Source organism: Ochlerotatus camptorhynchus, unplaced genomic scaffold (assembly GCF_037179485.1).
Source record: "Ochlerotatus camptorhynchus isolate MF236.1 unplaced genomic scaffold, CSIRO-AGI_Acam_v1.1 ptg001060l, whole genome shotgun sequence".
NCBI classification, from domain to species: domain Eukaryota; kingdom Metazoa; phylum Arthropoda; class Insecta; order Diptera; family Culicidae; genus Ochlerotatus; species Ochlerotatus camptorhynchus.
The window spans coordinates 1-62,153 of NW_027041472.1; the positions used below are offsets into that span (position 1 = coordinate 1).

At 42.4% G+C, this 62,153-nt stretch overlaps 1 protein-coding gene across 1 annotated transcript; it reads left to right on the plus strand.

Moving 5' to 3' along the window:
* Positions 1-9,682: 9,682 nt before the first annotated feature.
* Positions 9,683-51,276, plus strand: LOC135715968 (protein lifeguard 1-like). The gene is made up of 4 exons (XM_065238885.1): positions 9,683-9,763; positions 9,847-10,037; positions 50,593-50,841; positions 50,907-51,276. The coding sequence occupies exons 2-4, from the start codon at positions 9,864-9,866 to the stop codon at positions 51,264-51,266; spliced, it is 783 nt and encodes a 260-aa protein (XP_065094957.1). The 5' UTR covers positions 9,683-9,763; positions 9,847-9,863; the 3' UTR covers positions 51,267-51,276.
* Positions 51,277-62,153: the final 10,877 nt, after the last annotated feature.

Consider the following 62,153-nt stretch of genomic DNA (forward strand, 5'->3'; position numbering starts at 1 on the left):
TCTCCAAAGCTTGTCCATATAAGATGTTGCTGTGCAATGTGAGAACAGGAACCGGAAAAGGGATGACGTGTAGAGGCCGGAAATCGATGTCAGATGCCATTTTGGAATCCAAGATGGCGGCCATCGGTTCAAGAAAAACTGTCAAATACCCTACAATATGGATATTTTTGGAAAGGGGACGACGTGTAGAGGCCGGAAATCGATGCCAGACGCCATTTTGTAATCTAAGATGGCGACCATAGTTTCAAGAAAAACTGTCAAATACCCTACAATATGGATATTTTTGGAAGGAGACGACGTGTAGAGGCCGGAAATAGATGCCAGACGACATTTTGGGATCCAAGATGGTGGCCATCGGGTCAAGAAAAACTGTCAAATACTCTGCAATATGAGTATTTCCGGAGAGGGAACGACGTGTAGAGGCCAGAAATCGATGCCAGACGCCATTTTGGAATCCAAGATGGCGACCATCGGGTCAAGAAAAACTGTCAAATACCCTACCATATGGGTATTTCCGGATAAGGAAAGACGTGTAGAGACCGAAAATCGATGTCAGACGCCATTTTGGAATCCAAGATGGTTGCCATCGTTTCAAGAAAACTGTCAAATACCCAACAACATGGGCATTTTCGGATAGGAGATGACGTGTAGAGACCGGAAATCGATGTCAGATGCCATTTTGTAATCCAAGATGGCGACCATAGGTTCAAGAAAAACTGTCAAATACCCTACAATATGGATATTTTTGGAAGGAGACGACGTGTAGAGGCCGGAAATAGATGCCAGACGACATTTTGGGATCCAAGATGGTGGCCATCGGGTCAAGAAAAACTGTCAAATACTCTACAATATGAGTATTTTCGGAAAGGAAACGACGTGTAGAGGCCGGAAATCGATGCAAGATGCCATTTTGGAATCCAAGATGGCGGCCATCAGTTTAAGAAAAACTGTCAAATACACTACAATGTGGGAATTTCCGAAAATGGACGATGTGTAGAGGCCAGATATAGATTCCAGACGCTATTTTGGAATCCAATATGGCGGCAACATGTTTTCCATGGTCACCATAGCCGATCAAACTCCAGACGAAACTAGAACCGCACTACCGTTCATACTGGTGACAACGCTCTGATGAGACAACGAAACCTTACCCCCAAGCTCCTCCCCTGATCCTACCCTTCGACAATGTACCTCTCTTACCTCGAGTAAGCCGCGAGTATTCGGCCCAACTCCTACTAGGCATAGAATTAAGTGAATGTTGTTACAAACAAAGAACAATGAACTATCGGCTCCGTAAAGCTAACGTGATTGAGCCTTCCAAATAAACGAACTAGTTAAAAAACATGTTTTCCATGTATAAGGCTTACCAAGAATATTGCGTATAATTTATTGTGTATAGCGTATCACTGAGCAAGATCGCAAAATAACGTGGAAAATTCCTCAAAACAATAAAACGCTTTAAATTGTTTTGTTGTATTTTTTTCTATCGTAAACTACAGATTTATTCCTGGACCCCTCGACAGTGAATATGGTTGATATTTTCATCCACCACCTGGTGCGGCAGAAATCGAGTTAAAACTAAATCATTTCTCAGAGGTCGAAAGTTTCTGCTCATTGGTCAGCAATGTTGAACGGAGTGCAAAAATGCAAGATTTGATAAGGGAAGTCGAGACCCATCTCACGGTGTCGAAGAACGAGAGTGACTAGAATGCATAAAACATGACAGCGCTGGTTGGTTCTTTGTTATCGAAAGAGAAAATAAAATGTGGAATAAATCTGTAGCTTACGATAGAAAAAAACAAAACAAATCAAAGCATTTTATTGTTTTGAGGAATTTTTTTATGGAAAACATGTTGCCGCCACATTGGATTCCAAAATAGCGACTGGAATGTATATCTGACCTTTACACGTCGTCCCTTTTCGGAAATTCCTACATTGTAGGATATTTGACAGTTTTTCTTAAAACCGATGGCCGCCATCTTGGTTTTTAAAATGGCCTCTGGCATCGGTTTCCGGCCTCTACACGTCCGGAAATACCCATATTTTAAGGTATTTGACAGTTTTTATTGAACCAATGGCCGTCATCTTGAAATTCAAAATGGCATCTGGCATCGATTTTCACGTCGTTTTCTTTCCGGAAATACTCATATTGTAGAGTATTTGACAATTTTTCTTGACCCGATGGCCGCCATCTTGGATTACAAAATGGCATCTGAAATCGGTTTCCGGTCCCTACATGTCATCTCCTATCCGAAAATACCCATTTTATAGGGTATATGATAGTTTTTCTTGAACCGATGGCAACCATCTTGGATTCCAAAATGGCGTCTGACATCGATTTCCGGCCTCTACACATCATTCCCTATCCGGAAATACCCATATTGTAGGGTATTTGACAGTTTCTCTTGACCCGATGGTCACCATCTTGGATTCCAAAATGGCGTCTGGCATCGATTTCTGGCCTCTACATGTCGTTCCCTTTCTGGAAATACCCGTATTATAGGGTATTTGACAGTTTTTCTTGACCCGATGGCCGCCATCTTGGATTCCAAAATGACGTCTGGCAACGATTTCCGGCCTCTACACGTCATCCCCTTTCCAAAAATATCCATATTGTACGGTATTTGACAGTTTTTCTTGAACCGATGGCCGCCATCTTGGATTCCAAAATGGTATCTGACATCGATTTCCGGCCTCTACACGTCATCCTTTTTCCGGTTCCTGATCTCACATTGCACAGCAACATCTTATATGGACAAGCTTTGGAGTCATAACATATTAAGGAAGTTCATGTGCACACTAGCGCCGCGTAGTGTGAGGGTTTTGAAATAATATGACCATCATCCGAAAGGACTTAGTGACCTGTACAACTTTTCTCAAGACAGTAACCTTCTATATGGCCAGGTTCTCGAGATACAGCTTATACAGAAAATTCACTTGCACACTAGCACCGCGTAGTGAGCGTGTTCTGAACTAATATGACCATCATCCGAAAGGACTTGCTCACCTGCACAACTTTACTGAAAACAGCAACTTTCTATATGGCCAGGCTCTCGAGATACAGTTTATATAGGAATTGCACATGCACACTAGCGCTGCGTAGTGAGAGAGTTCTGAACTAATATGGCCACCATCCAAAAGGACTTGATCACCTGCCCAACTTTGCTAAAAACAGCAACTTTCTATATGGCCAGGCTCTCGAGATACAGTTTATATAGGAATTGCACATGCACACTAGCGCTGCGTAGTGAGAGAGTTCTGAACTAATATGGCCACCATCCGAAAGGACTTGGTCACCTGAACAACTTTGCTCAAGACAGTAACTTTCTATATGGTCAGGATCACGAAATATTCTATGTTGGTAATATGATCCATATATTATAGCGCCCGTCATAAGTAACATAAAAGTGAAGCGCCTCTAGCGGCGTAGTTCCCAATCCAATGGCACAGGCTTGTTGGTCTAACCCACTACAGCAACTTTGTCGAAGACAGTATAGCTTTATGTATTGAAACAAATGAGATAATCCACTACAGCCCCCATTAGTGAAAATCCCATAAGCTGTGGGTATCCTTATTCGCGGTTCCTTATTCACGCCCCCGTTACCCCGGCAATAAGGATTCCTGACTGTACTTCTCTCCCTTCCGCTCTCAGATTTCGTAGATTCGGTGTCTCTCGTTGTGTTTTCAGCTGAGACTGAGCAATATTCGATACCGCGAAACCCGAAAAAAATGATAGTATATTTTTGAATCTGGCTTAGAAATACCCCATGAATAAAGTTCTTGGGTCGTTGTTATATGGTGGCCTTGCAAACTCGCTTTCGCAGCGTTTCGTTTCAATACTCCTCCCAAAGCATCACAAGGACCCTTTCCATGACAAGTTGCGAAAAAATTCCACTCGGTAGCAATGCCAAAATCTTTTTGCATGTTGCATAAATTAAAAGCGGTCATCTTATTTTAATATTGGCTTCCTGATCCATCTGAGAAAAAGTAAATCTGTTGTAAGCCTGGCAATTTACATTTTATGATAGCGAATGTTAACTATCGATCAGAGGTTCCTAATCATTTCAGTTCCTTTCCCACAAACATTTTCTTGACACTCCCCAGAAATATGTATTAACAAGACTCACCAATATGTATCAGAGTATAATTTGCTCTAAATTGAGTGCTGGAAGATTTATTTACCTCCTGACTAAAATAGGTAAACAATATGCTGCCCATAAATAATAACAAATAAATTGCTGGTACTTTTGTTTTATGTTTTAGACGTTGGTGTATTTTTTTTTTTTTTTTGCTTAAAATGGTCATATAAACTTCAAATGGTTTGTGCCAAGTCAGTTTCTAACTAAATGAGTTCAAATTTTGGGAGGCTAATCAGGGCCCAATTTGGAACCATTTGAGCACTGTGGAGCGAAAATTTCAAATTTTGCATCAGTCTAGCGCACATCTTGGACACTGTTGCAGTATCGCGCATAAAACTGAAACTGCAGCAAACGTAGAGTTCCATTTTCATTGTGTTTAATAGGAGCAACCATTTTTGGTCTTGAAATTTCGAGGTGATATTATCGGTACAGTTGAAAACCGGAAAAGCTCACACGTGACAATAAATTGTACTCTTGTTCTGTGCGTTAAAGATAGTGTCGGACATAGTGCGCTGTATTCGCGCAATGATGCGCTATAATGTGCACTATGTCTGACGTTATGTTTAACGTACAGAACGAGAGTAAAATCGAAAGTCGCGTGTGGGATTTTCCTGTGTCCAACTTGACCAACAATAGTAAGATATTGTAGTGTATTGTAATATTGTCTAAATTTATATTTTTGCCATACACTATTCAATAACGCAAGTAACCACCAAGCCCGTTATTAGCCCGATGAGGGCCCTTCTTGCAATATCAGGCTGATATTTAGTACGACTAGAGTCGGTGTATAATGAGAAACGCCAAGAGTGAAGCCAGGTCTACCTATTGAACCTCCAAACCGGCTACCTATCGTGCAAAATAAACAAACATTGCGATGCTATGAAAGGTCCACGAAAGGTATTGCAATAAATTATGAAATAGGGGAAAAGTTGGCTTCGGCAATTGGCGTTGACGGCACCGTCGAAAAATCGTCTCTTCTAGAACATATTGACAGTTTCTTATGGGATTTCTCGGTGGAGTGAAAGGATAGTACGAAGTCCGCCATGTTTCACGCACAGCCTGGCGTTTGCTTATGGATTTTACCATAGGTGTAAAGAGCTACAGAGTCGCCGTCAACGCCGATACCTTAATCTATTATCGTCAGGGGGTAAACAAAGTCCTAGAGCACTCAAATTTGGCCAATAGTTGCTCTGAAACACAATGTATCCACATGCCAAAATTGAGCTCTCAAGGACGTTGTTTACCCCCTGACGATAATAGGTAAAGGTATTGCCGAAGCCAACTTTTCCCCTATAATCGAAGAAATGATCATGAACACGCAGTGAGTATTAAAATGTCATGGGATACATTTGGTAATGATCAGTAATGAGAATTTCTATTACTTTTTTATTAGGAAAATTTGAAAAAAAAAATCACTGATATAATGATTTACTACAGCCGCTATGTTTTTTTTTCTCGCTAGAAGACATTTGAAGTTGATGCAGAAGTCCTGTGTTGCCAAGTGAACAGAAAGGGAATCTTTCAAAAACCGTGATGCGAGTTCAACTGTTTTTCTCTTAGCGTGACTCATTATACACCGACTCTAAGTACGACTTTAAATTTTTATATTAACCTTGTATCAGCATAATATTGCACTTTTTGCATTACCGGACTTGGCAAGATCGTCACCATTATTTTGAATAGAATGATGCTACACATCAATGCAAACCCAATGTTTGCTTTTTTTTTTTCTTTGATTTTTTTTTCCGTCGATCTTGTTTTCCGTGCTGAGCACCAATGCTACCGACGCCAGGAAGGCAGCTCCCACACCTGGAACTTACCTATCGACTCATCAACTCATGAACCGGGGACCAACGGGAAGTATTCCGAAGGAAGGCGTGATCAAAGATGTTATGCCTCAGAACATCCCGACGGCGGGATCATGATCAGTCATGATTGAACCCAGGCCTGCTGGGGTGAGAGGTAATCACGCTTACCACTACACCACCGCCGCCGCTAATGTTTGCAGATGAGCAGTTTGTATTTCTCCATGGGCATTCAACTACTCATCAACTCTTAAGAGTTACTAATTTAATTCGAACAAACAATGCTAGACATAGCATTCGACAGTGTTTAGTATGAAGGTTGCTACCGTTTTGTTTCATATCCAGCTTTCCATGCTTGGTAATGGCGGCCTGTTTGTATGAATATATGTATCCTATACTGTACTTTTTGACACTAACTGGAGGGCGTATGTTGCACGCTAACTCGAAAGTACCCATTAAATGAGTTTCTTGTATTCATTATTTTAAGTTATTCTAAACTGTCAAAAAATGGGTATTATCCAAAAACGAAAAGCGGGTACTTTTTCCCCATTTTTGAAAATATATTCTACTGTTAAAATGGGTAAATATGTGTCTTCAATTAACTTCAAGACATCTCTAAAGAACTGGAAGCGCAGGACAGAATGTGTAATCATTTTATATTGCGTGCAAATCGGTAAAAAATCACATTTAAAATATTTAGACGAGTACTGCGATTATGTGACGGAGGTCCAATGGATATCGAGATGGATATAGTAGTTTGATCCGGCCAATGTTTATTGTGGTGGAAATGTTTATTGGTAATAGTGCTACGGCCAAGTGATTAATTTTTTCTTCACTTCAGACAAAGATGATGAGAGTCAAACCGAAAGACCCGGAATAGCGAAGACACGATCTGGTACCAATTGTTACGAGGTAAATATTAAAAGTGCAATTATGATGTAAATTGTATATGTTCTACAAATGTGTTCCGTTTTAGGTCAGTGAAAATCATCTATAATTAAAATGTGATTTACATGCAGAAGGGTCTGTTCGATCAATAGCATCCCTCGCGGACAGCTCCCAGCAGTGATCTGGACCGAATGTTGAAACCGCTCTGGCGGAAAATACTAAGCTTGAATGTCTGCAACCGTGCCTATTGGTATATTCTACTTATTTGTGTAATATGTATTGTGATTATGATTAAGTGTTTATGTGCAATAAAGAATATGAAGTATTTTTATGATTTGAAATTTTTTTAAAACGTTTGCTGAAAAGCAGTCTGAAGCAAAAATACGAATCAATAAAATGGGTACTTTTTACTCATGTGCAGAAAAAACATGATGGATAAAAAGTATCCATTTTTTGACGTTTTCGCTGAATACTCATTAATGAGTAAAATAGGTTTTACTCATTTCATGAGTTAAGCCACTTTTCTTCAAAATGGTTCTTTTTTTACTCATTAATGGGTACTTTCAAGTTAGCGTGTGTTCCATTTTCTTCTGTTCCTGGGAGAGAGAAAGGGAGGGATCAAAATCCGAACCTCCAGATAGTACAGTGAAGGATACATTTTTTCATACAAACAGGCCGCCATTACCGATCATGGTACCATGGTACCAATTGGTAAACAAAAAAGTCAGCTGATCGCAACTGTCTCGTGGACAGCTTTATTGGGGCGTGAGCCCGTTTAATTTTGCCAGCTTTGTTTGTAACTCACACAGCCGTGCCTGCCGAGTAGAACTTGGAATAGAGTTTGCTGACGTTTATCGTATACACGTTACGTCACGTATACGTATACGCAAAATGTTTTCATCGGGAAAAAAAACTGCATAGCGAAAAGTTTTCCTGATGAAAACAAATCACTGACACAATCACACTTTAGCAATCTCTATGCGTACGCATAGACTTCTCTGACGTTTGTGAAATGCGCAAATATTAGTGCAGAACTTGGGGAAAATTATAAGTTTTAGTGCAAGACATCCGTAGAATTCACCCAATTCATAAACGTCAGAGAAGTCTATTGTTTTCATTTTCTTCTGTCGTTTCGCTTTTTCTCATCAGAAGTCTTCAATATTTTCGTTGTGCTTTTCATCATCAGCAGTGAGGGTTACGTTTTGCCTGTGAGCAGTGACCATTACTGGTGATAGTCGTTTGCCATTAGCGTTGACGGCACCGCCGAAAAATCTCGCGTCACTTTTCAAATAGACCAATGCAACATATCCACCATTTTGAGAAAATCGAAGTTGAAGTTCGACAGATTATTATTTTAACTGTTTAAAAACAATACATTTTGCAATACTTTTTTTAATGTAGTCAGTGTATAATAACGTTGAAAATTCAAAAGAAACGGTAAAATCAATTTTACTTTGAATTTCATGCTACAACATAGAAAAAACCACATAGGACGTTTTGACAAGTCGAGTTGTACATTGAACATGTTACATTGGACGATTTTTCTCAATGACATAATCAATGAGTGTTACATAGGACGTTTTGTCTACATGATACTAGATTCCCTTTCACAGATTTCAGAGTATAGTACCTAACTTTAGATTGGCCCCGCCTTTGGAAAATGAGCACCAATCATGTTACCCGAGCAAAGTTAGAGATCAAATTGAAATCAGAATTTGCTGTTATGATGTAACTTACTTTGAATACTCCATTTGATCTCATTTTGGTTGACTTAACGGTTAACACATCAAAAATGAGAGCAAAATTTTACACTGTTGAAGCAAACGGAAAACTAATCCTGCTTTCAATGAAATCAATTTGATTACTGATTTTGCATTCATAATGTTTGACTGAATACGGGCCTGGTGTAAATGGTTAGCATCCAAGCTTCTCACGCTGAAAGACTTGAGCTCAAATGTCACCTCGGGTTGGTTGCGAATGACCTAAAATTAACACAAAACAATTAAACAATAATCGTTAGTTCAACGACAGATAAGCTTAACTTAAATCTTAAACAAGACGTTAACAGCAGAACTTCAAGTTAAGTTGCTTTCATTTAAAATGTCTTGACTGCATAATGAAAGCACAATATGATATCAGACTAATGTCGTGACAATTGAAATCAAAATGAGTATTCATTATGATAGGAACTGCAATCTTTAATATCGATTTGCTTTCATTTTGTTAACCGACTTTGCCGAAGTAACAATCATGTACCCATCATTTTAAACTGTACATTGGACAATGTTTGATGAATGATTATCTTAAATAAATGAAAGTAAATTTGGATGAATGTTTTTGTATCACATACAATGATAGAAGCGCAATACTTTGTATCGCTTAACTCGATTTGTTTACATTTGTTACATTGGTCTATTTGAAAAGTGACGCGAGAAATCTTCTCTTCTAGCAAAGATTGACAGTTTCTTATGAGAATTTTCAGTGGAGTGAAAGGATAGTACGAAGTCCGCCATGTTTCACGCACAGTCTGACGTTTGATTATGGATTTTACTATTGGAGTAAAGAGCTACAGAGTCGCCGTCAACGTCAATGGCTCTACCTCTCACTGCGTGACAAAACCTTCTGTCAGCGATAGTCGGTTAATAGAGATTGCTGACGTTTATCGTACGGGCACTATTATTTTGAACGGTTCCTCAGTGAAGTTTTCATTTATACTTTATTTCACCGCCATGTCCTAATCTAAAGATCAATAACTATTTTCAGATCCTAATCATCAATACTACGGCGGTTATCCCCAGCAACCAGGATACAATCAAGGCGGTTTTCCACAACAGCCAGGCTATAATCAAGGTGGTTATCCATCTCAGCCGTACCCACCACAACAGGGTTATCCCGGTTATCCACCTCAGCCGGGCTACCCCCCTCAACCGGGTTATCCCCCTCAGCCAGGTATGGTGTTTGTATATTCAGAACTGTGTATGGAAAGTTGAACAATCTGATTTTTATGTGTGTAGGTATCGCGCCACAACCTATGTTTCAACCCTCATACCCTCCGCAAGATCAAGGATATATAGGACAACCAGCAATGGCCCCGGGTGGAAATTATGAACACTATGATCCCGAAGATCAAAGTGCTAAAGGCTTTGACTTTACTGATCAATCAATTAGAAGGGGATTTATTCGTAAAGTGTATTCCATTCTGACGGTAAGTATTACGAAATTCCCATCAAACTGTACTCTCAATCATTCAGGCAGAATGATGAGGCAGATGGCAGTTCATATTCATATGAAAATGATTCATTGAAGCTGAATGTTTTGCGCACTGACTTAAAGTGTGAAAAAGTGCGAGCTTCAGTCTAATGTCATAATGTGTTCGATGCACTTATTCCTTATCAGGAAATGATTAATTGATCGATATTTTGACTGTTAGTTCACAGCAAAAAAAAGCAATTTTACGTGACAGGTAAACCAAAGCCATTTTAAAATTACATCGCTTCAATTTAATTTTCCATTAAAAGAGCATGATAAAACTCATAAAATTACATAAATTATTCTCCACGCGATGTAAAAACTTATCGAAGAACATCGAATTTTAAATGTATTTTTTTAAATTTACATACTCGTGTAAATTTAAATCAACAATTAGAAAGCTAATATGGCGGACGGACCGATTATTCGATCAGTTTTTTTTTCTCCACCGCGTACAGCTCGAGTCGGAAAAAGTGTAAAGATGATGATGATGATGATGGTCCCCCAGACAACCAGAAGTCGTATAGCAATGTACGTAAAGTATCGTAAATAACTACAGTTTCAGTCAACATCGCATATAAGTATGACATACATCGCATTATGTTTAAGTTAAATCGTATAGAATGCAAATTTCCGACTTATTTACGACGAATCTTTTTTTCATCGTACTATATCACAAATTAAATCGGATTACATCGTAAGGTTTTTCAAATTGAATTTGTTATTACAGATTGAATCGTATATAATGTCAAATCAACTCGTTTAAAAAGAAATTAAAATTTGCACGTATATGGCCTCCACTTTTGTAGGTATAGGGCCTATTTTTGCATTCTATACGATTTGTTTGTTTGTATATATGTTTGTATATCACGAAAACAACTTTAAATATACGTACATTCTGGTTGTCTGGGCCCACCTCTTACCCCTACAAAGGTTTGAGCTGGACGATTTATCTTTAAGATAATTAAATATGACAATTTAACCAGACTTGCAAACAAAATAGAACTGGTTACAGCTACAGATATAAATTCCCTGTAGAGTTTACAGTTGCTTCACAGCGATATAAATGTTGAAAAGCTCAGGCGTCCACCTCTTAGTTCGCCTTTTTGTCTACCTAAAATATTCATAAGTATTACAAGCAATCAAGAGTTAATGAACAATCAACAAAGCATCCTATTACACTAGCAACCCGGCAATCTGATGCTATCATAATTTTCAGCAATGTCAGAAATGCTCACGAACCCCCAATATTTGCCAGAAAACTTACTACTAATTCAAGGTATCTTCCAAATGAGCTTCAAAATTGCATTTATTTATCAAATTTTAAATTCAGTCCTCTATATCCGTAATACGCGCGCGAGGCTCAAACCTTTGTAGACTACCGTGCGGGACCGAAATCCGTACACCTAAGCACGAAAGAATCATTAATGGTCAATACTAAATAATACTATCACATTATGCTCTGTATCACATCTTTTCCCCATACATTTATCTTTATTTTACCATTATTTGCAAACACCAGGTCTTAAAATTACCTTTAATTATAAGAAAAAGTATTTAAATTGCACATCTCTTGAATCAAAATCCGTACAGCGTTCTACGATTGAATCAAAATCCGTACAATTTTGAATCGAAATCCGTACACTGTGTTGAGGATGAATCAAAATCCGTACATGCATGTAAATCGATCTAAATCAATGAAAAAAAACATGTTACTGTCTTGAATAAAGTATTTATTTAGAAGTTGCTTGACTAGGAGTCCAAAACAGATATACTCGTTTAAATACACTAGTTTACAGCATATTTGAACGTTGTACGCTGATGGTTTTTTTCTCATGTAAAATCGTGCGCTGAATCCAAAAATGTAGTCCAAAAAATCTCAGTAGGATAGATTTCGAGATATAGCTAAAAAATTAAATATCACTTTAAAAAAAAAACCTGTTTACTAAAACCACAAATACCTCCGGCTGTAATGAAGTAATAATTAATATTTTAACGCCGAATTAAACGTGATAAAATTTGATTTCGATCATTACAACTTTTTTTCCGTGAGAGTAATGGTAGAACCACAATAAACATTTTTATTTACATTGCTTAAAAAATTAGCAGAAATTCATTTTTTCTAAGGAAAACTTAAAAAAAAACTATTAAATAATAACAATACCACTAATCTCACTGACAATTGATGTTTAATTGATCGAACGAAAAATCTCTTACCTCTAATTTAGCGTTAAAATAATTGATATTTATATTGTTGGATTCAGCGTACGATTTTACATAAGAATCATTCGTCAAAGGTTCAAGTTAATTTTTTTAACTAGTAATATCAGCGTTAGATTAATTGATGCTCCAATCGATTCAAAGGAAAGGTTACTGATTTCTTTTTATTTAAGAAGGTGACTGCTATGGATTTTTATGCTAACTAATATCATGCTTAAGGATTCATTTCCTCCAAATTTTATTCTATACCAGTGCTTTGGGTTAAATATTATTACTAGAGTTTACCTCCGATCACAACTTCGAGGTCTTTGAAATTTGACATGTGATAACGTGCAAGATGCGCCATACTTTGGAACTTGGGGGGCACTCCAGATCAACGCTACAAAACATTATTAACCGGGACTAAACTGGGCGGTGTAGCTTGGACAATGTTGTCGAATCAATAATAGCAAACTGAATAGAAGACTGCCGAAACATCTTTAATACACCGATAATGGAAACGCTCCACCAACCCACTGGCATCAAGCGATAGAATAAGCGGTTCCTAAGATGGTAGCCCTATAATGGCGGATAAGTGAAAAAAATTCATCTAATGTAATTCGGTGAAAACCTTCAAATCTACAACTACTATTAGCTGGCTGTTTTATTTCGTCAGGTTCATCGACCAATTCAATGGATTGATTAATTAATGAATCACTTTCGACAAAATAATCATTAAACTTTGATGCAATTACTTGTTCTGACTGTTCTAATGTGCCATTAAATGTTATGGACCGCGGTTTGCAATTACTAGGTTTTAATAAAGATTTCAAAATTTTCCATTTTCTTTGCTATTCATGCTGATCAATCTTCCTTTGAACATATTCACAACGAGTTTTCTTTATCGATTGTGAATACTTATTACGCGCGATTGTGTACCTATTCCAATGATTGTCATTATTTGATCTACAAAACTGTTTGTACCATTTGCCCCTTTTCAGTTTAGGACGCAAAAGATCCAAATTGTACCAGCTGTTCGAGTTTTTCAAAGAAACAAGCTTTTGCTCAACTAGTTGATTGGTACACGTTTTCAAAGCGTTATTAAGAACAGCTGTAGATTCATCTAAGTTACCGGCCGCAAATGGAAAATCCACGCTCCTCTCAACAAGATTCGAAACAGCTTGCTTCGAATATTTCCTCCAGCACTTCAATTTTACAAAATTATCGTTATCATTAACATGGTCTAAGACATTAATCACTAAGGTCTCATGATCGGTTATTCATGAATTCGAATTATGGCTATTCAAATGATTCGAATTATGGCTATCACGCCAGTTAATATTAAAATCACCAGCCAATATATTTAATTTACTAGAATAGAATCAAGGAATGTCTTAAAATGTCGAGCCAGTTCTCTAAAACTTAAACACCATAATTACCCATCTTCATGCCACGTACAACTGTAATGCCCAAGAACCAGTTGCCATCAATAACATTTTGGTACGAAGGTTGAATTGAACTGATTCTTTGACATAAATAGCAACACCGCCAGTGTGTCTAAAACGTGACAAACAAGCAGCAACAATATATCCCGGAATACTATACTGATCAAAATCTTCAGTTTTTACAATATGATTTTCAGATAATAAAACTAAAAGAGGACGTTTTTCCTCAACAATCTCACGTAATGCTACGTAGTTTGTTGACTACCCCGCAATATTCAAATACAAAAAAATCGAATTGATCCACATTCCTGGACTTTGTCAGCTGCTTTTCTTCTGATCAAAACATCTTTTAAAGAGCAAACATTCCGAGCTAAATGAGGCATGGTTGACGTCCAAGTTCATTTTACGTTCTTTATTTATTTTCAAACAATTAATACATTTCAATACAGTTGACGTACACTCCGACGTTTTGTGTTGTTGGCTGCTAAAGCCTCCTTAATAAAGCTAAATAATAATAATTGTTGGCTGCACCTAGAGCATCTCTCACATTTTTTGCAATCCATGCTTTTGTGCCCAAATTCTCCACATTTGAAGCATCTTACAAGGTGTCCATCCAACCGGGAAATCCGGGAAAAACCGGGAATTCGGATAAGCCGGGGAAAAACTGGGAAAAATGCGGGAAAACCCAAATCGCACCGGGAAAGATAATGTATACTCATCCTAAGTAACATTTTTGGTTTTATCGTAGTCGTTTAGGCCATAATTTTATTGGTCAGAGTTTTTCATCAGAATTGAAAGGCCGACTTTAGTTCACGAACGATAAAAAGAAACTTAAGAAACGATGTTAACACTTCGAATGTTCGACCACGAATGAAAATGGCACCTACAGCACCTTTTTGCTTCCCCTTCTCACAGTGTTGCCACCAACCAAGATGAATGAGTAAGGTGGCACGGCAGTTATACTCATAACACTCCTCCTCAACGTATAGTGCCACCATTCGATGACAGTCCCAGCATTCCTGAGAACTTCCGTTGTTTCGTAGTCCCCAGGGGCTTGGTAAGCACGTCAGCCACCATGTGCTCAGTTGGACAGTACTCTAAATTCAAGAGACCCTGCTCACATAGCTGCTTGACAAAATTCTCTTGTCTCAATGTGTTTTGATCGACGAGTGGTCCTTTCGGAATTCACGAAACTTATACAGCTCTGATTGTCTTCCATCATCGTCACAGGACTATCATCTCGCTCGCCTATCTCTTTCACCAATCCTCGAAGCCAAACAAGTTCTTGCGTAGCTTCGCTCAGAGCCACATACTCTGACTCCATAGACGACAAAGTATCACAGGCCTGTTTACGGCTGGCCCATGAAACAGCCCCATTGGCATAGCATAAAACGTATCCAGTCGTTGATTTCCTCGTACTAGCGTCAGTATAGTCGATCAGACCACCACCAGATCCGTTGTACACCAACCTCCAATGTTTAGTCGCTTTCAAATAGCGAACTACTCGCTTCGCTGCTACCCAGCATGCCTCCGTAGGAGCGCTCACTTTACGGTCAAGAATCGCCGTACTAACAGCAATATCCGGCCAAGCACACACAACAATATACAGAAGGCCGCCACCCAAACTTCTGAACTTCGTTTCGTCAGCGAAAGAGGCACTCGTATCTTCCACTTTCAAAAACCCTTCATCCATTGGCGTCTTAGTAACCTTTGCATCTCTCAATCCAAACTTGTCAATAAGTTTATCGATGTAGCCTTCGAGGCTCACACTATAGTCACCCTTCTCTCGCTTAACCTCCAGTCCCAGGAAGTAGCTCAAGTCTCCGAGATCTGTGATCTCAAAATGTCTCTTCAACGATTGGTACACTGAGTCAATCTTCTTTTCATCTTCACATCCAACCATTATATCGTCAACATACACTAACAGGAATACCCTCTTCCCATCTTCGATCTTCATGTATAAGCACTGATCAGAACTACTCTGCTGAAAACCCATGTCCACAAGAACACCGTGTAATTTTTGGTTCCAGTAACGTGCGGACTGTTTGAGTCCATATATGCTTCTTTTCAAACGGCAAACCAAGTGCTCCTTGCCTTTCTCCTCGTATCCAGTAGGCCGTTCTGATGTCAAAATGCTTAAGTGTCATTTTTTTTTCGAAGCTAGAGCAAGCATCATGCGAAGAGTCGTATGGCTCGTGACGGGAGCGAAAACTTCATCGTAATCCTCGCCGAACCGCTGCGAATAGCCTTGAGCCACCAGACGCGCCTTGTGTTTGGTCACCTCCCCAGTTGCGTTCCGCTTCAATTTGAAGACCCAGCGGCAACCTACCACCTTCCGTCCTGCAGGTAACTCTATCAGCTCCCAAGTGCCATTCTCCGCATGTGATTTCAACTCGTTCACCATTGCTGCTCTCCATTCTGCGTTTTCCTTATAGGTTAATGCTTCCTTCAGATTCCTTGGTTCTGTACAGTACTCGTTGCATAGGCCTCTTCAATCAACCGGACTGGCGCGATGTTCGGACGACCGGATCTGCGTGCGATTTCATCCATAGGAAAACCTCGGAACGATGGTTCCTCATCTGTAGCGCTGTCGTACTGCGTTGCATCAAGATCGGTATCATTTATTTCGCCAACACTTTCCTCGGCATCATTTGTACCGGCCGCCAGATTCTCGAGCGGTGAAGTAGGTTCGAGTGACACTACCACTACTCCTCCTGACGTCGAAGGCTCCTGTTTGGCAACCTCAACATCGCACTGTTCCAAAAACTTCGCATCCCTGCTAATGGTGATTCCTTTCGTTTCCAGATTCACGAACCGATAGGCCTTCTGCCCCTCCGCGTAACCAACGAACACCAATTTCTCCGCTTTTTTATCCAGCTTCCGGCGCTTCTCCTTCGGAACATGTACGAAGGCTTCCGATCCGAATACTCGAAAATATCCGTACGCAGGCTGCCTCCCGTACCACAGCTCGTAAGGCGTAGACTCTACCGAAGACGAAGGCAAGCGATTCTGCAGGTAGCTGGCAGTCGAAATCGCCTCGCCCCAAAACAGCTTCTCCATCTTCGAATACGCCAACATGCACCGCATCATGTCAACGAGGTACCGGTTTTTGCGTTCGGCCACCCCATTCTGTTGAGGCGAATACGGAGCCGTCCGTTGATGCACTATTCCATGATCAGCAAAATACTTCTGCAGAGACTTACTGCCATACTCTCCGCCACCATCCGATCTGATGACTTTCGGATAGTGCCCAAACTGGTTGCGTGCCAAAGCACAATACTCGCGAATTTTCTCCTCGGCCTCCGACTTCTTATGCAACAGGTAGATAACCGTATAACGACTATAGTCATCCACCATTGTCATGAAGAATCGACTACCGCGCGCTGTTGGCACCCCCATGGGTCCTCCCAAGTCCGTGTGCACCAAACCACCAACGACTGAAGCTCTCGAAGATGAAACTTTCGGAAATGATTCACGGCTCAACTTGCCCTCACAGCAGGATTCGCAAACAGACAGACACTTCTAAACCGTGTCCCAAATCATTCCGCACAATATTCATTACCGCCTCCATGTCACGGTGCTCAAGCCGACGATGCCACAGGTGTAAACAGGAAACTCCATGATTCGAATACGCTAACTTGGCTTGCTCCGGAAACCGCTGCAGGTGATATAGGCCACCCTTACGTTGACCCACTAACAGCACATTTCCGGCTTTCAGGACTTTACACCCAGTCTTATCGAACGAAACTTGAAACCCCAAATCAGTAATTTTACTCACCGAAAGTAGGTTTGTTGCGAGCGACGGCACATGGTACACGTTGTCCAGCGAAACGTTCATCCGAGCACCATTTCCGTTCACGGACACAAGCTTGCTACTTCCTGCACCAGTCGATTTGATGCATTGGCCGTCAGCCAACGAAATTGCTGATTGCTTCGATTTGTCCAGCTTCTCCAGGTAATGCGTCGTTTGTCATATGAGAAGTGGCACCAGTGTGGTCTAAGTACCACAACCCGGCTTCTTCAGCTCTCCCAACGAACAAACACTGATCCACACTATCTTCTGCTTCAACGGCCACGGCCTTTTCACAAGCTGCTTTTTTCTTCCTGTCAGCCACCAACTTCCGGCAGTCTCGCCGAAAATGGCCATTCTTACTACAATAATGGCACAGTTTCTTCTTGTCATTTTTCTTTTCACTTTCAAATCTACTATTCTCACTACCTCCACTCGATACCAGTGCTTTTTCTTCTTCTACACCTTCCTGCGCTCGACGTCGGCCTTCATCCAACAGCTTCTTTTTGATGAAGTCGACCGTGAGGTCTGCATCTGGTCGACTCTCCAACGCCACGATCAAGCCATCGTATGATTTCGGCAGGCTCGACAGCATCAAGGGTACGAACAACGGATTTTTCATTTCTTCACCAAGTGCGATCAGTCGAAGCCGCAATGACGTGAGCTCCTACAGGTGCTCTCCCATATTGCCATCCTCCGACATCCGGGTAGCAAACATCTGGCGCATGACGTGGATTTTACTCGAAAGAGATGACCGCTCGTGGTATCCCTTAAGAGCGTCCCACATTTCCTTCGACGTAGTGGTCTGCATCACGTGAATTAGCTGGCTCTCTTCCAGTGCCAGACCGATCAGCGCCCTCGCCTTCTCGTCGTTTGCGAGCCACGCAGCATCAGGTTCCGCAGGTTTCGGCTCCGACACAACTTTCAGCACTCTTTCACGGGACATTAGAAGCTGCATTTTGAACTTCCAGATTGTGTAGTTCTGGTCGCTCAGCTTCTCAATCGAGATGTGTTGACCTTCAAGAATCATTTAAACTCTTATAAAATTGGCAATTTTACATGGAATCAATAATTTTTTTAATATACACAATTATATTCATTTGTTTACACTTCTGTTTACAATTTTCATATTATGCTTTCACTGTGGTAAAGTATCGAAATTCCTCAAAATTACAAAACAAATCTATTCTTTTCTTTCACTTGTTTGAGCATGTGGAGCAACCAAGATAGCTTACAGAGTATTTTTTTAGAATTTCTTTTGGTTGTCATTGGATGAACATTTTTTGAATTATTTTGCTACAGTTTTCCGAGTAAAGTAGTGTTAATATAAAGCCTAACCGAGACATATCTTGTCACGAAGCTACTTGAAGATAGAGAAGCAAATTCATGCCAATTAAAAAAATTTCCGATCTCAAACTCCTTGCATACCCGATCATGCTTGACATGCAAATGTTCGTCACCGTACACAATCAAAGAACTTAAAAAAATCATGAGATGATTGGTCCAGAGATAAATTAAAAATAATTTTTGCACTTTGTGCTAATCAGGTCCACCAGATTAGTCAGGATATCGTAGAATAGGGTTAACTACCCCATTTCCGGCCAATTAAACACAACCCGTCCTTAGCTTTCTTAATCTAGCGCAGTTCAGCACCAAACGGAATGTTATTATTACTGATGGCTTCCAAATCTATTTACCTTTCCGTAAGATTTGATGAAGATAAACCAATCGTTGAGATATTGTCTAACACTGCTTCTTGACGCCAAATTCGGCCTACGGATTCTAAACTCGGCCTAACGCATTGCAACGCCATTGAAACGCCAATTAACTTACTTCGGCCTATCGGATGAAGATAAAAATTGATTCAGTCGGAGCGCTTCTTTTGTTTTTAAGAATAATGAGTGCAAACCTTCATATCACGCGTTCTCATTGACTTCGTTCGGTAGCTTATTAACTGAAGTATCGTACCAAACGCATAATTGACTTGTTAACTCTGAAATCATGGATTTATTTGAAGTTTTCTGCTCGATAGGCCCAAAATTGACGATTAGGCCGAAGTAGTTCTCTACCCTACCTTGATTAGCCTGTAAAATATAAAGATCTGAATCCATAACTCTCACGCTGAAGTCAATGTACTTGATTATTTTAGAGATAAATCATCCAGCTCAAACCTAGGGGCAATCATCATTATTATGAACATAAAAGTACGTTTAGACTACAGAGTTATAACATGTTATAACGGTTGTCAAATAATTGCAACACAGAAACCACCATCAAGATAGCGCTATAACATGTTATAACTCTGTAGTCTGTACGTACTATAAATCTAACCGGGATAAGTCACGAATGATCAATGAGTGTTAAAGTTACTATTATATATATTATAATATATAAAAATATAATATTTAATAATACAATATATAATAATATGATATATATAATAATATAATATATAATAATAAAATAGGGGAATTTACGTATTCTCGTCAATCTAAGCAGTGTTCACACTTCTATTAGCATTTTCTCAGCGTCACGCACATATACGACGTGTCTGTTGGTTTACATTCATCTGCTGCTTGCTTCTCTATCCATTTTAATCGACAGAATTCTTCAAAACTGTTTGAAAACGTTTTTACAACGCTCCAAACTTCTCAGGTGAGTGTGACTATTGTCGGCAGCCTCATTTTCTTCGGCAACCTTCCCATTAGAACTGCGTGTTAACCAGCTGTTCTATTATCGGCAACTTGAAATCAACCCCATTTTAGAGTACGTATGCTTCATTTGAAGAAAAATCTGCCATAACAGGACTGTTCAGACGTACACATACAATCAGATTGAAGCTGAAAGACTAAAGAATCGTTTGGATGCATTCAGGGAAGTGTGTTGATGGGAAAACATAGTGAAATTAACGTTTAAATTTTGGTTGCCGAAAACAGTCAATGGGTGCCGAAGCCGACATTTACCCTATATAAATTAATAAAAAAAAATAAAGATCTGACCTCCAGGAATTTTGAAAAACCTAATATTCCAAACCACACAAGCAACATTTCCGATTTCAATGTGGTCTTAAAGTCAATTCTAAACCCATAAGGCCTCTTCAAAACCATGATAAAAACAAAATTGTTACCTGGGCAATTATATTATGTGGCTTCCCTAAGGTTTACCCATTCTATCATCGAATTGATAAGTCGAATAATCGTAGGTAACCTTAAATTATATTTTGAACTGAGACTCAAAATACTCAAAAGTGAAAATCGAACTTATGTTAATACCTGTACAATATCTCCAATACAATTTAAATATTTTGGTAACACATCTTTGTATCCCACAAAATGTTTTGGGTTTAAAGAACTTCAAGATCTAAACTCCTAGAAGATTTTAAGAATTTTCAATACTGCGTATTGATTTATGCTTTTTTCAACATACCAGTTCCCCTCACATGGCCGTTTCCGTCCTACTTTTTGCAGAGCATGCACCTCGGTTCCTTTGTACAGTCTTTTGCAACGTGTCCCTTCTCTTCGCATTTCCTGCAAAGATCAGATCTGTCAGGACCTTTGCAGTTTTTCGCCTGGTGACTGAAGCGCATGCATTTGTAGCATTGCTCCATTTTCTTAGACACCCGAGGAATAGCTTTCAACGGGCACACTGACGACCCAACCGGCCTATCTTCAGCAGCTCGTTAGCTGCGTCCGAAGAAAGTCGTATCGACGCCGTCTGCGTGCCACCATACGCCTTCCTCAACTGAATCGCCATCTGTACGTCTCCCAGATTGCATTGCACCTTCAGCGCACTTTTCAACTAGTCTTCCGTTGTGATCTCTTCCAGATCCCTGCACTCGACCACTGACTCCTGGGATAAGGCTCTTACGTTCGCCGTCCCGCCAAGAGATTTTTCGACGAGCTCCTTAAAAGCTGCGCTCTTAACCGTAGGATCCCTTTTCAGCTCAAATAGCATCTCGCCTTTCTGGTTTCGCCTGGTTTTCATGACATTCTAGAACTACGTAGGACGTTTTGTCCGAGGACGATCTTCCTCCTGACCTCCGTCATTTTGGTTCTCCCAAGCTGCAGTTCTTGAGATTTGCTACTGCTGGATATCGGTGTAAATATCTGGCTTAGCCCAACGCCTGGCTGCTCTCCTTGGAAACTTTGGGGTCCTTGCTGCTCACCTTGCGACTTACTGCTGCTGCAGGAAATTGCAGTGGCCCCCAGGTGAGCCCCCAGGTACGACACTGGTAATCTCTGCAATATCCCGCTCTTTGCGAACACGTTCGCTCCTCCGTTTTCACTGTGTGGCGTCTTGCCGTCGTCCTTCATACGTATATATATTTTTTGTTGGTTTTTTCATTTCCTTCATTTTTATTTTTATCTCCGATTTTCTCCATTATGATGGGCCTCTGGGCCGCTGTCTCCACTCATTGTATGTAGTCTCCAATCGTTATCCCATTTGTAGCCCTGTGTGCGTGTGTGTGTGTGTGTGTGTGTGTGTGTGTGTGTGTGTGTGTGTGTGTGTGTGTGTGTGTGTGTGTGTGTGTGTGTGCGTGCGTGCGTGCGTGCGTGCGTGTGTGTGTGTGTGTGTGTGTGTGTGTGTGTGTGTGTGTGTGTGTGTGCGTGTTTTTTTTTGGCAAGGAGGAAACCTTCAAAAAGGCCATCGTGCCATCGCTTGACGACTGGGCGCACAGTCGCGGTTACACGGTGTGTGGGATTCTTACCGCACTAAAACCTCGTTGGACGCCTTGCCCTTTTCCCCCGGAACCACTTGTCGTATTACTTCGGAGGGGGCCGTGCATTAAGCACCTCACTTTACCTCAGCTAATTGGCGCTTCCAATTCGCTGATCTTCTCTCTAATTTGTGAGCCATTTAGCTCCCAGCGTCACGTTCTACTCGGTTATCCCCGGTGGTGGATTCAGCCTACTCTGACGGAGAGTTCTCCCGGCTTCGGCTTTCCGTCCGCACTTGTGTGAGCACATTTCTACTTTCTAGTTGGTCTTCTCGCCATTTTCGCTGCAGCGCTGACATGATCTGCGTTACTGCTCTGCTGATGGCGTTAAAGGTGCCCTCCTCTCGACACATTTCTTCGACGACATTCTCTGTGCTAACATTCGAAGACCACGTGCTCTGGTGATTCTTCCACATTCCCACACTCCGCACAGAAGGGTGACGTTGTGTGTCCGAATCGATGCAGGTACTTCCTGAAGCAGCCATGACCAGACAGAAATTGCGTCAAGTGGAAATTGACTTCTCCATGCTTCCTGTTCACCCAGGTCGAAAGAGTCGGTATTAGCCTGTGTGTCCATCTACCGTTCTCCGCTGCATCCCACTCCTGCTGCCACTTAGCCATCGACTCCGTTCTCACCATTTTTTGTAATCCTCTGGTTTCTCTCGTCATATAGCACTCGTAGTTCTCTGCCAAGGTGATGCCGATTGGGATCATACCGGCGATAACGCATACTGCCTCCATCGAAATGGTTCTGTACGCACTCACGACTCGCATGGCCATGAGCCGGAACGAACTGCTCAATTTCCTTTGGTTTTGCTTCGTTTTCAGCGCTTCAATCCAGGCTGGACCTCCGTACCTTAGTATCGATGAGGACACACTAGCCAGAAGACGCCTCTTGCTGCTGCTTGGACCAGAATTGTTCGGCATGATTCTGGCTATTGCGTTGATGACCTTCGCCGCCTTCTCGCAAGCATATTCGATGTGGCTATTTAGCCGGTCGTCGATCATCACTCCCAGATACTTTAGCACGCGCTTCGAAACAATGGTGTGTTCTCCAACGGTGATTTCTACCCGTTGCACTGCTTTGCAGTTACTGACCAACATCACTTCTGTTTTGTGGTGGGCTATCTGCAGCTTCGCTCCTTGCATCCAGTTACCAATCGTATCTATCGCCTCGGCCGCCAGCATTTCCACTTCTTCCAGCGTCTCACCGGTTACCGTCAAGACGACATCGTCCCCAAAGCCAACGATCTCAACTCCTTTGGGCAGCTTGAGCGTCAGCACGCCATTGTACATTCCGTTCCACAACGTGGGACCTAGAATGGAGCCTTGTGGAACTCCCGCCGTGATTCTAAGCGATTTCTGCCCCGTCTCTGTCACGTAGACCAGGACCCGGTTCTGGAAGTAACTACTTAGAATCCTGCAGAGGTAGTCTGGAACCCCCATTCTATGGAGCGCCTTGGCGATGGCCTCCCAGCTGGCGCTATTGAATGCAATCTTCACATCAATCGTAATCACGGCGCAGTATCGATTTCCTCTCCGTTTCTGTTTGGAAGCTTTCTCGGCTCTGTCAATCACTGTCCGAATTTCATCCACCGTCGATCTCCCTTTCCGGAATCCAAACTGCCTCTCCGACAATCCGTGTTAACTCTCCGTACATTTCGTCAGCATGTTTAGGATGATCTCCAAGAGCTTTCCGACAGTATCCAGCAAGCATATTGGCCTATACGATGCAGGATCCCCCGCCGGTTTTCCGGGCTTCGGCAACAGCACATTGTACCTTCCACCTATCAGGGAACTGACCCTCGTCCAGACAGTTCTGCAGCACCATCCTGAACATGTTCGGGAACGTCTGGATCGCTGCCTTCAACGCCACGTTGGGAATTCCATCCGGGTCGGGAGCTTTATTCGCTTTCAACCCTTTCGCTGCTGCTATGAGTTTCTCGTTGGAGACTTGTTCAACGTTGTCTTCATCTACGTTGATCTTCATGGTGTAGGTGGCCAGTTCGTTGGGTCATGCTGTGGGAAAAGTCCCTCCACGATGACTTTCAGCTTGTTGGGACACATTTCAACCGGCATCGATGGACCTCTGATCTTCGCCATCGCGACTCGGTTTGCGTTGCCCCAGGGGTTGGCATCGGCGTCGCGGCACAGCTCCTTGAAACTATTTGACTTGCTCAGCTTTATCTTTCGTTTCAGTGCAGCCCTGGCCTCTCGGAACACCACCCTGCGGTCCTCTTTGTCTGCTTCTGTTCTTGCTCTCTGAGCACGCCTTCTGGCTAGAAGACAAGTAGCACGGAGGGTGCTAATTTCCTCGTTCCACCAGTAAGCTGGACGCCACCTGTTCGTTGGCTCCAGTTTTCTCGGCATAGTTGTGTCACATGCCCTTGCTAATGTTTCGGTCAACTCGTTCGCGCTTAGGCCCAGGACGCTGCTGTCTACCCTTAGAGCTTCGATGAAGAGATCCTTATTGAATACCTTCGTCTTCCACTTCCACTCGCTTACTTTCGTCCTCCGCATTTCCACCGGTGTACATTAGCCGATACTGTACCGGATCGCCTGATGGTCGCTATGGGTGTACTCTTCGCACACTCTCCAGTTCATATTTGCCATTAGCGACGTACTGCAGAAAGTGACGTCGATAATGGATTCCCTACCATCTTTGCGAAGGTGCTGATGGTTCCTAAGTTGACCAGACTGACGTTCAACTTTGCCAGAGCTTCGAGCAGGCTATACCATCTTGCTTTGCGTTTATAGTTTCGCCTGGTTTTCATGACATTCTAGAACTACGTAGGACGTTTTGTCCGAGGACGATCTTCCTCCTGACCTCCGTCATTTTGGTTCTCCCAAGCTGCAGTTCTTGAGATTTGCTACTGCTGGATATCGGTGTAAATATCTGGCTTAGCCCAACGCCTGGCTGCTCTCCTTGGAAACTTTGGGGTCCTTGCTGCTCACCTTGCGACTTACTGCTGCTGCAGGAAATTGCAGTGGCCCCCAGGTGAGCCCCCAGGTACGACACTGGTAATCTCTGCAATATCCCGCTCTTTGCGAACACGTTCGCTCCTCCGTTTTCACTGTCTGGCGTCTTGCCGTCGTCCTTCATACGTATATATATTTTTTGTTGGTTTTTTCATTTCCTTCATTTTTATTTTTATCTCCGATTTTCTCCATTATGATGGGCCTCTGGGCCGCTATCTCCACTCATTGTATGTAGTCTCCAATCGTTATCCCATTTGTAGCCCTGTGTGCGTGTGTGTGTGTGTGTGTGTGTGTGTGTGCGTGCGTGCGTGTGTGTGTGTGTGTGTGTGTGTGTTTTTTTTTTTTTTTTTATAGTAAGGTTTAGGAAAGCTTCAAGAAGCCTGGCCTGTAGTGAAGGTGGCACGGTGTGGTATCCACTAGTTGCCTAGTGCAGCTCCACTAAAACCCATTCCTTACTCTCTCCTCTGCCTGGATCCCCCCGGGACCACTGTGAAGCGACTACTTCGGGGGGTGGCTGTGCTCATGCACTTGTCGTACTCTCAGCGCTAGCTGGCGTTGCTAATTCGCTGCTCTTCTCTCCATTTACGCTGCAGCTCTGACATAATCTGTGTGACTGCCCTGCTGACGGCATTCCAAGAGTCCTCCTCTCGACACATTTCATCAACGACATTCTCCACGTTAAGGACGGGCATCTCCGTTCGCACTGCCTCGAACCTTGGACAGTCAAAGACCACATGCTCCGGCGTTTCATCGACGTTGCCACACTCCGGACAGAGGGGTGACGCTGCGTGTCCGAACCGATGCAGGTATTTCCTGAAGCAGCCGTGGCCAGACAGGAACTGCGTTAGGTGGAAATTGACTTCTCCGTGTTTTCTGTTCACCCAGGTCGAAAGAATCGGTATTAGTCTATGTGTCCATCTACCGTTCTCCGTCGTGTTCCACTCCTGTTGCCACTTAGCCAATGACTCCACTCTCACAACTTTCCGTACTCTTCCGGCTTCTCTCTGCCTGTAGCACTCGCTGTCCTCCGCCAGGGTGATGCCGATAGGGATCATACCGGCGATAACGCATACTGCTTCCGACGAGATGGTTCTGTACGCACTCACGACTCGCATGGCCATGAGCCGGAACGTACTGCTCAGTTTCCTTTGGTTCTGCTTCGTTTCCAGCGCTGGAACCCAGGCTGGACCTCCATATCTCAGTATCGATGATGACACGCTGGCCAGAAGACGCCTCTTGCTACTGCTGGGACCAGCGTTGTTCGGCATGATTCTAGTTATCGCGTTGATGGCCTTCGAAGCCTTCTCACAGGCATATTCGACGTGGCTGTTGAAGTTTAGCCGGTCATCGATCATCACTCCCAGGTATTTTAACACACGCTTCGAGGCTATGGTGTGCTCCCCGACGGTGATTTCTGCCCGCTGTACCGCTTTACAGTTACTGACCAATAACACTTCCGTTTTGTGGTGGGCTATTTGCAGCTTCGCTCCTTTCATCCAGTTACCAATCATGTCGATTGCCTCGGTTGACAACACTTCCACCTCTTCCAGCGTCTCGCCTGTTACCGTCAAGACGACGTCGTCCGCAAAGCCAACGATCTCAACTCCTTTGGGCAGTTTCAGCGTTAGCACGCCGTTGTACATCCCGTTCCAGAGCGTTGGACCAAGGATGGAGCCTTGTGGAACTCCCGCTGTGATCCTAATCGATCTCTGTCCCATGTCTGTCTCGTAGACCAGAATCCGGTTCTGGAAATAACTCCTCAGGATCCTGCACAGGTAGTCAGGGACCCTCATTCTATGCAGTGCTTCGGCGATGGCCTCCCAGCTAGCGCTGTTGAACGCATTCTTGACGTCGATCGTTATCACGGCGCAATATCGATCTCCTCTCCGCTTCTGTTTGGACGCCTTTTCAGCTCTCTCGACCACTGTCCGAATTGCATCCACCGTCGATCTCCCTTTCCGGAATCCGAACTGCCTCTCCGACAATCCGTGCTCACTCTCCGTGTATTTCGTCAGCCTGTTTAGGATGATCCTCTCCAAGAGTTTTCCGAGTGTATCCAGCAGGCATATAGGCCTGTATGATGCTGGATCCCCCGGCGGTTTTCCTGGTTTCGCCAGCAACACTAGCTTCTGTATCTTCCACCTGTCAGGGAAGTGACCCTCGTTCAGGCATTTCTGCAGCACCATCCTGAACATGTCCGGGGATGACTGGATCGCCGCTTTCAACGCTACGTTGGGGATTCCATCCGGACCGGGAGCTTTCTTCACCTTTAATCCTTTCGCCACTACTACGAGCTCCTCGTTGGTGATTTCGACGTTATCTCCCTCTCCTTCTCCGTACGGTGTAGGTGGCCAGGTTGTTGGGTCGTGCTTCGGGAAAAGTCCTTCCACGATGACTTTCAGCTTCTCTGGGCACATTTCAACACTTCTCTTCGTTCCTCTCTGTCTGCTTCCGTTCTTGCTCTCTGAACACGTCTTCTGGCTCTGAGACAACTAGCGCGGAGAGTACTAAGTGCCTCGTTCCACCAGTAGACTGGGCGCCGTCTGTTATTTGGCTCCAGTTTCCTCGGCATGGTCGTGTCACATGCCCTCACTAACGTTTCTGTCAGCTCGTCCGCATTTAGATCTACGGGACTCCCGTCCGCACGAAGTGCCTCAACGAACAAATCCTTGTCGAAAGCTTTCGTCTTCCACTTTCGGTCACAAGTTCTCGTCCTCCGTACTGCCACAGTATTCCGTTGACCGATGCCATATCGTATCGCCTGATGGTCGCTATGGGTATATCCTTCGCACACTCTCCAATCCATGTTTGCCATCAGCGACGGACTGCAGAAAGTAACGTCGATAATGGATTCTCGGCCATCTCTGCGAAAAGTGCTGCTGGTGCCTTTATTGGCCAGGATAACTTCCAGTTTTGCCAGAGCTTCCAGCAGACTGTGCCCTCTTGCATTGGAACACCTGCTTCCCCACTCCACTGCCCAAGCATTGAAGTCTCCTCCGATGACTACCGGTCGTCGTCCGACCAGCTCTTCGGTAAGTCCATCAAGCATCTCGTGGAACTTCTCCATCGCGTGTGTGTGTGTGTGTGTGTGTGTGTGTGTGTGTGTGTGTGTGTGTGTGTGTGTGTGTGTGTGTGTGTGTGTGTGTGTGTGTGTGTGTGTGTGTGTGTGTGTGCGTGTTTTTTTTTTGGCAAGGAGGAAACCTTCAAAAAGGCCATCGTGCCATCGCTTGACGACTGGGCGCACAGTCGCGGTTACACGGTGTGTGGGATTCTTACCGCACTAAAACCTCGTTGGACGCCTTGCCCTTTTCCCCCGGAAAGGTGCATTAAGCACCTCACTTTACCTCAGCTAATTGGCGCTTCCGATTCGCTGATCTTCTCTCTAATTTGTGAGCCATTTAGCTCCCAGCGTCACGTTCTACTCGGTTATCCCCGGTGGTGGATTCAGCCTACTCTGACGGAGAGTTCTCCCGGCTTCGGCTTTCCGTCCGCACTTGTGTGAGCACATTTCTACTTTCTAGTTGGTCTTCTCGCCATTTTCGCTGCAGCGCTGACATGATCTGCGTTACTGCTCTGCTGATGGCGTTAAAGGTGCCCTCCTCTCGACACATTTCTTCGACGACATTCTCTGTGCTAACATTCGAAGACCACGTGCTCTGGTGATTCTTCCACATTCCCACACTCCGCACAGAAGGGTGACGTTGTGTGTCCGAATCGATGCAGGTACTTCCTGAAGCAGCCATGACCAGACAGAAATTGCGTCAAGTGGAAATTGACTTCTCCATGCTTCCTGTTCACCCAGGTCGAAAGAGTCGGTATTAGCCTGTGTGTCCATCTACCGTTCTCCGCTGCATCCCACTCCTGCTGCCACTTAGCCATCGACTCCGTTCTCACCATTTTTTGTAATCCTCTGGTTTCTCTCGTCATATAGCACTCGTAGTTCTCTGCCAAGGTGATGCCGATTGGGATCATACCGGCGATAACGCATACTGCCTCCATCGAAATGGTTCTGTACGCACTCACGACTCGCATGGCCATGAGCCGGAACGAACTGCTCAATTTCCTTTGGTTTTGCTTCGTTTTCAGCGCTTCAATCCAGGCTGGACCTCCGTACCTTAGTATCGATGAGGACACACTAGCCAGAAGACGCCTCTTGCTGCTGCTTGGACCAGAATTGTTCGGCATGATTCTGGCTATTGCGTTGATGACCTTCGCCGCCTTCTCGCAAGCATATTCGATGTGGCTATTTAGCCGGTCGTCGATCATCACTCCCAGATACTTTAGCACGCGCTTCGAAACAATGGTGTGTTCTCCAACGGTGATTTCTACCCGTTGCACTGCTTTGCAGTTACTGACCAACATCACTTCTGTTTTGTGGTGGGCTATCTGCAGCTTCGCTCCTTGCATCCAGTTACCAATCGTATCTATCGCCTCGGCCGCCAGCATTTCCACTTCTTCCAGCGTCTCACCGGTTACCGTCAAGACGACATCGTCCCCAAAGCCAACGATCTCAACTCCTTTGGGCAGCTTGAGCGTCAGCACGCCATTGTACATTCCGTTCCACAACGTGGGACCTAGAATGGAGCCTTGTGGAACTCCCGCCGTGATTCTAAGCGATTTCTGCCCCGTCTCTGTCACGTAGACCAGGACCCGGTTCTGGAAGTAACTACTTAGAATCCTGCAGAGGTAGTCTGGAACCCTCATTCTATGGAGCGCCTTGGCGATGGCCTCCCAGCTGGCGCTATTGAATGCAATCTTCACATCAATCGTAATCACGGCGCAGTATCGATTTCCTCTCCGTTTCTGTTTGGAAGCTTTCTCGGCTCTGTCAATCACTGTCCGAATTTCATCCACCGTCGATCTCCCTTTCCGGAATCCAAACTGCCTCTCCGACAATCCGTGTTAACTCTCCGTACATTTCGTCAGCATGTTTAGGATGATCTCCAAGAGCTTTCCGACAGTATCCAGCAAGCATATTGGCCTATACGATGCAGGATCCCCCGCCGGTTTTCCGGGCTTCGGCAACAGCACATTGTACCTTCCACCTATCAGGGAACTGACCCTCGTCCAGACAGTTCTGCAGCACCATCCTGAACATGTTCGGGAACGTCTGGATCGCTGCCTTCAACGCCACGTTGGGAATTCCATCCGGGTCGGGAGCTTTATTCGCTTTCAACCCTTTCGCTGCTGCTATGAGTTTCTCGTTGGAGACTTGTTCAACGTTGTCTTCATCTACGTTGATCTTCATGGTGTAGGTGGCCAGTTCGTTGGGTCATGCTGTGGGAAAAGTCCCTCCACGATGACTTTCAGCTTGTTGGGACACATTTCAACCGGCATCGATGGACCTCTGATCTTCGCCATCGCGACTCGGTTTGCGTTGCCCCAGGGGTTGGCATCGGCGTCGCGGCACAGCTCCTTGAAACTATTTGACTTGCTCAGCTTTATCTTTCGTTTCAGTGCAGCCCTGGCCTCTCGGAACACCACCCTGCGGTCCTCTTTGTCTGCTTCTGTTCTTGCTCTCTGAGCACGCCTTCTGGCTAGAAGACAAGTAGCACGGAGGGTGCTAATTTCCTCGTTCCACCAGTAAGCTGGACGCCACCTGTTCGTTGGCTCCAGTTTTCTCGGCATAGTTGTGTCACATGCATTTGCTAATGTTTCGGTCAACTCGTTCGCGCTTAGGCCCAGGACGCTGCTGTCTACCCTTAGAGCTTCGATGAAGAGATCCTTATTGAATACCTTCGTCTTCCACTTCCACTCGCTTACTTTCGTCCTCCGCATTTCCACCGGTGTACATTAGCCGATACTGTACCGGATCGCCTGATGGTCGCTATGGGTGTACTCTTCGCACACTCTCCAGTTCATATTTGCCATTAGCGACGTACTGCAGAAAGTGACGTCGATAATGGATTCCCTACCATCTTTGCGAAGGTGCTGATGGTTCCTAAGTTGACCAGACTGACGTTCAACTTTGCCAGAGCTTCGAGCAGGCTATACCATCTTGCTTTGCGTTTATAGTTTCGCCTGGTTTTCATGACATTCTAGAACTACGTAGGACGTTTTGTCCGAGGACGATCTTCCTCCTGACCTCCGTCATTTTGGTTCTCCCAAGCTGCAGTTCTTGAGATTTGCTACTGCTGGATATCGGTGTAAATATCTGGCTTAGCCCAACGCCTGGCTGCTCTCCTTGGAAACTTTGGGGTCCTTGCTGCTCACCTTGCGACTTACTGCTGCTGCAGGAAATTGCAGTGGCCCCCAGGTGAGCCCCCAGGTACGACACTGGTAATCTCTGCAATATCCCGCTCTTTGCGAACACGTTCGCTCCTCCGTTTTCACTGTCTGGCGTCTTGCCGTCGTCCTTCATACGTATATATATTTTTTGTTGGTTTTTTCATTTCCTTCATTTTTATTTTTATCTCCGATTTTCTCCATTATGATGGGCCTCTGGGCCGCTATCTCCACTCATTGTATGTAGTCTCCAATCGTTATCCCATTTGTAGCCCTGTGTGCGTGTGTGTGTGTGTGTGTGTGTGTGTGTGTGTGTGTGTGCGTGCGTGCGTGCGTGCGTGTGTGTGTGTGTGTTTGTGTGTTTTTTTTTTTTTTTTATAGTAAGGTTTAGGAAAGCTTCAAGAAGCCTGGCCTGTAGTGAAGGTGGCACGGTGTGGTATCCACTAGTTGCCTAGTGCAGCTCCACTAAAACCCATTCCTTACTCTCTCCTCTGCCTGGATCCCCCCGGGACCACTGTGAAGCGACTACTTCGGGGGGTGGCTGTGCTCATGCACTTGTCGTACTCTCAGCGCTAGCTGGCGTTGCTAATTCGCTGCTCTTCTCTCCATTTACGCTGCAGCTCTGACATAATCTGTGTGACTGCCCTGCTGACGGCATTCCAAGAGTCCTCCTCTCGACACATTTCATCAACGACATTCTCCACGTTAAGGACGGGCATCTCCGTTCGCACTGCCTCGAACCTTGGACAGTCAAAGACCACATGCTCCGGCGTTTCATCGACGTTGCCACACTCCGGACAGAGGGGTGACGCTGCGTGTCCGAACCGATGCAGGTATTTCCTGAAGCAGCCGTGGCCAGACAGGAACTGCGTTAGGTGGAAATTGACTTCTCCGTGTTTTCTGTTCACCCAGGTCGAAAGAATCGGTATTAGTCTATGTGTCCATCTACCGTTCTCCGTCGTGTTCCACTCCTGTTGCCACTTAGCCAATGACTCCACTCTCACAACTTTCCGTACTCTTCCGGCTTCTCTCTGCCTGTAGCACTCGCTGTCCTCCGCCAGGGTGATGCCGATAGGGATCATACCGGCGATAACGCATACTGCTTCCGACGAGATGGTTCTGTACGCACTCACGACTCGCATGGCCATGAGCCGGAACGTACTGCTCAGTTTCCTTTGGTTCTGCTTCGTTTCCAGCGCTGGAACCCAGGCTGGACCTCCATATCTCAGTATCGATGATGACACGCTGGCCAGAAGACGCCTCTTGCTACTGCTGGGACCAGCGTTGTTCGGCATGATTCTAGTTATCGCGTTGATGGCCTTCGAAGCCTTCTCACAGGCATATTCGACGTGGCTGATGAAGTTTAGCCGGTCATCGATCATCACTCCCAGGTATTTTAACACACGCTTCGAGGCTATGGTGTGCTCCCCGACGGTGATTTCTGCCCGCTGTACCGCTTTACAGTTACTGACCAATAACACTTCCGTTTTGTGGTGGGCTATTTGCAGCTTCGCTCCTTTCATCCAGTTACCAATCATGTCGATTGCCTCGGTTGACAACACTTCCACCTCTTCCAGCGTCTCGCCTGTTACCGTCAAGACGACGTCGTCCGCAAAGCCAACGATCTCAACTCCTTTGGGCAGTTTCAGCGTTAGCACGCCGTTGTACATCCCGTTCCAGAGCGTTGGACCAAGGATGGAGCCTTGTGGAACTCCCGCTGTGATCCTAATCGATCTCTGTCCCATGTCTGTCTCGTAGACCAGAATCCGGTTCTGGAAATAACTCCTCAGGATCCTGCACAGGTAGTCAGGGACCCTCATTCTATGCAGTGCTTCGGCGATGGCCTCCCAGCTAGCGCTGTTGAACGCATTCTTGACGTCGATCGTTATCACGGCGCAATATCGATCTCCTCTCCGCTTCTGTTTGGACGCCTTTTCAGCTCTCTCGACCACTGTCCGAATTGCATCCACCGTCGATCTCCCTTTCCGGAATCCGAACTGCCTCTCCGACAATCCGTGCTCACTCTCCGTGTATTTCGTCAGCCTGTTTAGGATGATCCTCTCCAAGAGTTTTCCGAGTGTATCCAGCAGGCATATAGGCCTGTATGATGCTGGATCCCCCGGCGGTTTTCCTGGTTTCGGCAGCAACACTAGCTTCTGTATCTTCCACCTGTCAGGGAAGTGACCCTCGTTCAGGCATTTCTGCAGCACCATCCTGAACATGTCCGGGGATGACTGGATCGCCGCTTTCAACGCTACGTTGGGGATTCCATCCGGACCGGGAGCTTTCTTCACCTTTAATCCTTTCGCCACTACTACGAGCTCCTCGTTGGTGATTTCGACGTTATCTCCCTCTCCTTCTCCGTACGGTGTAGGTGGCCAGGTTGTTGGGTCGTGCTTCGGGAAAAGTCCTTCCACGATGACTTTCAGCTTCTCTGGGCACATTTCAGCGGGCATCGTTGGACCTCTGATCTTCGCCATCACGACTCGGTATGCGTCGCCCCAGGGGTTGGCATCAGCGTCTCGACACAGCTCCTTAAAACAGTTCGACTTGCTCTGCTTAATCACTCGTTTAAAAGCGGCCCTGGCCGCTCGAAACACTTCTCTTCGTTCCTCTCTGTCTGCTTCCGTTCTTGCTCTCTGAACACGTCTTCTGGCTCTGAGACAACTAGCGCGGAGAGTACTAAGTGCCTCGTTCCACCAGTAGACTGGGCGCCGTCTGTTATTTGGCTCCAGTTTACTCGGCATGGTCGTGTCACATGCCCTCACTAACGTTTCTGTCAGCTCGTCCGCATTTAGATCTACGGGACTCCCGTCCGCACGAAGTGCCTCAACGAACAAATCCTTGTCGAAAGCTTTCGTCTTCCACTTTCGGTCACAAGTTCTCGTCCTCCGTACTGCCACAGTATTCCGTTGACCGATGCCATATCGTATCGCCTGATGGTCGCTATGGGTATATCCTTCGCACACTCTCCAATCCATGTTTGCCATCAGCGACGGACTGCAGAAAGTAACGTCGATAATGGATTCTCGGCCATCTCTGCGAAAAGTGCTGCTGGTGCCTTTATTGGCCAGGATAACTTCCAGTTTTGCCAGAGCTTCCAGCAGACTGTGCCCTCTTGCATTGGAACACCTGCTTCCCCACTCCACTGCCCAAGCATTGAAGTCTCCTCCGATGACTACCGGTCGTCGTCCGACCAGCTCTTCGGTAAGTCCATCAAGCATCTCGTGGAACTTCTCCATCGCGTGTGTGTGTGTGTGTGTGTGTGTGTGTGTGTGTGTGTGTGTGTGTGTGTGTGTGTGTGTGTGTGTGTGTGTGTGTGTGTGTGTGTGTGTGTGTGTGTGTGTGTGTGTGTGCGTGTTTTTTTTTGGCAAGGAGGAAACCTTCAAAAAGGCCATCGTGCCATCGCTTGACGACTGGGCGCACAGTCGCGGTTACACGGTGTGTGGGATTCTTACCGCACTAAAACCTCGTTGGACGCCTTGCCCTTTTCCCCCGGAACCACTTGTCGTATTACTTCGGAGGGGGCCGTGCATTAAGCACCTCACTTTACCTCAGCTAATTGGCGCTTCCGATTCGCTGATCTTCTCTCTAATTTGTGAGCCATTTAGCTCCCAGCGTCACGTTCTACTCGGTTATCCCCGGTGGTGGATTCAGCCTACTCTGACGGAGAGTTCTCCCGGCTTCGGCTTTCCGTCCGCACTTGTGTGAGCACATTTCTACTTTCTAGTTGGTCTTCTCGCCATTTTCGCTGCAGCGCTGACATGATCTGCGTTACTGCTCTGCTGATGGCGTTAAAGGTGCCCTCCTCTCGACACATTTCTTCGACGACATTCTCTGTGCTAAGGGCGAGCATATCCTCTCGCACATCATCAAATCTAGAACATTCGAAGACCACGTGCTCTGGTGATTCTTCCACATTCCCACACTCCGCACAGAAGGGTGACGTTGTGTGTCCGAATCGATGCAGGTACTTCCTGAAGCAGCCATGACCAGACAGAAATTGCGTCAAGTGGAAATTGACTTCTCCATGCTTCCTGTTCACCCAGGTCGAAAGAGTCGGTATTAGCCTGTGTGTCCATCTACCGTTCTCCGCTGCATCCCACTCCTGCTGCCACTTAGCCATCGACTCCGTTCTCACCATTTTTTGTAATCCTCTGGTTTCTCTCGTCATATAGCACTCGTAGTTCTCTGCCAAGGTGATGCCGATTGGGATCATACCGGCGATAACGCATACTGCCTCCATCGAAATGGTTCTGTACGCACTCACGACTCGCATGGCCATGAGCCGGAACGAACTGCTCAATTTCCTTTGGTTTTGCTTCGTTTTCAGCGCTTCAATCCAGGCTGGACCTCCGTACCTTAGTATCGATGAGGACACACTAGCCAGAAGACGCCTCTTGCTGCTGCTTGGACCAGAATTGTTCGGCATGATTCTGGCTATTGCGTTGATGACCTTCGCCGCCTTCTCGCAAGCATATTCGATGTGGCTATTTAGCCGGTCGTCGATCATCACTCCCAGATACTTTAGCACGCGCTTCGAAACAATGGTGTGTTCTCCAACGGTGATTTCTACCCGTTGCACTGCTTTGCAGTTACTGACCAACATCACTTCTGTTTTGTGGTGGGCTATCTGCAGCTTCGCTCCTTGCATCCAGTTACCAATCGTATCTATCGCCTCGGCCGCCAGCATTTCCACTTCTTCCAGCGTCTCACCGGTTACCGTCAAGACGACATCGTCCCCAAAGCCAACGATCTCAACTCCTTTGGGCAGCTTGAGCGTCAGCACGCCATTGTACATTCCGTTCCACAACGTGGGACCTAGAATGGAGCCTTGTGGAACTCCCGCCGTGATTCTAAGCGATTTCTGCCCCGTCTCTGTCACGTAGACCAGGACCCGGTTCTGGAAGTAACTACTTAGAATCCTGCAGAGGTAGTCTGGAACCCTCATTCTATGGAGCGCCTTGGCGATGGCCTCCCAGCTGGCGCTATTGAATGCAATCTTCACATCAATCGTAATCACGGCGCAGTATCGATTTCCTCTCCGTTTCTGTTTGGAAGCTTTCTCGGCTCTGTCAATCACTGTCCGAATTTCATCCACCGTCGATCTCCCTTTCCGGAATCCAAACTGCCTCTCCGACAATCCGTGTTAACTCTCCGTACATTTCGTCAGCATGTTTAGGATGATCTCCAAGAGCTTTCCGACAGTATCCAGCAAGCATATTGGCCTATACGATGCAGGATCCCCCGCCGGTTTTCCGGGCTTCGGCAACAGCACATTGTACCTTCCACCTATCAGGGAACTGACCCTCGTCCAGACAGTTCTGCAGCACCATCCTGAACATGTTCGGGAACGTCTGGATCGCTGCCTTCAACGCCACGTTGGGAATTCCATCCGGGTCGGGAGCTTTATTCGCTTTCAACCCTTTCGCTGCTGCTATGAGTTTCTCGTTGGAGACTTGTTCAACGTTGTCTTCATCTACGTTGATCTTCATGGTGTAGGTGGCCAGTTCGTTGGGTCATGCTGTGGGAAAAGTCCCTCCACGATGACTTTCAGCTTGTTGGGACCAGAGGTGGCAACAGTACATTTTTTGAAAAACCATCATCCAGAGCGAAACAAAACAGCCAGCACACGGGCGACCGTGTATAACTACATTCCAAGCGAACAGCGGAGATAGAGAATAAATAAAATCTCGCAGCCTGATTTTTCCAAACAGTTTATTGTAATGAAATTTTAGCTGCAGGCTTGCGTGTGACAGTAAATTACCAACTCCCTTATTTACGCATAATTTTAACATCAATGCTTATGAGTGGTCAGTTTTCATTCTTATCTTTTAATTCCATGCAATAAACATCAAATAAATGCAGTAATTAGCCAGAAATCAGCAAAATTCTACACGACATAAATTTATGTCACGCGCGCCGCCAGTCTTGTCTGCTTCTTTGTGCGAAAATGTTCTGTTGCTGGCAGAAAACAGTTTAGAAATGTCATGACATGTTTGCCGTTTGCCAGTTTGTTTTTGTATGTCGTCACAATGGTTATCGCAAAATGTATCAAATGTTAAGGAAAAAATGTTAAACTCCAGGACTCGTGCCACCACTGGTTGGGACACATTTCAACCGGCATCGATGGACCTCTGATCTTCGCCATCGCGACTCGGTTTGCGTTGCCCCAGGGGTTGGCATCGGCGTCGCGGCACAGCTCCTTGAAACTATTTGACTTGCTCAGCTTTATCTTTCGTTTCAGTGCAGCCCTGGCCTCTCGGAACACCACCCTGCGGTCCTCTTTGTCTGCTTCTGTTCTTGCTCTCTGAGCACGCCTTCTGGCTAGAAGACAAGTAGCACGGAGGGTGCTAATTTCCTCGTTCCACCAGTAAGCTGGACGCCACCTGTTCGTTGGCTCCAGTTTTCTCGGCATAGTTGTGTCACATGCATTTGCTAATGTTTCGGTCAACTCGTTCGCGCTTAGGCCCAGGACGCTGCTGTCTACCCTTAGAGCTTCGATGAAGAGATCCTTATTGAATACCTTCGTCTTCCACTTCCACTCGCTTACTTTCGTCCTCCGCATTTCCACCGGTGTACATTAGCCGATACTGTACCGGATCGCCTGATGGTCGCTATGGGTGTACTCTTCGCACACTCTCCAGTTCATATTTGCCATTAGCGACGTACTGCAGAAAGTGACGTCGATAATGGATTCCCTACCATCTTTGCGAAGGTGCTGATGGTTCCTAAGTTGACCAGACTGACGTTCAACTTTGCCAGAGCTTCGAGCAGGCTATACCATCTTGCTTTGCGTTTATAGTAAGGAAAGCTTCAAAAGCCCGGCCTGTCTCTGTGTTGCGTGTTTGTTCTCCTTCTGGCACAGTGTGGGACTCTTAGCCACTAAAACCTTACTCGCCTCTAACCACTATCCCTCCGGAACTCTCCTAGAGTATTTCGTCGGGGGGGGGGGGGGCTGTGCTCAAGCACATCTCTTTAGCTCAGCTAGCCGGCGTTTCTAATTCGCTGATCATCTCTCCATTTTCGCTGCAGCTCCGACAAAATTTGCGTCACTGCTCTGCTGACGACGCTCCACGTCCTCTCATCCCGGCACATTTCACTGACGACATTTCTCGCGCTAAGGGCCGGCATCTCCACTCGCACTGCCTCAAATCTTGGGCAGTCGAAAACCACGTGCTCCGGCGTTTCGTCCACGTTGCCACACTCCGGACTGAGGGGTGACGTTGTGTGTCCAAAGCGATGCAGGTACTTCCTGAAGCAGCCATGACCAGACAGAAACTGCGTCAAATGGAAGTTGACTTCTCCATGCTTCCTGTTCACCCAGGTCGAAAGAATCGGTATTAGCCTGTGTGTCCATCTACCGTTCTTCGCTGCGTCCCACTCCTGTTGCCACTTAGCCATCGACTCCGTTCTCACCAATGTCCGTACTCGTCTGGTATCTCTTCGCATATAGCATTCGGTGTCCTCCGCCAAGGTGATGACGATGGGTATCATCCGGCGATAACGCATACTGCTTCCGTCGAAATTGTTCTGTACGCGCTCACGACTCGCATGGCCATGAGGCGGAACGTCTTCCACCTCCGCTTGCTTACTGTCGTTTTCCACATTGCCGTAGGTATCCGTTGGCCAAAGCTGTACCTAATCGCCTGATGGTCACTATGAGTGTACTCCTCACACACTCTCCAGCTCAATCTTGCCACTAACGACGGATTGCAGAAAGTGACGTCGATAATGGATTCCCTACCATCTTTGTGGAAGATGCTGATGGTTCCTTCGTTGGCCAGACTAACGTCCAACTTTGCCAGAGCTTCCAGCAGGCTATACCCTCTTGCGTTGGTACATCTGCTTCCCCAGTCCACTGCCCAAGCATTGAAATCTCCTGCGTTGACGATTGGTCTCCGTCCGGTGAGCTCCCCGGTGAGTCTATCTAGCATCTGGTGAAACTGCTCCATTGTCCATCTGGGGGGTGCATAGCAACTACATACGAAGGTTCCATTGATTTTGGCGATCACAAATCCTTCTTAAGACCTCGTCACCACTTCTTGTATGGGATACCAGCCCATAACTTGCATTGCCGCCATCCCTGCTCTATCGGCCACCCAGTTATCGTTATCGGGAGGGACTCGATACGGCTCCGCAATCATTGCAACGTCGCACATTGTTTCCGTTGTCGACTGCCACAACAGTTGCTGTGCTGTGTCACAATGATTGAGATTTATTTGGGTTATCTCCATTACTATTGGTCCGCTATCGTCTTTTTGTAAGCTGGGCACCTGAAACTTCCCGTCATATGACCGTGTCCGTCCTCCTTTCTCCAGAGCATGCACCCCGGTTGCTTCATACAGTCTTTAGCAACGTGCCCCTTCTCTTCGCATTTCCTGCACAGCTCCGATCTATCAGGGCCTTTGCAGTTTCTGACCAAAGTTCATGTACTTAAAGCATATCTCCATTTGCTTGGTAACCCGAGGGATAGTTTTCAGGGGTCATACTGACCACCCAACCCTTGACTCGTCCTGTCTTCAGCAACTCGTTAGCTGCGTCCGTCGCAAGTCGTATCGACGCCGTTTGTGTACCACCGTAAGCTTTCCTTAAGCACATCTCCCAGATTGCCTTGCACCTTCAGCGCATATCGTACCTCGTCTTCCGTTGTGATCTCGTCCAGATCCTTGCACTCGACCACTGACTCCTGCGATAAAGCTCTTACGTTCGCGTCTCGTCAAGAGATTTTTCGACGAATTCCTTGAAGGCTGAACTCCTTACCGACGGGTCCTTCTTCAGCTCGAAGAGCATCTCGTCTTTCTGGGTGCGCCTGGTTTTCACCACGTTCTTGCCTAGTTGCTTCAACTTCGGATCCTGTCTCACTTTCCGGAGGAGTGCTGCGTATGTCGTTTTGTCTTTCGCCTCGATAACCAGAGCGTAGCCCTTACTTCTTTCCCTAAGATACCTGGGGTTTTCCTTCTTCTTGACTTCCTTCTTCCTCTCTTCCGTCTTCTTCTTCTCTTCTTCTTCATTCTTCTTTTCCTTCTCCTCCTTCTTCTTCTGTTCCTTCTTCCTTTATTCCTCTTCCTTCAGTTTTTTCCTCTTCTCCTTCTGGTTTTCGAGTTTACGCCAATCACTGTCTTCTCCATCTTCTTGTTCATTGTCCCCGTATTCGTCGACCTTGTGTTTTTTGGGGTCCTCTTCGTCTCCTGGCGCTTCCCTATCTCTTTTCTCCGGACGTGGATTCGTGGGTCCCTTCGGCGTCTCCTGCGCTTCAGCCAGCATTGCATTCTCCTTGGCCTCAACCAGAGCCTTTTCGGCCGCTGCGGCTCTTCTTCTCCATTCTTGCAGTTCCCGATCTGCCACAGCTATGCCGGATTTGATGACCGCCGCAAGTAGCTTGACCTCCTTGTGTATGTTGTTCTTATCCTTCACGAACACATAGAGTTCATCGATCTTCCTCCTAACCTCCGTCATTTTGGTTCTCCCAAGCTGCAATTCTTGCTGTTTGCCACTGCTGGATTTCGGTGTGAATATTTGGCATGGCACCGCATCTAGCTGCTCTCCTTGGGATCCATGCTGTTCGACTTGGGGTATGCTACTACTGGAACTCGCTGTGGTCACTTGGTTCGACGCTGGTGATCTCTGCAACTTTCCGCTTCTTCGCTCCTCCGTTTTCACTATCTGGCGTCTTGCCGTTGTCCTTCATATTTTTTTTGGTTTTCTCATTTTCGTCTTTTTTGTTTTTTTCTTCGATGTGTGTGTGTGTGTGTGTGTGTGTGTGTGTGTGTGTGTGTGTGTGTGTGTGTGTGTGTGTGTGTGTGTGTGTGTGTGTGTGTGTGTGTGTGTGTGTGTGTGTGTGTGTGTGCGTGTCTGTGCGCGTGTGTGTGTTTGTGTGTGTGTTTGTGTGTGTGTCTGTGTGTGTGTCTGTGTGTGTGTGTGTGTGTGTGTGTGTGTGTGTGTGTGTGTGTGTGTGTGTGTGTGTGTGTGTGTGTGTGTGTGTGTGTGTGTGTGTGTGTGTGTGTTTAAATGGAAGAAAACTTTTTGCACATATTTTCATAGCTTAGCCCTGGCGATGCAAGGTGATAGCTCTACTGTACATCCAAAGACCCATTTCAAGAATGCCTGTGCATACACGTACATTCTAAGGTCGCCTTCATATATAATAAGCTTCGCATGAACACATCGATATATCAATTGGATACATGTATCACCGACAAACCGACATGAATGATCATACAAAGTATCATCAAATTTCTGATCAAAGCACAAAACTGACATCTGCCGCCGTGTTCGCGAAAATTGTGTATCCTAGCCACAAACACGCATACAAAATGTATGAGTTGGTTCGTTTCTAATCTATTCCGTGCAAATTATTTTTATCTACATAAAAAATTTCTATGGTTTTGACAGATGGGATCGCTGCACATTTGAAACCGCCGTTATGGATTATCGATCAAGAGTTAAGTTTAGGTTTCATGTCGGTTTGTCGGTGCATGTAGTGCATTCACACTTCAAGAATATAAAAAAAAACACTTTTTTTTTATTCTGGCGCGTATTTAGTATAAGGCAGGAGGTAAGTCACTCTGCCACCTTGTGATTGTGCTGATTGTGTTTCTTGTGTATTTTTGGGTGTTTCATGGTGTTTTTGTGTCGAACGTGCTGTCAAAACGTCAAGCGGCAACATACAATGTTTACTGGCAATCATGATTTACACAACGCTGTAAATGACAGATCCCCCTGCGATCGTAGTTGTTTATTGGCGATGACGGTGACTCTGTAGCTCTTTACTCCTATGGTGATATCTAATAAGCAAACTTCAGACTGTGCGAGATACATGGCGGACCTGTACTATCCTTTCAGTGCATTGATAATTGCCATAATAAACTGTCAAGAAGAGACGATTTTTCGACGGTGTCCGACCAATTATTCTGAACACACCTTTGGGAAAACGGGTTCAACGGCAACTGGGGAGCGGGTCTTTGTATTCTTTGTAGAATCATAACAATGGAAAAACTACATTTGAAGACCCATGGCCAGGGGGTAACCCGAGCAAAGTCTGAGATCAAATTGAAATCTAAATTTGATGTTGTAATTTCGCTGATAATGATTACTCAGGTTGCTGTCGTTTTAGTCGTTTTAACGGTTCAAATTGAGAGCAAACATATCTTCCTGTGACATCACATTGAAAACTATTTCTGCTATCAGTGAGAGCAAACTGAAAACCAAATTTGATATCCATTTTTCCTGTTGATAACATAACAAGTATTCAATTTGAGGTATTGCTAAGGCAATGAAAACGAACCCGCAACAACATATTTTTGAAGAGCAAATGTACAGCAAAATGAAAACAAAATAAGGTATCAAATTTGTCAATTGCGTAAACTGAAATCAAATTATGATTTCAGTTTGATGTTGATATCAAAACTTGATTTCAATTTGCTGTCATTTTGATGCTGGACTTTGCTCGGGAAGTCACTCTGCCACTTTGTGTTAAAACCCACAAAAACACACTGTGACACACTCCAATCACCTTGTCATGCAGGCTGCAGATCACATAAAAGATAATTTGTCATAAATTCTGGCACCACTTCTAAGAATGTTTACATCATATGTTGTTTATAATAGACCAGTCCATTATCTGGAAGCATATTGCGCATCTCGAAACGAAAGACATTTTGTACGAACGCTTGAACGCTTTCGTTTCGAGATGCGCAATGCCGCCCCTGATTTTATCTTTCTTCTTTGACAATATGATCTTTTTTTTATTGTTCTGAACCTCTCTAATGAGTAAAAAACCAATCTAACCTATCAAATTTTAAAATATTTAGAACGATTGGTTGGTGAAATGTACTCCTTCTTATTTTCCTTCGTAACTCGTTCCTTATCGCCTTCCTCCTTCAACTCGTGATGAATAATCTGCCCCAGTAACTCGAAATTGGCGTTGACGGTGACTCTGTAGTGTGGTAGATAGAGACTAAGCGCACTACGATGCCACTCTGGGCAATAATAGGGCGTATGCTTATAGCGAATTCGTTTATTATCGGGGTTGGAACCAGTTCCAGCCCAGTGCGAAACCGAACTTTTTGTCAGTGCGAACCTCAACCTGAGCTAGGTTTTAAAAACAAAAGAACAAACTGACGTTTGTCAGAAAACAAGCAGACCCAATCTTGATACCCGATCCGCGAATTCGCTATTAGTCTCTATCTACCACATTCTTTACTCCTATGGTAAAATCTAAAGAGCCTGAATTTATAAAGAGACGATATGTCAAAATTGGAACAATCGACTATCTGTCAAAGTCATTCCAATTCAGCTGGGTGATATGCCGCCATGTTATTGAAACCAACATCTGAAACGTTACAATTCAAGTGTGAACTGCAAAAATGGCGTAACTGAATTGTCTTATTTTTATCAAATGAAATTATTTTCTCTTTTATGCCATATAGATGGTTGATTTCGTGGTAGAAAATCAGAAAATAATATTTTATGAGTTCTCAGATTATTTTTCACAAAATGTAAGCAAAAATATTAAATATATCTAAAATATCAGTCACGCCTTTTTTGAAATTCTGGCTTGAATCTTCTATTTGTTTACCAATTATGAGCTGTCAGAGGGGCCCACAATTCGCGGGCCCGCAGCGATGTTAGCTCTTTTCAAGGCAAGGCAAACAAGATAGGGTTGCCACCTAGCTGTTCCAATCGAGCAGAAGACCTGTCAAATGGATAAGATGTCGTCTCTTTATAAATTCAGGCTCTTTAGTAAAATCCATAAGCAAACGTCAGACTGTGCGTGAAACATGGCGATATTGCATGCAGATGAGCGAATTGTAAAACTTCGGGTAAATCGTTTCGATATCTTCGGTAATTAGCTTCTTGTTCAGCATTCGCGATAAATCGGCCAATAAATTTAAAATAATGCAAGTGATCTAGATCTAGATTCACGTAGCTGGCAGGGCTGATTTGTAGAATGTATCTATTTTTGTTGGCATACTCTAACAGACAGTACATTGGATTGAATTGAAGAACCATTCTCACTAAACGCCACTATAATCCAGACCTCCTTCCCCTCGGATGATGATGCACACCCGAAAAAAAATAATTATAATAAAACAATTAAATTACAATGAGTTTTACTGTTGAATTTCGAGTACACTAAAATTTATTGTTGAATTGTTGTACGGGAGAAAAATTTACTTTCTTTTTAACGATTTGAGCATAACCACGAAAATAAGTGTGATGAGATTAAATTTGTTCGAGAAAAATCATTTTTTTTATTGTTAAGATGTTTCCCTAAACAAATTGTATGGTTATTTTGCTTAACGACGTGTTCATGATATCATCCAAACCATTTTTTGAATAGTTCAATCATTTGGGTTATCGTTCAAGTATGGTATTTTTTTATTATTGGTAGGAGTCTTCAAACAAAGTTTGCCGGGTCAGCTTAATCTTGATATGGGATACGAGGTGCCGAAATTGACAGAGCTTCCACGAGCCTAAGAATGGTCCTTCTGATGACCATTCTTAGGCTCGTGGAACTCCGTAGCCAGTTTTCCCACCCTTCGGTGGCCATGGGTCTTCAAATGTAGTTTTTCCATTGTTATGATTCTACAAAGACCCGCTCCCCAGTTGCCGTTGTACCCGTTTTTCCCAAAGGTTTGTTCAGTATAATTGGTCCGACACCGTCGAAAAATCGTCTCTTCTTGCAAAGATTGACAGTTTCTTATGGGAACTTTCGATGCAGTGAAAGGATCACAGAGAAAAAAAATTACCCTAAATTTAAGTTCTTTTTACTTAATTTTGGGTAATTTTGAGTTTTGCATCCCACTCTCACTTTTTGTTGTTGTCAAAAACGGAACGAGAGATTCGACTTTCTCATGACTATCGTTCAATAAGCTACTAGCAACCTGTGGCAACTAACGATTTTAAATTGGTTCACTACGTGACTAGCCTATTGATCCCAAGCAGAGATGCCAGGCTTATTTTGAAAAAATCTGGCAAAACCCGAAAAAAATGTCTGGCAAAAATCTGGCACAGCAAATTAACATAGGAAGCTGCCAGATTTCTCAAAAAATCTGTCTGGCAGAGCTTAAATTTCTCTGGCTATGCCAGATAAATCTGGCAACCTGGCAACGCTGATCCCAAGCAAATCGATTAACGCACCTCATTCTAGTCGAAATTCTAGTACTACACTATGTTTGTTTTGATTCGCTATGAAAGTTTGGCAGATCAAATGAGGGGTTCGTGGATTTTCTATGTTTCGAGGGGTGCATCGATTAGCTTGGGACCGAAGATAGTACCAGAGCTAAGCAAAAAAGTTGAGCACATTTCTTCGGGACCTTCTGATCTTAGAGTCACCTCTATGCTACTAGTGAGTATATGAGATATTCTCAAATTTGAGTCAATTTAACTAAATTTTAGGTAGAAAATACTCATGAGTAAGTAATTATTTTTGCCGTCGTCAAATGTAAACTACTGTAAGCGGTTTACTGAAAATTAGCTTATTGAACGGAACATGGGAGATGAGTGAAAAGAACTTAATTTTGGGTTAATTTTTCGGTTCCGTGATAGTACAAGTCTGGAGTCCTTTTTTATTAGGTCGTATGTAACATTTCGAATAAGCTGACATAATGAGCCTCAAAGTTTTTTGAGACAAAAATAATTCGCATTTTTCCCGGCATCGATGCTGTTCTTCACAGCTAGCTCACAAATGTTGAATTTTATAGGTTTTAGCTAATTGTGAAGCCCAACAGTTGTGTTTTCTTAGATAAACTAAAAGTTATGGAAGAAAAAAGATCATAGGTCCAATTGAAATGTTGAGCGTGACATTCGACCTGAGAGATTCGACCTTTTTTCATCTGTCATGTGACTTACGTGCGAAATTATTGGACAGATTCATTGCGCACGCTAAGATGCACATACCTTAAAGTCGGTAAAAATACCTAGATATCGGTAAAAATTACCGATAATCCAAGAAAGTGCACATACCTAAATTATCGGTAATCATGGATTACCAATAATTAACGCTAAAAATTACATAATTTATATTAAAAAGTAGCCTATTTATAGTGAAAAGTAACGATTTTTATCGGCAAAAAATACCGATAATTTTAGGAAATCGTAGCTAAGAGTGCAGCACATTACATTTTAACAATATTTATGTCTTAATTGGCAAATCAAAGTTGGCACTCGTGGAGAATAGATGAACTAGAAGTGTGATGATGATTTCAAAATTTTACACGGTGAGGTATACGAGTGCAATCTTAAAATGCTTTTATTTTGCAAATGAAGCATTTTATTTTAATCTGGGGTAATGCTACGTTAGTAGAAAACTTAAGGACTACTCAAAAGACATATAATATAGAAAAAATAATATCTTTTCAGATGTTTAGGTGCATACATAGATTTTAGCTTTTCTACCACCGTAGCAGCAACCAGAATTAAATAAAATGCTCCATTTGCAAAATAAAAGCATTTTAAGATTGCATTCGTATACCTCGCCGTGGAAAATTTTGAAACCATCATCACTTTCATAGTTCTTCTATTCTCCACGAGTGCCAACTTTGATTTGCCAATTGGCAAATCAAAGTTGGCACTCGTGGAGAATAGAAGAACTATAACAGTGATGATGGTTTCAAAATTTTCCACGGGGAAGTATACGAATGCAATCTTAAAATGCTTTTATTTTGCAAATGGAACATTTTATTTAAATCTGGTTGCTGCTACAGTGGTAGAAAAGCTCAAATCTATGTGTACACCTAAAAATCTGAAAAGAAATTAATTTTTCTGTATTATTTGTCTATTGAGTAGTCCTTAAGTTTTCTACTAACATAGCATCAACCAGATTTAAATAAAATGCTCCATTTGCAAAATAAAAGCATTTTAAGATTGCACTCGTATACCTCACCGTGTAAAATTTTGAAACCATCATCACTCTCATAGTTCTTCTATTCTCCACGAGTGCCAACTTTGATTAGCCAATTAAGTTTGCATAATTTCAAGCAGGGTTGCTTCCACTTACTTGCTATAAAAACATATTCGGAATTATGCAATCATTAGATGCAATAATGTCATGTTGTACTTGTTAGTAACAAGACGAGGGAGTAAAGTATGTGTTTGACTCATAAAACCAGTCAATTTCGCTGAGAGCGTCACAATCAGCGATCTTATGATTCGTGAGCGTTCACTCAGAGTGAGCGCTCACGAGTCGCAAAATCTCTGATTGGTGTGTTGTCATTCATAAAAAACCGACGATCCAAGTCATTGTTTACGTTTCGAGTTAGACCCTTTTGACATGTTTCCCCTGCATTGTATGTTGCCGCTTGACGTTTTGATAGCACGTTCGACACAGAAACACCATAGGCCTTTTTAATAAAAACTAAACGATCGATTCAACCTCTGGTGGTGAATAGGAGAACGTCAAAAAGAGTGTTATGAGCATAAATTTTTGCCTTGAGACATAGGCAGCGGAACACTTTTTTACTTTTCCTTATAAATTGATTCATCTGAGATGCTGCAAAACTTAATCTACAGTTGAAAAATTTAATTCTGTAACGTTTTGGAAAAGATCCTGCTGGTGTTCAGGAATATTTTTTTTTGAGAAAAATGAAAAATTAGAAAAGTGCCTTAGTGGTTATGATCTTCCGGATTTGCTGTGTGTGAATAGTTAAGATGTTCAGTTCAGTTCAGTTCAGATTTGTGGAAAATCGTACAATAAGACAATTGCCGATTGGCAAATCAAAGTTGGCACTCGTGGAGAATAGAAGAACTATGAGAGTGATGATGGTTTCAAAATTTTACACGGTGAGGTATACGAGTGCAATCTTAAAAAGCTTTCATTTTGCAAATGGAACATTTTATTTAAATCTGGTTGATGCTATGTTAGTAGAAAACTTAAGGACTACTCAATATACAAATAATACAGAAAAATTAATTTCTTTTCAGATTTTTAGGTGTACACATAGATTTGAGCTTTTCTACCACTGTAGCAGCAACCAGATTTAAATAAAATGTTCCATTTGCAAAATAAAAGCATTTTAAGATTGCATTCATATACTTCCCCGTGGAAAATTTTGAAACCATCATCACTGTTATAGTTCTTCTATTCTCCACGAGTGCCAACTTTGATTTGCCAATGGAAATTGGCAAGATTTTGAATGAAAAATGCTGTTATTTGCGTTGGGGAAAATACTTATTCTGATGTAAACAAACGGTTTGGTTGACGTTTCTTCTCGAACTCGCGTGGCGCACTCTACGTGGTGGTGCATTAAAAAGGCGTATCAGCACAGTCACAAAGTGGCAGAGTGACTTACCCCCTGTGCACACTACTACGAAGCAGTGATGCCCTAAGTAGTATCCACTTCAAAATAAACCATTATTCTTAGTGAAAGTTTGTTGTACAGTTCCAAAAAATATGTTTTTATTGGAAATGCTTGCGCCAGATGATGAAGAATACATGTCAAGCATAGATTTTCTTCAAAATTCAGAAACTACACTCTGAAAAATCTTCACGTCCAATCTACCTGAGAACATAGGTGGTTTTCGTTCACCCTACTTTTCACGTAACTTTGACTGGAATACTATGTAGCCAAAAAATCAGTTTCATTTATCTACGTGATCAGTCAAGTATATAAGGCATGATTTCCACGTACTACTTACGTGAAAATTGAGTAAAAAATACAGGAAACATTCGTAATTTTTACGTGATATTCCGTTTCATTCGAAATGCGTTTCACGTCACGGAGTGATAGTAATTGAACGTATTAATAGAAGCAGTCAATATTTTGCAATTTTATCGGGCAGCTATAAATTTTGCGTGTTGCATTTGATATTTATACCTGCTCATAAAATTGCAAATTATTGACTGTTTAACAAAATATTTATAAATCTGTATCAAACTCTGTTTCAAACATTTATTTAAATTATCATTATAATTATTCTTAACTCTAAACATGTACGAATTTCCAACGCGATGTAGTGATACACTGTCAAAATAAAAATATATCTATATATGCTAATTATATTTACCAAACTTAAACGATTCATCGCTTCGTATGCTAAAAAGTGTTCTTGGTATTGGCCTACATCCCAAATTTGTACTATTAAATACAATGAATTTTCAAAATACATTATTTCAAGAATCTCATATAAAAGTGTTGTACCGTTTCTGAACATTGGCATGAAATTTCCTGTTCGATAATTAGTTCCTTTGTTATTCACACTGCCTGAAAGCATCACTTCATAATCTGTCTGTAGACGTAGAGGCTGAACAAGCTCGGAGAAGTATTTTCGTAATCGAATATCGCCCATCTGAAATCCGAATAAATATGACGATGTGCGCGAAATATCTTCATAGCCCAGCTCTTCTAAGCATGCTAAGAATTGATCCTCGGATGCAGTAAGGAGGTTAAAGATGCCGAATCCGCCTTCTGAAATTATAAACATATAAAAGAAGCTACGTTAGTGACTCATAATCTTAAACAAATAAAGTAAAATAATCAAATTACCGTCCAATACTTTCAGCAAGCTGTCGGGAAATTTTAAATCGTTGAGGAGTTCTTCCGCCAAATTACACTTTGACGCCATATTGATTTTTTGCATACCTGAAAATCACGTAAACCTAGTTTCACTGAAATGTCAAAGTCGGAAACTCACTAACACAGACACACTAAATATGTTCACGTGAAAAAACGGTAGATTTCACTAAAATTTTTAGTGAACATGACTTGTGATGCAGGTCAAAGTGACTAACGACACGTAACATTTGAGGTTTTCTAAAATCAGAGTAGCTACGAGCTATTTCACGTAAATCGGACGTGAAAATTTTTCAGAGTGTAGTATAAAACCCATACAAATTTCTCGATGAACATTTCAAAAGGTCCTATCTGCTTTGATCGATTATCTTCATCGACTTTGTCTTTTGATAACCACGCCTACGCAAACATATTTCGTGCTAGTAATTTAGATGAAAATATTTGTCTGCGTAAAGGAAGCATTTTAAATTTAGCTTAGGTACATAAGATATAAATAAAATTTGCATCAGCCTTAGGTATACAATTAAAAACTCTATGCTTTTTGACACGAGGATACACCCAATACAATATAAATCGCGTAAAAACATAATAATAATTGATCTACATGATTACAATATTATAACAATGATTTTACTTTTCAGGTCCAGCTTGCTATTACACTTGGTTTCATAGCACTGTTTATGTATCATCAAGGCACCCAATTATGGGTAAAGAGACACCCAGAAATGTTTTGGATTGCATTGGGAGTGATGATTGTTACTCTTATATCCATGGCATGTTGCGGCAGCGTGCGCCGTAAAGCTCCGATGAACTTTATTTTCCTAGCACTGTACACATTTGCGCAATCATTCCTACTCGGTGTGACTACAGCCAGGTTTAGCTCTGATGAGGTATGTAAATGATCTAAAGAGGCCTGTCCTGTCCGACTAAGCCATTTTTACCCTTTTAATTGTAGGTACTTCTCGCGGTAGGCATAACGGCGGCTGTTTGTCTCGGTCTGACACTTTTTGCTTTTCAAACAAAGTGGGATTTTACAGTGATGGGTGGAGTTTTGTTCGTTGCAGTTATCATACTGATGCTTTTTGGAATCATCGCTATATTCTTCCCGGGAAAAACTATTACAATCGTATATGCAAGCGCTGGAGCACTGTTGTTCAGTATTTATCTAATCTATGACACTCAACTGATGATGGGTGGAGAACACAAGTACAGCATAAGCCCTGAGGAATACATTTTTGCTGCATTGAATTTGTATCTAGATATTATCAACATATTTATGTATATTCTTACCATCATTGGCGCGTCGCGCGACTAAAATCAAATAATATCTTTAAACAAATCTTTGTAAACAATTCAAATAACTATCGAGAATGATGTGAATTAATATTTATTTACTACCAACTACCGACGTTACCTATTATAGCTTCATGCCAGCCAATGATTCCTGTTAAATTTTACGTGAACCTAAGATCCTAAGAGAAGATATACCTATGTATTGCTTTGACGAAATGTTATAACATCAGACAAAACCATCGAATTAAATTAAATACACTTCATTCTAAATAATTAATCCCGCATTGATTATTATATTTTACTCGATCATCGATACGCGTTTAGTATAACCGTTCTCAACGATACAATAGATCTGACCATACCATTTCTTACGGATCAAGCTAAGGGCCAAATGTATCCACTCCCATAGACAACCGTGGACACTGCAATCGAATGATGTGAAAATTATCATCACTGCTGATGATAATTTTCATATAATTCGATTGAAGATGAACCAATACAAATATTCAATAAATTCTCTGAAAACGTATTCTCTCATGCCCATCATTGAAGAGCCCCTTTCTCAATCGAACCTCATCGTCACTGCCAATTGAGTCATTCACTGTCATTTGATGTACGACAATAGAGTGTAGCGGCGCAGGTGGTGTAGTGGTAAGCGTGTTTGCGTGTAAGCGTGGATCAATGTAAGGCAAATTTATAGTCGATGTCGACCCAATTTCGGGTCAACATCGGGTTGGGGTTCTGTAGAAATCAGGTTGGTGTCGCGTTGGCTTAGGATTTTCGCCGGAATGTCGACCAGAGCTCCGTGTGGGTAGGTTACACTCAATGAATCAATGAAAATGCTGACTAAGCAAACTGATATCAATGAGGTACAGAGAGAGGTGAAGCAGATCGTGAAATATGGTTGTATTAGTGATCCAAAAAATCAACCTAAACGCAAGTAGTGACGTCACTAATTGCATGTATCATACAGGGGTTTTACTCACACAACTTAACCGACTGCTCCACCTCGGTAATCCAGCTCATTGAACTGATATCACCCATTCGAAGGGTGTCCCTCTGTTGGCGGATAGCTGCTTTGCTCATTTTCAACAAACGTATACGCCTTTTTAATAGAAACTAAACGATCGATTCAACCTCTGGTGATGAATAGGAAAACGTCAAAAAGAGTGTTGTGAGCAGAAATTTCTACCGTGAGACAGGAAACGGAACACTTTTTTACTTTTCCTGATAAATTGATTTATTAGAGATGCTCCAAAACTTGATTTACAGTTGAAAATTTTAATTCTGTAACGTTTTTGCAAAGATCCTGTTGGTGTTCAGGAATACGCCTTTTTAATGCACCACCAACGTAGAGTGCGCCACAAGAGTTCAAGAAGAAACGTCAACCAAACCGTTTGTTTACATCAGAATAAGTATGTTCCCCAACGCAAATAACAGCATTTTTCATTCAAAATCTTGCCACTTTCCATCGGTAATTGTCTTATTGTACGATTTTCCACAAATCTGAACTGATTTGCACCTTAACTATTCACACACAGCAAATCCAGAAGATCATAACCACTAAGGCACTTTTCTAATTTTTCATTTTTCTCAACAAAAATATTCCTGAACACCAGCAGGATCTTTTCCAAAACGTTACAGAATTAAATTTTTCAACTGTAGATTAAGTTTTGCAGCATCTCAGATGAATCAATTTATAAGGAAAAGTAAAAAAGTGTTCCGTTGCCTATGTCTCAAGGCAAAAATTTATGCTCACAACACTCTTTTTGACGTTCTCCTATTCACCACCAGAGGTTGAATCGATCGTTTAGTTTCTATTAAAAAGGCCTATATTTTTGTTGAGAAAAATGGAAAATTAGAAAAGTGCCTTAGTGGTTATGATCTTCCGGATTTCTTGTGTGTTAATAGTTAAGGTGCAAATCAGTTCAGATTTGTGGAAAATCGTACAATAAGACAATTACCGATGGAAATTGGCAAGATTTTGAATGAAAAATGCTGTTATTTGCGTTCGGGAAAATACTTATTCTGATGTAAACAAACGGTTTGGTTGACGTTTCTTCTCGAACTCGGGTGGCGCACTCTACATTGGTGGTGCATTAAAAAGGCGTATATAAAGCGTATCGTAAAGTGTATCGTATTGTCACTTTTAATTTTAAGCATTTTCGAAAAATTCAAATGCAGTTTTTTTCGACGCATCATTTTAGATTGCAAAAAGCTCGCGTCATTTTGTGTAAGCAAAAAGAATAGAATGACGCTAGCTTTTTGCAAGCTGAAATGATGCGTCGAAAAAAACTGCATTTGAATTTTTCGAAAATGCATCAAAGTAAATTGAACCTTAAGCGCCCATTACACATGTCAATATATTGACAAACATCGTATTGTCAATTTTCCTTACAATATTATCAATACATAAATATTGACAACATTAATGACAACACGCTAAAGCACTCGTTACACGAGTCAATATATTAAAAGTAAATTGACATACTGACAATATTATTGAAAGGGTAATATTGATAACGAGTATTGGTGAAAAACTGATTTTCATTTCACTTTATCAATATTCTTCCCCTACCCAAGAGGAGAGAGAACGTACGTCATTTAGCTCTACTGACTCACAAAGCACCTTCGCGCATGCAGCGTGTGTGATATAAAATCGATTTCAAACTAAATAAAAAATGTGTCTTTTTACAGCCACCAATCACCCAGGCTTCGTTTATATGGATGTACACTTTCTACAAAATCACAAGCATAATCATATTATTTTTTTTTTAATTTAAAATAAAATAAATACTATCAGTGTTTCACATACCTACACTTAACGTAAATTAATTATTATATGCATGATTTTCATTTATGAATGTTTACCAAAATGATATGCTGATGATAGTTTCTATTTGGGAAAATGCGTACCGTGTAAGTGGGTTATTCCACACGTGTAGTAATTCCACGCATTCGACAATCAATTTGATTGAATTCGATCAATTTGGAAGTACATGTCAAGTTATCTGTTGTCCTGTGTATCCTGACAAACAGTTACAACATTTGGTATTTGAATGACAAGTCTACGGAATTACAGCTCACGCAGAATAACCCACGTTCACGGTACATCCTATGTTAATACAACGAAGTAATGCATCACTATTAAGTGTCTTTCCTACCACCGCTCATCACTTTAATGTGTACACAGCAAATAAATTTAAATTATATAGGCTCTGAACCATTTGGTGGATTATTTTAACTTTTGGTTAAAATTTGACAGATGGAAAGTTATCGATTAACCCTGCTATCCGAGCGTGGTTATTTCTGACAGACAAGAAGTTAAATGTTGACAACCGTGGCTGAGTTCTTCTCGAAAATCTGTCGATCGACAGCACAGGGATTTTCGAACATCAAGAATAACTATCGAAATGTCACTTTTAACCACGAGTTAAATTTAACTCGGCAAATGGTTCACAGCCATAATATATATCAATCAATGTTATTACCTGCAATGTTAGATACAATATTACACTCATAAAAATAATTTGGAAACTTGTTTCCAGTAAAATACAAATCACACTAAACTAACTGAAGAACTGCATACCATAAACGTGGGTTATTCCACATGCTTGGTAATGCCGCGCACTCCACAATCGATTTGATTTAATTCGATCAATTTGTAAAAACACATGTACCTGCATGTTGTCCTGTGTTCAGTGTCGTATTACCAACAGTCTTAGAGTTACCTCTATGGTATTACCGGTATGGTTTTGGTGGGTTAAAGCGAAGGCAATATATCAAGAAGACTTGCCAAGAAGACAACTCTGCCTGAATCCGAGCGTCAGACACAATAGCGCTGCGCTCGAGCGAAGGTGGAAGCAACGCATAGAAAAATGAGCAAATACACAAACCTTTCTTCTGTGGATGGAACCATTGCTATCCAATTCGTTCGGAGCATTTACCTTTGAGCGGCAGATGACGTGATTGTGGCTGTCTCATACCGGTCGTTTGAGAAAAAATGGAAGAGTTGCCAGTCTTCTTGATATGTTGTCTTCGGTTAAAGCCAGGACCTCTAATTTGGAGAGGGCCCAGGTTCAGAGACATCAATCATATCCTTCTCAATTATATGTTTCAAGAAATTAATCGTTGGTTAGTTTTGTATTTGTATCGAACGTTAAAGCTTTGAAAACTTAAAACAATAAATCATACAAATTGATAACATGAAAAGAAAAATAAAAACATTCACATATACTGTCAGATTCTCGTCAGATTACAGAAGAACATTATGGCAGTTAGGCCGATAACGTGGTTAAAATCTTTGCCGTGAGCATATTTTCTACAGCTCTACGGTCTTAGACAAAGTTGCTCGGTTTACAAAGTACTAAACTTTCAAATTTTCTTTTTAGTTCTTGTTCCCCCCGCCAATAATGCGCATTTAAATAGAGCGTCCTATGGAGAAGGATACTTGGGTAAAGTTGTGCATTTCACAATATTGGGAAATGCTGCCCAAGAATTCCAAAACCTATGATTCACAAAAAGCAGGCCTACATGAAAAAAAACCCATTAAAGCGTTTTCACCATATTTTACGTATGTTAGTAGGTTTGCGTTGCAGTTGGGATAAGATGTTTTATTGTTTTATTGTTTAAACTGCACCAACTAGCGAATACATTCAGCTGACGTTGAAGAAAGTGACAGTCAACAATGGAGCGGATTCGTTGGAAGATTTTGAAGTCATCTGCATATGAAAATCGAGAAGCTTCGATGACCAGATGCACGTCGTTGAAGTACAGTATAAAAATCAACGGTCCCATGTGGCTTCCCTGAGGTATACCTGATGTGGCGAAGAAGCTAGCTGATCTGCAATCTCTTATGGCAACCTTTAGTTGGCGACCGGTAAGATATGATCGAACCCAACTCAGAAGATTACCACATACACCGAGCCTGCCGACTTTAGCAATCGTAATAGCATGGTTCAACTTGTCGAATGCTGCGGATAGGTCTGAACAAATAACGTCCGTTTGAACCCGATACGACATGCTTTCGGTTATATACAAAGTGAGACACAGCAGATTGGTGGTTGTAGAGCGGCCGACGGTAAACCCATGTTGATCAGTCCTCTAATAATGCTTGCAATGGGACAGCAACGATTCCATAATCACTAGCTCGAATAGCTTCGAAACCGTACTTAACGATGTAATTCCTCGATAGTTATCCACAGCTCGTTTTCTTCCTTTTTTGTGGATATGTGCGCAAATTTCCAGTAGGATGTAAATTTGCCGCTGAAGAGAGACATGCGGAAAAAGCGATGAAGTGGAATCAACAAGCTAGCAATATGTCTCTTTAAAAATACAGATGGAACTCCATCAGGTCCAGGATTGAAGGATTACAAATCATCTCAGCATAAACATCAATTGCACCGAGGGGGGCGACACATCTAAATCTCAAGTTTAGATGGTCAACAAATCTCACACTAGCGAATCAATCTTCGAACAATCTTCTTTCATTTGTCGCATCTACTTGCATCGCTCATCAATTTTTTGCAGGAAATCTTCAGAATCGTCATCAATCTTCTTTCTATCTACACAGCGTGCGCGCAGCTAGCCACAGCAAAACACAATCTTTTTTGCATCGTAGATAGAGTCGTCCCCCTCGAATTGCACCCAGCATTTGATCATTTACTGGAACGTTCATGGCAGCAGCGTTACTGATCTTCACATAATACGGCTCTCGTGGCCGTAGATGACCACCTCACAGTGGTTCCTGGCTAGCCAAATCCTGAAAAATGAACGTCGATATTTTTTTACGTAGACTACGTCTTACGGGAAGGTACTGTGGGTAAATCGAAAATCTAAAATTGTGACCGTCACGAAAAGGTGTAATTTTTTGAACGCTATAAGCTTTGTCATTTATAGATTAAATTGAAATCCGAATACACCAATCGATAGGAAATACCTTTCGTAAGCTGTTGCAATAAACTTTCTTTCAATTTCTCATAAAAAAAACTGTTTTAAAAATGGACAAATAAAAAGTGATAATTTTATCACTGTTTTCCTGATATAAAAGTTCTCCCCAAACCCATTCCACATAATCAAGTACAATTTGGTTGCACATCGTGCTGCTTGAATCAGAAAAGTTATAAAAAAGCGCTGCTAATGTACCTCAACTCATTTTCGCTTCGGACGGCGGGTAACCAGGTAGCAGCAGCAGCAGAAGCAGTAGGAAGGCGGTTCCTGTCAAGCGCGCAAAGTTCGAGTTTTGCATCTCGAGATCATTGGCTGCTGGTAGCGGCGTCGCCTCGATGGCGCAAGCGCTCCTTGCCTGAATGATAACTACAAATCTCGATTACTTTTCGGAAGGACGTATCAGCTTTTGTAAACAACGCATTTTATCGTCGGTTTTGGCATAACTAATAGCTCGCCCCACATACTAACACCGCTAACAGGTTGGAAAAATTTTCCCCTATCTGATGGTAGTACTAGCATGCGTGGGCGAGCTACCAGTTACGCCAAATCGACGATCAAATGCGTTGTTTACAAAAGCTGATACGTTCCTTCGAAAAAGTAATCGAGAAATACTTCTTGGGCTGTGTACCAATTGCCGAGTTAAATTTAACTCGTAGTTAAACGTGACATTTCGTTAGTTATTTTCAATGTTCGAAAATGCCGGAAATTGATCAGTTTTCAAACAGAACTCTGCCACGGTTACCAAAATTTAACTTCTAGTCGGTCCGAAATAACCACACTCGTATAGCAGGGTTATTTGGTAACTCATATGTCACTTTTAGCCACGAGTTAAATTAAACTCACCCATTGCGACACAGCCTTCGAAGTAAAATTAGGGCCATCCATAAATTTCGTATATTTTTGACCAATTAACCCCACTTCCCCCTCGGAGCGTGTTTTGCAATACACCTAATACATGGCCGGTCCCAACTTCTGAAACCCCTCTCCTCCCTCAACTACTACCTTATTTATGAAAGTTCCCTATTCATTGGGCACCACTGAAAGACAGCAGCACACACCAAATAAAATGGGTTGGACATTTATGCGAAATTTCGGTATTGATAGTCAATATTTCGCAATCAGAACATTTTAGCTTGAAATCCCTCCATTTAATTCTCGATACATCTTTAATCTATTGATTGAATTAAAAAAATCTTAATATGGTTTTTTTTAAGATTTCGTGCGTTTTGTGAACGCACATTCATTATTTTGCATAAGAAAACGGGAACGGGGTGTTTCTGTGGTGATAAAAAGGATTTTCCTACACATAATACAGTTTCCTGTACCAAGCACTGAAATTATCAGACGGTACCTCTATTTATGCTTTTAGATTAGCTATGAAAATCCCTCCTACTTGGAAAATTATGCTATAGAACGGTTTATACAACCCCAGTTTTTTTTTTTTGCATAATTCTTCAAGTAGGAGGGACTTGCAATGCTTATCTCTTAGCATAAATAGAGGTACCGTCGAGTTTTTTTCAGTGCTAGGTTCTGAAATTAGACAGTGAGCTTTCAAAAGGGCCTACTTGTAATGTTCGATTCTCTTCATCGATTTTCTGTTTATAGCTAAGCGAAACAATTAATCATTTTGTCAAGCTTCTGCATTCATGTTCCATCAGATGTCACTGCTGTTATTTGCAGTGACATGTATCGGAAACTGCACACAATCTGTTTTCCGTTAATTGTTCACAGAGGACACTGCAGTGCAAAACATGTCTGGTACCTCTACACAGCAAAAACAAATGTAATATCGATCAATGTAATTCAAGCTGATGTATGAAATAATGATGTAATAGCAAAAAGCAGATACAATATTGGATGTACATAATTTTGTTCGCAAAATCGATGTACATCGTACAACGTTATATTACACAACCGATGGATTGACCGAGGGGGGCGACTCTATCTACGATGCAGAAAAGATTGTGTTTTGCTGTGGCTAGCTGCACGCACGCTGAGTAGATAGAAGGAAGATTTATGTCTATTTGGAAGATTTCCTGCAAAAAAATGAAGCACGATGCAAGTAGATGCGAGAAATTAAAAATGATTTTTCGAAGATTGATTCGCTAGTGTGAGATTTTTTGAGCATCTAGAAATGAGATTTAGATGTGTCGCCCCCCTCGGGATTGACTTGGTTGCAGCAGTTTGGATGTAATATTTAACAACTTTTTTTCTGTGTATATATCCATTTAGATTAATATTCGAAGTCCCTCCTTTTTTACACATTCTGCACACAAAATGGCTCACCCCTCACCAAATTTTCCGCCAATTTTTATGAATGGGGCGGGGCAGAGAGTATCTTTTGCGGAGAATATGTAAAAAATGAGGGACTTCAAATGTTAAAGTAAATGCGCATATAGAGGTACCAGACATGTTTTGTAGTGTCAGGTACTCTATTTTGTAATCTGTGAAAGGGAAATGACAAATCGAGTGTCATCAAAATACATGACATGTTGAGAGGTTGAGGTCGTGAGAGCAAATTTTCTCTCTCAAATTAGAATTTGTTGGCTCTCTGGGGACTGGTAGTAACGCAGGTAAAACTGTATGGGGAAAAATCGTTTTTTTAGTTGTCGCTTGTTTAACAATAATTTCCGGGAAAAAAAAGTGAACGACAAAGTCCCTCACGGCAACCAGCGTAAACACATAAATGAGTAAAAAAATACACATTTTTTATATTTATATGCAGCTGTCAAAAAATGTGTAAATTTGGAAATCCTAAAATGTGTAAAAAATACACATTTTAAGAATGTAGTACCAGTCAAAAAATGGGTATTGTTATACTCATTAATGGGTAAAAAAAAACTTCAAACTTGTTGACGCACGCCATTTGCTAAATTTCAGTGAAGAACAGCAGGAACATTGAGGAACTACGGTCCAAACTGGACAGTGCACATTGATGGACATGCTAGAGGGTAGGTGATTTATACTTTTTTCATAGCTTTTAGTTTTAGTTGAGTTTATATACCTACTTCATATACTGATTTTTGTTTTTCTTCCCTTGATTTGTTTCCAATGCTGAGCATCAATGCTACCAGACGCCAGGGAGGAATCTCCCATACCTGGACCCTACCTTTCGACCCATCAACTCATGAAACGGAGATCAATGGCTTCACTTCCCTTCCGAAGGAAGGCGTGATCCTCGGCGCGATCAGCGATGTTATGCCTCAGAACATCCCGGCAGCGTCGACTGGGATTGAGAGGAAATCGCGAGGAAATCATACACGGACAGAAAATTGTTTGCTTAAATACAATTAAAGATTTTTTTGGTTCAATGCAAACAATTTTCTGTCCGTGTATGTGATGATTGATAGATTCCATTGGATTATCACTTAAAAACTATGACTGCGATATGGAATGATTTCTATCGTAATTTCACATACTTAGTACTTGATAATACTTTGCTTCGAACTTGGTTAGCGATAGGTAATAAGTATATGAATATTGTCTGATATATTTCATGGTGAAAAACTGTTAATATGTCATGGGTGGGAACAGACATCTAAACTGATGGAAAATCATATAAGTTTGCACTATGAGAAAATCCAGTAAAATATACCTGTTTTCATGATGAATATTGCTCACTAAAATGTATATCTTATAAGATAATGATGTATATTTCATTGGAGTTGCTTTTCATGATTTTTGACGTGTGTTGATATGTCGCGTGTAAACAGACATGAAGAAACTATTGGACTGTCATTTAACTTTGCAGTATAGGAAAACATGTATATCTCATTGGAATAGCTTCCTTTGATTTTTGAGGTTTAAAGATTGTAAACAGATCCATCCCAATCATTTAATAGTCATATAGATATGCCTTTTAAGAAATCCAACAGCAAACGTTTGTTTTTGCATGTTTTTCTGGGCTGAATATCGCTCCCAATAAAATACATCTTACATGATTGTTCTTTATAAATTATTGAAACAATTTTCAACGATGTTATCGTACACTCATTAAAATGATTAGTTGAACTAAATACAACAATGATACTGTATTGAATAATCTTTGTTTGTTTCCGGAAAAGAATGTATTGAGATTGAAAAAAAAAATGATTCTACTGCAATATTTACTTTGCTATGATTCTAATTGTAAGCCTTCTACGCGGCTAATTCAGATTCCAGCCCTAGTACTCGAACTTCATGAACCAGTTACATCAACTTATATAATTTAGTCGTTGATTTATTGCACACAGGTGCATTAAGAAAGATTTGAACAAACCACACCACCGAAACGGAACATAAATTTGTCAGTGCTATTTGTCTTCACTCTAGCAAAACGAGCATAACGTTGCACTGCATTCCATGTCGGGAGAGCTGTTCTTACTTCATGCTATTTGAACGAGCTCAATCTTGAAGTCAGTCGTGGCCCAGTAATATCGAGCGCAGACACCGAAAGCATCACACCTCAACAGTCCTTGATCGAATCCCAAATCAGCTACAATAAAAAAGGCACAACTGTGAAAGCTCCCACTGCCTGATGTTTATTTTTCGATTTATTTTTAGAAATCGACTAAATATATGTGTCAAAAGAAGAAGTAAATTTCATGTGATTTTCACACAAACTTTACTTCGATTGATTTATGACACATATATTATATTGTGGTGAAAAGTGTAGCTTATGCTTATGGGTTTCAAATCCATTTCAGTTAATTATTATAATTTGATCGATTTTCATTTATCATACGACGATCATATAAAAGTTACCAAATTATCAGCATTGTAAATGTATCAGATATTCATATAGAATTTACCTGGCACATTTTCAATCATATAATTTTCAATGCATTATCTTATAGCGCAAATTTATAAGATTTCCACATAACCAGGAATATGTCATATTGGTTCAGTGTAGGCCCCTTTTTTCACGAAATGTGTGAAATTTTACACATTATGTGTTTACGCTGGTTACCGTGCTGACTAA

What these genes read in the sequence shown, in the direction of transcription:
- LOC135715968 (XM_065238885.1), top strand. Translation starts at nt 9,864, where the DNA reads ATGTTTCAACCCTCATACCCTCCGCAAGATCAAGGATATATAGGACAA. An exon ending in AAGTGTATTCCATTCTGACG is followed by an intron (nt 10,038 to 50,592) that starts GTAAGTATTACG and finishes TTTACTTTTCAG; the next exon opens with GTCCAGCTTGCTATTACACT. An exon ending in CCAGGTTTAGCTCTGATGAG is followed by an intron (nt 50,842 to 50,906) that starts GTATGTAAATGA and finishes TTTTAATTGTAG; the next exon opens with GTACTTCTCGCGGTAGGCAT.